We start from the raw sequence: 71,943 nt of genomic DNA on the forward strand, positions 1-71,943 counted from the left end.
AATGCAGTTGCTGTTAACAGCAGTAGCTGTTTCCTTCATTAATGCTGCTCTTAGCACACCCCCTGGCATTGTTCTGCAGGATCAGCATGAGCTGGCAGCAGGTTTGTCTCTGATGTGTACACATGCTGTAGCATTAACTAAGGAAGCTACAGAGAAGTATAAAAGACATGCAGGTCCCTTACTAACTGCTTCATGGATTTTGAGAAATTTCTCTGTACTTTCATAAAATAAACTTGGCAAAATGTAATTAACCCAGAAGAATGATTCTAAGAGTCATACCTGTTCTTCAGGATGTATTTTGTGCCATTTATTTTGTAACATGAGGAATAGAAGGGGAGTTAATAAATGAGATGCTGCTACACTCCTGAATATTATTTCCATTTCTTAATTTAGAAGGCTAGCTATCAAAAAAAGCAGGCCAAAAAGGGTTCAGAGAAGAGACTATAGCAAGGACGGTGTTTGTAGCAGATGCACTGATTGGCATCTGACAGCAGGGGATTTAATAGTAAGGTATTTCCAAGTTGCCCACTTAAAAGTCCAGGGTATTAACTATCTTGGTATTTTGCACCTTTACTACATTTTAACAAAGTGTATTACAGTTTTGCCTGGATTCAAATATATATATCCTTACAACTCACTTCTCTTTTTGTGTTTGTGTCCAGATGGAAATATTTAGAATGTGGTGTTCATATGGTAACAATAACTTATTACCAGAAAGATGTTAGGAGAGAGGAGGCAGTAGGTGTGGGGACAGACCATGTTCTTTGAAGGGAAGTGGGTAATTTGCATGCAGTGAGACCTGTTTCAAGACAGCTCAGTCCAGAGGAACTCCACTAGCAAGCAGTGATGGGGGACTGATGCAGTAAACTTTCCCGATTATTTCTAACAGTAGCTATTTCTTTTAAACATAGGTACTGCCCTTGCAATGGTGTGGATATCTACGCTTCATTCTCTTCCACCTTATCTTCCAATTTCAAGACGAGACTAACAAACCTTGTTCACTGTATCTAAAACTGTAGTTTTTACATTTCATCCTTCACACAACATGCACCTGCTCTCTCCTTAATATGTGAACAAAACCATTTGGGCAATCATGGAAACTAGATTAAAGAACAGGGTGTTGGATGAAAATAACCCAGTGGGGTAAAAAAAAAAAAAAGGTGTTTTTTTTTTTTTTCCTAAGATGTCCTGGGTTGAGTGAGTGGTGGGGTTTTTCTGGTGGCAGGGGAGGGGGCTATAGGGGTGGCCCCCTGTGAGAAGCTTCTCGAAGCTCCCCCAGCTCCAAGTCAGCTCCACCTCTGTTTGGGAAATTGAGCCAATCAGCTGCGCCTCTGCGATAACGTATTTAAGAAGGGACGTGGTGATGGACAGTCGGACTTGTGAGGAGAAGTTGCTGCAGCTGCGTGAACACCAAGGTCAGTGGAGGAACGGAGGAAGAAAGGAGGGGGGAGGTGTGCCGGAGCAGAGACCCCCCTGTATCCTGTGGGGAGATGGCAGGGCGGACCCCCCTGCCACCCATAAAGATCTACAGTGGAGCAGACATTGATTTATGGCCTGTGGCTTCTGCTTGGTATAATCAAGGTGCTGTGCCCGAAGAAGGCCTGGGTCTTGTGGGAAAAGGTAGCCCCGCTGCTGTAATTCAGCACTGGGAGGATTACAGCATGCGGGGGTGTCCCATGCTGGAGCAGCTCGGGAAGGGCTGCAGCCCGTGGGAGGGAATCCAGTTGGAAAAAGTTGGTGACCCACGATGGAGCAGTGTGGGGAATGCTGCGGCCCATGGGAGGAACTCACGTCGGAGAGAGTTTGTAGAAGACTGTCTCCTGTGAGAGGGGGACCATAGTGGAGCAGGGGGAACAAGTTCCAGAAGCTCCCCCCCCCCCAAGATGGAAGAAGCAGCAGCACTGACTGCACCCCCCCCCCCCCCCATTCCCTGCCCCTGCGCCACTGGGGGGAGGAGGTAGAGATATCGGGAGCAGAGCTGAGCCTGGGAAGAAGGGAGGGGTGGGGGAAGGTGTTCTCAAGATGTGGCAATGCTTCTCACTGTCCTACTCTGTTATGTGTTGTTAGTGTCTGTAATAAATGTATGTTCTTTTATTTTCTTCCCCTAACGAGTCTGCCTTTTGCTCGTGACCATAAAGAGTGATTTTTTTCCCCATCCCAGTCCTATCTCAAACCCCAAGCCTGACTCTCTGTCCCTTCTTATGGCCAGAAGAGAAGGGAGAGAGAGCCACTGCGTGATGGTTGGCTGCCGACGAGGCTCAAACCATGATGTAAGATTAAACACATCCTTGCTTCGACTCATCACTTGTGAGAAATATTTGTGCCACCACCTGGCAGAAGCTTGATGCCAAACCCAGGATGCTGTGCACATGCTGCATGAGCAACTGTTCCCTGTGCCTGTGCTCAGTTTGCCCCTGAAACACAGCCTCGATGGCAACATCTTTCTCGCCCAGGCTTACGTTTATCATCAATAGCTGCCCCCCCGGCCCCCCTCTGCCACTCAACAGCCTCTTCATCCCCTAAGCCGCAGGCTGGGTGCTAAAGGGACCCGCTTCACGTAAAGGCCCCAACAGCAGCGAGTCCTGGCGCAGTCCCGAGGCCTCCCAGGACTGCGAGGCGTCAGCGGCCCAAGCGGCGGCCGCAGGACCCCGAGGCGGAGCCGAGCACCGCAGCCCCGGCTTACTTCGATACAGTTTTTACCACTTTACAGGCAGCCCCACGCCCACGCCCCCACCGCCCACTCGCGGCGACCGGCCCCCCACGACGGGGGTGGGGTGGGGGGGCGGCTCCCCGCCCCCATGGCCCCTCTCGCGCATGCGCAAAACAGCACCCCCGCCCCTCAGCAAAGTGGCGGTCAGCGCTTGCGCAGAACACTCCTCGCTCCCTTCCCCTCCCCCCCACGCATGCGCACGTGCTCACTAGCTCATTTTCTGCCCGCCCCTCCCCCCCCCCCCCCCGCCCCTCGCCTCCGACGCAGGCGCGCGCCTTTTCGCCCGGAACCTTGACACGGAGCCCCTCGGGGCCGGCCGCCTCTGACGTCTCTGACGTCACTTCCGCGACCTCCCGCGGACGCGGCCAATGGGTGCTTCCGCGCGGGGCCCCGCCCCGCCCCCGCCCTCCCCCTTCCTCTGCCGCGGGGCCGCCGTCGCGTTCGGGGCCGCGGCGCTCAGAGGCCGTAGCGGAGGAGGAGGAGGAGAAGGAGGAGGAGGAGGAGGAGGAGGGAAATGGCGGCGGGGGCCTCGGCGGCAACGACGACAGCGACGCGGAGAGCGGGCGGGCGAGGCACCCGCAGGAGGGAGGAGCCGCCGCTGCAGCCGCCGCAGCTTCCTCGGGCCCGCTCGGAGCAGTGACGGGCCGCCTCCCCCGCCGTATCCCTCAGGCCGCGGCCGGCTTGGCTCTCGCCCCTCCCCGCACACGCCTCCTCCTCTTCCCCTCGGCGGCTGCGGCTTTGCCCGCCCCTACGCCCGCCCCAGAGCACCGGCGGCGGGGGGGGCTTCAGCGGCCCCCCTCCCGGGCGCGGGCAGTGGTGGTGAGCCGAGGGGCCCCGTCCCTTTGCGGGTGATTATGCGCGGTCGGCCCCGGGCCGGCGGTCAGAGTCTTTCGCGCGGAGGCCGTCGAGCGGGCAGCGAGCCCTCCTGCATCCCCCCCTCGGCTGATGTCCCCGCCGCCCCCCGCTTAGTCTAGAGGAAGCTGAGAGCCCGCTTCTCGGGAAGAGGGAAATCTGCAGCCATGTATTTTCTCAGCGGCTGGCCCAAGAGGCTGTTGTGTCCTCTCGAGTCCCTGGAGCAACCTCTTCACATCCAGACGGATCCCCAGAGAGCTTTCTTCGCAGTGTTGTCCCCGTCGCAGCTAAGCATCTGGTACTGCAGGGTGAGTGTCTGTCCTGTTAGCCCTCAGACCCTCCTCTTCCAGCTGAAAAACCCTCTCACCCGTAAAAGATTATATTGTTTTTTTGTTTTTGTTGGGGGGGGGCTTTCTTTTTTTGTTTGTTTGTTCCTGTTCTAGAAGGGGTTGTAAAATTTGGACTAAAGTTTACAGAATACCTTGTTATTTGTGAATTAGAGTGGTTAAGCCACGATATTTACCAATGGCAGTGCAGTGTTAAGAATAAACACCTGTTATTCCTGAAAATGAGACTTCTAACCGATTTTTTTTTTTTACCTTGACTTTAGCGCTTAAGCTTAATATAGAGCGTTTGTAGCAGTGCTTTTTTTCATATATGCTTTATGTCTTCTGCCTTCCTGTGTTCTGTGTTTTATGTAAAAGAACATATGGATGTAGGAGAGATGAAATACATTTTTTTATAAAACACAGAACAGGCTATAACATTCTCTGTAATGATGTAACACAGAAGTTCATAAGGTTTTATTTTTATGAAAAGTTTAAAACTTGTGGCCCTAAACAGAAGAATTGTCATGCCTTTTGCATGGAAATTGTAGCTCTAGCAACATCCAGTTTGAGACTACACGAATAATTGACATTAAATACCTTGCTTTTAATTCCCTTTGAATTAGTGTGGTAACAAAAATGCTGTTTGTCAGTTTGATTTGATGCAGTCAATGAAACATCTGTGATACTGGCTTTAAATTTTGATGCTGTATTCTTTTTAAATAGTGCCCAGATTAGACCCTAAATCTGTCTATAAATATCTCAAATTCCTGATAATTTATAGAGTTCATCTCAAATTACAGGAGAAGACTAACAATCCAATTTTAGAAAGCTGCTAGTGAATGGTATCAAATGACAGTCATAGCCCTAAAATCTTGTTTTGAGTTATACTGAGATTTCATCACCTCATGTTCTCTTGCACTCTGCATGGCTATTCATTCGTTGCTGGGCGGGGTGCTGATCCTGTTTTTTTTAACCTATACGAGTATCCAACTAGGACGTATCAGCCCAATAACTGTGAGGTGTGAACATCAACATGTGGCCTCTGTTTTCTTAGGACTGGGGCAAATAGTGTAGATAAAGTACATGCTCTACCAGCATAGCACAACTGCTTTTTTTCCAGGAAAATACATACAAAAAAGAACAGGCTTGAATGCCTCTGAGGATGTGTCCTGGTGTTTAGAATGTAGTTTATGGTCTGTTTGTGAGGATGATGTTCATTAACTTACATGCTTGGACTTGTTTTGAAATGCTAAATGTTGTATAACTAGCTACAGACAGAGCACTGAAAGAATTCACTTGATGCAGAAAACTTGAGCAAACTTACAGGTCATTAAAATTTTTTAAGTACATCTTAATTCAGCATGTAATACATGCTTTTGAGGAAGGTGCTGACTTTGCCAGACTTGATCACTGACTGATCGTAGATGAAAAAGCGTGTTACAATCTCACCACCTCTGTGGACGTCCTGCCATTAGCAAACTCCTGTAAGACAAAGGTTTCTATTAAGGACATTTTTAAAGAAATCTCTTGCATAATTTTTATGTATATAGCTCTGGTTTTGGGGGTGTTGTTCTTGGTTGGTTGATTGGTTTTGAAGGATTTTGAAGTCATATGTTGGACTTGTACAAAAGAAATTATTACATTCTAGAAAATGTTTTCATTTGTCAGAATTGTTGCCTTTGGAAAAAGGCTAAGTTCTGGTCAGGTTGAACTAATTCAATTTCTTGAAGTAGAAGAGCCTTCAGGCTAATGTTCTTGTTAAAACTTATTACTATCTCAACTATATATGAAAGGTTTAATGTAAGAGTGAGGTGATGAGGCTGGTGAAGTTCTGTTTAGAATTTTTCAAGAACAGGGGGCTTTTTGAAATACTTCTAGGCATGTGAATTTACATTCAATATGTATATTTTTCAAGTGAGGTGGTACTGTTTAAAGCTCCTTTTCACCTACTGTGTACTATGAACTAATGGAACTAAGAAAAGTTTATCTCTAAGTGTGGATTGTTTTCCAGTTTGGAAACAATATAGGTATTAAGAATAGAAGCAGATAAGTGGTGTAGGTAAAACCAGATGGAATTCTGTTAGTATTTTTGAGCCCAAAAGTTCTCTACTATTTTACATGTTATTTTGTAGGGAGAGATCAGATTGTGGCTGGAAAAGACCACTGATCAGCAGTGAATGTTTTTGATCATGCACCAGTGTTGGTGAAAGATTTTTGAGCATGCACCCCCAATATGTGTGCATTTATTTATTAATCATATGCATGTTATACTGTACGAGTATGCACATGATCAAGCATAAATATATAGAAATTTAAAACCAGAGTGGAATAGAACAGACTGTTTCAGTCAGAGCGGACCCACAACGATCATCTAGTCCCAACTGCCTGACCAGTTCAGGTCTGACCAAAAGTTCGTTGTTAAGAGCATTGTCCAAAAATCTTTTAAGGACTGACAGGCTTGGGTCATCAATCACCTCTCTAGGCCTCTTCCAGTGTTTGAAAAGAAAAAAAGGAGAATGAGGTAAAACTGAAATAAACACATTTTTAAATGTTTATTTATTAATAGTACAAAAAAATATTTTCTACTTGCACCTCAATGGATTGTATTAAATGCCACAGTTTCAGTTATTTTTCTTAAATCAGAAGAAATTTTTGGCCTAGGTACCTCAGAAGAGCTCTTGACACTGAAAGCCAATGAAACTGTTTTAATTGACAGCATTGGAAAGCTTGTCAGTATTTTCATTTTGGTAATGTTAAGTACTTGGATGCTTGAAATGAGAAACTTCAACTCATGAAAGAAATGCTAAAATTGAGGTATTGAAGTTCAGCAGGTTGACTTGGGAACCAAAGGTGAGGTTCCAGGAGGCAGCTGTGCAGTCCTAAGTGTTGTGATCTTTCCTGCCTGCACCTGTATTTTAGTGGCTTTTACGGTGGACTAGTGATGGCTTTTACATTGTTGTTCAGTTTACTGAACAAATAGAATCCTCTTTTTTTTTTTTTTTCATCTTATGAAAGGATCAAAGGAGCATTGTAGTTGTCTAGTTGAAAGTGTTACTCCTTTAACGGTAGTGGCTTTTAGTTCTAAATTGGTTTGGTTATCTCATGCAATAAGAGCTTGAGGCAGTATGGGAAATTCTAAATATTCACCCACAAGCCTCTAGATATTAAGGGAAGATGTAAGGATGTATGGTAGATGAGTGGAGTTCCCCACGTAAGTGTTGAAGAGTGAATTGTGTGCAACAGGAATAGCCTGATGATGTAGTTGTATGTATAAATATAGTTCAGCATTTCCTTTCTTTAATCTTAACAAACTTGTGGCAATGACAGGAATAAGTACTGGCCTTGAATATCTAATAGAAGCTCTTTGAGGTTGTTGGATCATCTGCTATGACTCTGCCAGTCAAAACCAGTTTTGTAAGTTCTTTGAAGCCAAGAGTAACTTGCCCCAGCTACTCATTTTGAGGAGCATTTCTTGATTACCTGGGTGCTTATCAGCTTATGATTTACATCTACCCTTGTTTTTAAACTTAACTGTTTTTTTTTTGTGATGATCTGATGTTCAATCAAATCACCCGTATGAACTACAAGTTTATGGGAAAGCGTGCATGTCATAATCCTAGATTGCCAGATAATCTGTATTCATTCTGAATGCTGAATAAGCCTATATAAAGACAGCTCTTGTAACGCCACCATTATGTGCTTTTCAGTCTCTAGCTGTTGCAGTATTAGAATTGAACTTTATATGCGCTTTAAATCTAAGCGTACATGTTACTTAAACAAATAGGACAAAGCAGGTGACTGTGCTTGTGTTAGAGAAGTTACCTCTGTAACCTGGAATTTTGGTGTGCTATAAGAAGAGTTACTTGTGACACCGGTGCTTATAGGTCATTCAATATAGGAATAAATATATTTTAAGAATATGCAGTTGTTTTGTAATCTTTTAATAAAAAGTGTCCATTAAAAGAAGAAAAAAAATATGTTTTTACCATGCTTTCAGGATTATGTTTTCATCTCGGCACTGTAAGAAGAATAATTTACTGAATTATTGTATGTGGCCTTTCCCTAGGTAGGATTAGATACAATTTCTGTGGCATTTTTAGCTGGAATTTGATTGCAAAATGGACAACAGATGTCTTGACAATGATGTAAGTGGTTGTGTATTGTGAACAATATGACACAGATAGTATCAGTGCAAACTAAGATGTCTTGTCTCTTCTGCTGTGTTATTTTCCTCAGTAATTTAACCCCTGAGATGCTAACCTCTTACTGATACCCATCAGACATTTGTCAGAGAAAGCCATTTCTTTTTATACGTCAATAACAGTAACAGTTGTGCTTCTATTATAAAGATGTATTTGTGGTTACATAATTAAAGAAATGAGAAATACCTGTTAGACTTATGGTATATCATGTGAAATGTAAAATTGTTGTGAATATTCAGTATACCTTAGCAGATTTTCAGTGTCTCCCGTATTAATATAAAATACATGACTCCTGAAAGATATCTCAGAATTACTTGCATGAAGAGAAAAGCATTCTCATTTATGAGTGTTGACTGTCCAATCGGTTGCATATAACAGAGTCATTTGCCAGTATGAGATCAGAGATGAGGTTAGAGAGTCTATTCTCCGTCACGTGCAATTCCATTTAATCTAAATTTAAGCACTTGAAAATTTACGGAGCTGAAGAGCAGCAAAGAGCTCTAGAATATGGCCTTTCTTGTTGGCAACCTTTATGAACAGTAGGTTAACTGAAAACTTTCACTTGGGAGAGATAATGATTGACAGTTTTGATGCACTTTAGTTTTTTGAATTCTTTCACAGTAGCTTTATGTGAAGCACAGTATTGGGAGTCTGTTCTGTTTGTTGGATGAATACTCTGCTAATTCTGAGCTTTCCAGCTACTTTTAAAACTGAATTAAAGGACTTGTGTTTTTGTTATTAATCCTGCTTTTAGAAATTCCTTTATCACTACCTTACATCTCTGTTACTGACAGAATGACTTTTTGTGGTCTGTTTTTTTCTTCTCGTCTTTACTAATGAATTTTCCTCTTCCTTGTTCAAGCATGCATGTTTTTCTTTTATCCATCTAACCTTTCTAGTTTATTAGTTTATAAACCTACAAAGCTTCAGCCTTTAAAGTGAAGCACAGACCATCTAATGACAAAATAAAGTACACAGTGTCTCCCAGTCCAGCTTTGTCACTTAGATTGTAAGCTTATCAGAACAATGTGGTTTTGATTTTATTTTTGTGCCTACAGCCTTATGAAGCATTGAAGGATTTGTCTTAAAAAACTAAACAGATCATTTGTGGTTTTGAAAGAAATTGCCTCTTGATTCTAAATTAGATTAATCTTTGATGTCTAGAATACTAAATTGTTAGGGGGATGAGAATACTCATATTTTAACAACTATGTATGGCCATGCAGGTGCTTGTATTGGTGCTGTATTAAAAAAGCAAACCTGTATGTAACACTGTGTTGTCAGCTGCTAATACTGTTGCATCCTCCCAGCAAATACAAGAATCTTCTAGACTTAACAGTTGCGGAAGACTGCTAGTATCCAGATATTCAGTGTTTGAAAGCTATAATTAAATGTAAAAAATTATTTGGAAAGTAAATTAGTAATAGTGAATTGATAGAATTAAAGATGAGGAACCTTTAAAAGAGAGAAGGAAGTATTGAGGATTGTGAAATTTACTTCGGTTTAAAATTCAAGTTACTTTGAATTTCTAGTTATAATAAAAAGTAAAATAAAGAAATAGAGTTCAGAGCTGAACATGTTGGCTGTGGGTAGGCTAGGGAAAGCATTCAGAATTTATGCAGTTCTTGGGTATTATTTGGATTCAGTGCAACTTATCAGTATTTTAAAAAATTATCTTTTTGCAGTACGTAAGAATTTGAGTATGACTGTACCAGCTGTTTGATGCAACATTCTTAGGATTTAGGCAAGAATATGATTTTGCTATGCATATTTAATACAGATATAAAAACTACTTCTTCGTTTTGCATAAAAATCGTGGGAGTGCTGGTGTCCCACAGGAGCATACGCAGGCCTGAGGAAGAGTATTAATTCATATTTTGAGTAATTTTTGGGGTCACTATAAGCAGTTGTCTTCCTGTTGTGCTCGCTTTCCTTCTGGGTTCCTGTGAATTAATGGTAAGAGAGCAACTAAGAATACAGGAGCACTAAGAAGTTTCAATGTCTGAATGTATACATGCTGTTAGGTATTTGCTTCTCAGACTTAGTGTAGTAGTTTTCCATTGTATTTGCTGACCTACTTAAGTTGTTAGATCCATTGTATGCATAGTTTGTCATTAACCTGCAGCAGTCAAACCAGAGAATCCAAATTAAAGAAAACTATTTTTTTCATTATTTTATATTCTGTCAAACAAGCAGTACCACTTTCCAATCGATTAATGTACTACTTTCTTTGAAGCCCTTCAAACATCTCAGTTAGGACAGATGGCTATGATGGCTGCTGTTCAAGTCTGTACTACTTGTCATATTTAAAGACGGCCTGTTCAAAGCAACATTCATGTCTTAGTTTAGGGTTTAAATGTCTAGTTGATTTGCATTTACATCAAATGTGGTAGAATGTTTGTGTTTAGAGAAATGAAGCGGTAATATCGCATATCTAAGCTTGCTGAGAGAGTTTGCTGTGGAGTCTGTGTATCTTGATAGATTTCTTCATAAAAAGTAGTTTATGTGGTTTGGTGGTTGGAGGCTACTTATGCTTCTCGTAGTTACGGCTTAAAAAAGGGAAATGGGAAGGATGTTGTATTTCGTCAGGTAGAATTAAGTAAAATAGTAGCAATTTTAAGTTATTTTACCATGGGTTTGGTTTTGTGTGTTGTTTTGTGGTAGTTTTTCTTAATTGCTTGTTTAGGTATTTTGTCCTCATGTTGATCCAGAGCTCATCTTTCTTAGTGCAAAGTCCAAAAGTATCTTTAATGTACAACAACAACTGATAATGAAATGAAAGTGAGTTTTAAATTACTTTGTGTTAGGGAGTTTTGTATTTGCTCATGAAGCTAGCTTGCTACCCTTTACTTTTTTATAAATAGTGCGATTCCTCTGTTTCGGTATTGGTCATTTAAAACATGTTTGCTTTAAACTGTCTGTTGTGAGTGTTGCCATAATTTCACATCAGTAAAAAAAAGGCATGTTTTGTGCAAGAAAGGCATTGCTGAGAAGCATAAAGATTTTGGAGTAAGAGCTCTAGGGAAAGTGCTCTTGTGAAAAGGTAGCCAAGGTAGCTGAATGATATGTAAGAAGGGAAAGAGATAAAGTATATTAAACTGGGAATAGAAAGTTCTGCTGTTCTCTATTTGGTAGCATTAACTAGAGCACTGGAAAATTTGTTTACTCTTTGGTATTGATACTATTATATTATTTTTAAGGTTATCTTTCTTTTTTTTTTTTTTTTCTTTTTTCCTTTTTCACAATTTTTGTTATCCTGTGAGCATCCAGATATGAGCGACAGCTTCTGTTTTGCCTGACCTTGCATTCCTCCTAAGAGTCAAAATGTACTATATCAAAATGCTAGGTTTTCTCTGCAGCAGATTGTAAAATGCCAGATATGTTTATTATCTTTTTTGGGAAGCTTGTGCTAGTTTTAAGTTGCAATCTGAGTAGAGACTTGCTTACTCAGATCTTTCTTACACGATCTTCTGTTCTTCCTTAAGAACAGAAGGTGTTTACTTTTGTTCTGTAGACAATTTTTTTTTTTTTTTTAACAACTCTATTTGTTATGTCTCTTGCTATACTTCTGGTATCACCAGTTTCTCAAAAGCTGTGGCTCCACCATTAGTATTTCAGCAAGTGGATTTTAAGCATTATAAGGAAAGAGGATCAGTGTCTTGGCTCATCTGAGAAAGTGTACATGTTTCATTAGTTGTGCTTAACTAGATTTCTTTATAACTTTTATAGAAGCATGCAGAACTGTGAAGTGGAAAAAACCAAGGAATTTTCATGAAATTGACACGGAAAGTTGTTTTTTCCAATACAAACAAATATAAAGATTTAGAGAAAATTATGTGTAATAGAATCTAAACCCCTACTGTTTCTGTACAAGCTATGAGTTACATATCTAAAACTAACCAGGCAAAACCATTGTATTAATTTTTGTTAAAATGTGTGTTTAATGTCTTGCTCTGATTGGGGCAAGTAATTAAATTTAAGCTGATACACTTTTGTTTATAGAACATACTCCTGTGCCATTATATGTCTTTGGTCACTTCAGTTGTAAAATTACTATTTCTCTTGCATGAGCAGAGTAGGATATCAAGCTGCCCTTCTAGCTTTGTTAACCTTATAGCAGTTCACACTTCTGTGGGAAGCTTGTAAATGGGGAATAAAGTTGTATTCTAGAGTTTTCCTCACGTATGAAATAATGCTTTTAAGTTGTGGAGTATGTGCAAATAATCTGTGTCAGTGAAATATTTATGGTTTAACCATTAACTAGGTAGCCTTTGTGACCTGTTGAAATAGAAGTGGGTCTGCTTTCTAATAAGAAAAGAAGCTACTTAAACTGAAAAAAGATAAAAATGATTGCTTGCACTCTTAATGTTAACTCCTTTAGTCCTCATCTGTAAGGCACAAAGCATGATCAGTCTAGAAATCAATTTATGTAAATTTTATAGCTGATGTGTATGCAGAACATTCTTCCAGGTTCTAAGGTGTAAAAGCAGCTTTCTTGTGAATAAATGTCACGAGAACATTGCAGTATAAATACTGTCATTATATTCTGTAAAAGCAGCAATATAGAAGGAAAATCACTGGCTATTAATGAGCTTATATAGCATTTTTCTGCCTGCTGCTAAAATACTTGAAGCATAGAAGTGCTATAAGATCGGACTTCAAATCTATTCTAATGATGCACATTATCAAGACTGTACTGTCACAAAGCACTTTTCCTCTGTGTATCTAAGGCAGTTAAGGTGCATCTAAGCCAAATGGTGAAAGGCTATGTAGTTCACGAGAAAAATTAATAGGAATCAATAATTAGTTATCTATTTAAGGTTAAATAATTTTATTTGCAAATATCTGCAGAAGAGGCCACATGAACTGAAAAAGCTGGTATAAATAGTTCTTAGGGTAAAAATTACTTTGCTTCTTATACCTTACAGTATAAATATTTAACTTTATTTTTGATAATTCAGTTCTGTGTGGGTGTGAAATTTAAGTAATAGTGCTGTTTACAGGATGCAGAGTCCTACTATGAATTTACCAAGGCTAAGATTCTGTGACATTAATTCAGCTCTTTATTTCTATGTATGGTGAAAACATTTGATTACTTTTTTCATACTATTTTTCTATTTTAAATTAATTTGTTTGTAACTCTACTTTTTCTTAAGGGAATCTGAAGCAACTGATTCCAAATATGATGGTAGTTAATACCAAATTCTGGTGTAGCAGACACCCACGTGATTTCTGGGTAGAATTAATGCTTTTAGATTTGTTGTATCAGCTTCTGCTGTTTGAGCAAGTAAACAAAGAACAATAGTAAGTTACCATCTCTTGTGGTGCTAGTGGTAGATGGCAAGCTTTGCCAAGTGGTTTCATGATTACTTTCAGCAAAAAGAGTGATGGCTGTTTAGCCTTTTGGTTCCCTTCCAGGGACTGGAGATGTGTGCTTTTTTTGGTACAGAGTCTGCTGCTACAACTCTGAAGAAAAATTGACATTGATAAATTTAGGGAAAGCATCTGTTATGACAATGAGGGGAAACTTCTTTTACAAAAGAAAAGTGTGACTTGTTTAATTTAACCGAGGGCTGAGGAAGTACAGTTGTCATCTGACTAATATGTATGCGTCCCCACCTCCCAGTGATGAAGGGTAGCAGAGGGGGGAATACCTGTCTAAGCTGAAAGCTACTTCTGGTTCAAGAGCAAGAAAGTACAAACAGTTCTTAAATATACTTAAGGAGGAAGAATGTTCCTAAGTGCTGGAGCAAGGAAGGGTAATATTGCATTACGTTTTTATGTCACAGCTTGCAGCTGGTTTTGTGAAAGGGAATGAAGGCTTACTGCCTATGGTAGGTTTGTCTGGGTTTCAGGGCCCGAAAGTTTTTTTCCATTCCCAGAAGGAAAGGTGCTAATGGGTGCATCTCATCATATGCAAAAGCTTTTCAGCAAACTGTAGAGGTGGATTTTCTGCACAATTCCTGACAATCTGCTCTTAAAGAGATATAAAAGATTTCTTGATTATCATTCTCTTTAATACAACGGCCCATCCATTTAGTAGAAATTAAGCAAACAGATTGTACCAAATACGCTATAGAATATTTCCTCCTAGTTATTTGACAGTAATTTTCATTATAGAAGTCTGTTTGAGATGCTTTTGTTCATTTTAAGCATCAGTCGCCCTTTGTCTAACTCGAATTCTGTAATGACTCCTTTCTGGGCAAGTGAAGTATTTTATTTAAATGTCCTGGGTTTGAAAGAGTGAAATTAAGGATGACAGTGTGGCTGGAGTTGTGCATAAAATCCTTTTAAAAGCACCACTGTGTAATTCATTGTCAAATACGTGCTAATTTTTTAATCTCCCTCTTCAAGGAAAAAGTGTGGTTGGTGTTAGGGAAATATAGTTGTTTGCAGTTATATCACAATATAGCAAACATCCCATTCCTTGTAGATAGGAGATGCAGTGTGTAATTTTATTTTTTTTTATTTTTCTTCCAGCCCAGTGTATTAATTGTAAGCTACAAGGAACTGTCAAAAGCAGCTTCTCAGTTTGGACCTTATAAAGAAGCAGAATGGCGGCCTGACAGCACCATGATAGCTGTTTCAGTAAGTAGGATTTTTACTTCTTAGTGTGGTTAAACTATTGCAAAGAGTTTTGTATTACCATTTTCTGTGTTTATACAAACTTGCAAATTGTTTATACACTTAATTGGTGTGTATCTTGTTAAAATATATAATAGTACTGAAGTTCTTTTGGATGCTAGAAGCTTGCTTTAGTAGTCTTCATTCTTCAAGGAAAAAAATTAATGAACTGCAGTTCTTTGTATTAAAATAACGTTTACGTGTATTGATGGTGGGTGATCCAGCATCTCATTACTTTAGTAATCTGGTCACAAAGAAGAAGGGAATTTAAACATATGCGAATGGAAGAAATAGCTGAGGAGTTTGGTGGTGTAAGTATCTTTTGCTTGATAGATAGGATTTACATATGTTTCAAAAAGTTGGGTTTTAAGAGGGTGAAGCCATGACTTTATTAATGTGCAGTTTCTTTTGGTGATTAAAAAAAATTGCAAGGCACTGAGAATGCAGAAACAAGGGCAGTGACAGGTGATACATAGACTCTTCTGTTAAAAGTCTTAAAGGTACAGATGAGATCTTGCCTCACATGGAAATAAAATCTTGTTTTGTAGCTGGTGCTGTGCTCACAGCAGTAAAGTGGACTATTCAGCACCAGTATTTAAAAATTCAATGGGCAAGGTAGACATAACAAAAATCAGGTTAGAGTTTATGGGACTCAGAATATGGGATGATACTCTTGTTGCCATTTGGTCAGGCCTTAGATTAGAATGAGGTCTAAAATTGGGAAAGTTTCTTTTTCTAGCTTTTAAAATCAAGGCTATTCTATTTAAGATCTTATTGTGAGAATGTGCAGAGAAGAATAATTTAATCATTAAACTTCCCCATCAGGAGTTGATTTTGTGGAATTACAAAGTGGATAACAACTACTGTATTTATTGGTGCACTGACTTCATCTCCTAACATAAAACATCTTTTGTGCTTGAAATGATGCCTGTAATGCTTTGTAGTTTTTACACCAATTAGATATTGTTATCTTAGTGGAAAATACCAGATGGTTTATGGAATAGTTTGTGTCTCTACCAATATCATCATGACTCTAAATCAGCTAAACTTCCTGTGCTCTCCTTTTCTTGTGTGTAATGCAGTGGTAGACTTTTCTGAGTAGTTGGTTTAGAATATTTACATCACCTAAAACCTGTATTTAATTAGGTGTATTATGTTTTCTTCTTTGATGCTGGGATCCATTTGCTCAAGAGACCTTACGGTTCAGCTGACCGGCAGACTAGCTTTAATTTCAGCCAGTTCAGTTAATGTACTAGCAAGTTTCTCTGCAGCTAAATGTATAGTGTTCTTTTTGTCAGATAATGTCAGAGTCTAGATGCCCATAAAGTCTCAGTTTGTAAATTTCAGTTTTAAAAATTGAAATTCCTAACAGTGAAATGATTTACAGAATGAGTGTCATGAATTTTCTAGTATTATTCATGTTTCTTATGCTTATATTCCATCTCCTGGGTGTATTTATACACATAATATAGTCAAGCATGCTTGTTATGGTAGCTTTAACACCAGTTCTGTTTTGCAAGTTTCTTTAATGTGCTTTTGGAATATACATTAAGTTCAATTTGAAACATAATGGGTCCTACTGAAAGACTACATTTACAAATACTGGTATTTTTGTTGTAGAGAAACAGGGCAGAAAGGCAGTTTGGGGAGCTTAATAAATAAGGTATTCCTGCTAGTTTGTGATATTTTTATCCCCAGGTAAAACTGTGAACTTCTTTCCAAGAGAATAAACATTTTCTCCCTTCTTTGCGACTTTTTCTTAAGGAGAAAACTAATGAGTATGAATGAAGGAGCAATAGCAAGCAAGATATTAATTAAAAAAATAATAGTTTGTACTGCTAGTTTTGTTGAACTGAATTAACTTCAGTTAATTACTGAAGTCCCGTGCAACAGCTGAAAATACTAGTTTGAAAGCTGAGTTAGGTGATTTAGTTGCTCACCTGTTACTACCTGTGCTCTTGAGTTTCTTGTAGTAGTTTTATGTAATAATAAAATTGTGTTTTGCTTTGTTTTTAAGAAGGTAAACAAAACACTTAGTATGGACTTATCAGCCAAGTGCTACATTCAATTTTTATTTATTTATTTATTTAAATTATGTAATGATGGGGAGTGTAGTCGGGATTTATGTCCCCTAGAGCAGTGGTATACAGTGTTTTTTGTTTCTGGCTGCCGGAGTGTTCAGAGTATCTCTATGAAAATAAATCACTTTGCAGGATATGCTCTGAGGTAATTACTGTTTGTACTGAAGGCAAACTTTGGTCTAGTATATAGTATAAGGCTTTATAAAATACCTCAGGTAGCTTTAATGGTGTGAAGTTGGACAAACTTAAGCAGTTCTCACACTGTCATGATCCCCTAGCAATTCTAACTTCTTTTACTACTAGTATCTTCTATTACCAAACTGTTGGCACATTTTCTAAATTGATCTTTTTCCCTGATATTTTGTAGTTTCTTCTCTCATATTGCTGCATTTGTAATGTTTCCAGTGTTACTGGGAAATACTTTGTGTCTTGTCTACTCTAGTATACCCAGGGTGGCTAATTCTAGTAGTTAATCTTGTGAATTGGGTCAGGATGCTTCAATATAGAAAAATATGCAAGGCATTTTAGTTCTTCTCTTGCTACAGGCAGTCCTCTGATAGACTGCTCTTCAGTGTGCATTCCCATAGCTAAGGCAGAGCTTTATTAAACATTGTCGCATATGGGAAACCATATAGTGAAATCCCTTGCAAGGCTCTGTATGTTTATACTTTTGACTCTCAGACATGAATCTAATCAAGGAATGTATGACAGTGATGGTTATCTTAGTAAGTTTCATTACAACACTAACATTTCCAAAGCAATGTAGAAACTTAGGTGAACAAATACAATCAGTTTTCAGGAAGTGTATGGTTGAATGCTTCTGCATTTCATCTAGCTCATCATGGAATTTGAGGTTCTATTTAGAAATGAACCTGTAACAATAGCAACTTCGTGCTTTGAATGGTGTTCAGTAAGGCCCTTTGTACCTTAATATCAGTGTAAAGGTACTTCACAGTATTGTTTTACTTTTCCTTCCAGGATAAGATAACTTACAGGTTAAATATTTAATGATGTAATGGAAAGAACCTGTAAAGATGTTAGAAATGAGCACATTTCTTTACCATATAATACCTAAACATGATATTACTGCACATAGAAAAAATTCCATTTATTTTCAGCCTGTCTCAAGCTCACCATTAGGGACTGGATTTTATTCTTGCAGGAGAAAGATACTTGCTTTGAATGAGAATAATTGTGTTTCTTGGACTTTGAAGCCAAAACACAAATTTCTTTCATGATAAAGCAAAATGTTTGACAGAGGAAAAACATGGTGTGTCTGAACTGATAAACTAAGCTAAGAAGAGTGTTACTTTTCCCTTTATTCAAAGAAAAGGAAACCAACCTTACAAAGCAGCATAACCATGCATTTCAGTGCCTCTTGTCTCCAGTAATAGTACTTTGGGTACATGCCCAGCCCATATTGAAATAGTTAGATGGAAGCACTTTTTAACCAAAATTCATTTGGCGATAAATTTGTGCTTTAAACAAATCATACTTCTTTGAACAGCCAACCTTATTGGTCATCTGCTTCTCCTGTGCTTATACAAACACCTGATCAACATCTAGTCATGACTGGAACATCTGATAACTAAATGATTTATATTTGTTCTCTGAATAACATTAGTAGTTTGAAGTCAGTCTTTTAGAATGACAGAATATTACTTGAGATTGAATTATAGTAGAATTTTTTTCAGACACCAGAAGATCTTGAAACAGTGTTATGGCATCTAAAGATACTGCGTGACATGAGGATTTTTTGAAAACTACCTGGATAACCAACATTGAGAGGCAATGCTTAGCTTCTTTGTACTTTGTACAGTCCATAAGTGTTCAAACACCAGGAGATCTTGTTCTGAAGGCTTGCTACCTTCTACATGCTTTCTGCATTAATTCTCTCAGTTGGTGAGAATTAGGTGCCCAGCTTCTAAATACCTGATGTAGCTATCTGGTTTTATGTATTTATATGAACTGGAGGAAAATTTCTGCTAAAGGTATACATCAACAGTGGTGTTTTCCCTTTTTTCTACCTACTGAGTGATCTAATCAGAGGGGTTTAAGGGCTAGTGTGGATTTTACCTAGAACGAATTGCAATGCACAGTTTTTTAATATATCTGAAACTTAGTATGTGTATGCTTGTGTTCAATATGAGACATATATAGAAATCACAGAAGTCTGTGTAGATTTGACTCATGCAGATAGACTAGATACATATCTTACCAGTGTTTCTCTTTCAGACTGCAAATGGATACATCTTATTTTTTGAAATCCCATCATCAAGAGACAAATATCTTTATGAGCCAATGTATCCCAAGTAAGTATTTTAAACTTCCTTTGCATTCCCACAGCGTAAAAAAATATGACAAGTCCTAAACAGATTTTATGATAAAAAATATTTTCTTCCAAAGTATGTTTTAAAACCTGAAAAGTATATGAAGCATCATTCATATGAGTTAGAATCAGTTCAGAGGAGTTTTTCTGATTGATTTGCTGTGCCCTGGTAGGATTCCTTATGTCCATGTTATAAGCTCTCAGCATCCTAAATAGTGTGGTTAAAATTGTCTGATTTTATAAGTTGAGGTAGTCTGAATTCATGTACTGTAACAAGCTTTAATAATTCCTTTGAGTAACTCAGTTGAATAAGTCATGCTTCTTAGGAACTATTAATTTTTGAATAGATTCCTCTCTGCCCCCCAACTTTGTAGTAACTTAAAGATTTTTGAAACAAATAGGGAATAAATTCTAAATATTTTGGAAAGAATATGAATAATTTTTAGTAAGAATATACAAGTATTTTAGCTGCAGTGTGCTACCTTTTCATTATCATCTTATTTTCCTTACTTTGAATGACAGAATCTATTTTATGTGTTAAAATTTGACTGTGTGTTGGATGTCAACTTAATTTTAATTTATTTTAGCCTTCCAAGCTCTGGAATTAAGTGGAATTTACTGTTGCAACCAACTTGTCTATTCTCCAAAAACTCAAGACTCATATAGACAAGTTATGTTACTTTACTTGCCTTTTCTGAGACCTCAGTAAGATTTTTAAAACTGACTTTTCACATCTGACTTACTGTCATCAGGAAAAAAAAAAAAAGCAGACAACCTATTGCTGCAACCTGTTGAAATAAATAAAGGGATAGAATATCTTCCGCTGTATATAGTGCAAAAGACTAAACAATAGTTTATGGTATGTTCTTCTTGTTCTATTTGGAAAGTTGTTTTTTTTAAATTGGCAAAAACTGAAAATATATGGAAGTATGTATAAAATACGCAGTAAGAGTTGAAAAAGAAGCTTTGGAAAGTTTGTTTAGACGTGCCACATGTAGGAATGTTTGAAAATATCTATTAAGCAGTTAATGACTAACCAGTCTAACTTTGATGTAAAACATTGTTAATTGATTTGTGTTGTCAACCTAAAAGTGTGTATTCTATAGAAAAGTCTCTTAGCTCTGTGTTGAATGGTCAGGACTTTAAGATATATTTGTATAGCCCAAAAGGGTATAATGCTGATTCTGTGGATAAGACAAGGTGTTTGTCCTTAGAGTGCTTATGATAGGTTGCTCACAATCTCCTACGACTAAAGCCTGTGCTTAACTTCAAGATGATGAATGATCTCACTGAACTTACTGGGATTAGTCTGTCTATATTTAGCACTCAATTTTGAAAACCTACATAAAATTACTACTGTTCTGGTTATAGTCGATCAAAAAGAAGACACAAGCATTTATGTGTGAATTATGCCTGCTGTGATTAATGTCAAATTATTTTTATAAGCTATTGTAAAGGGATGAACTATTTTTTGGTGCAAGTATGGTGCACTTCCCTTAGGCAGTTTCACTCATTTGCTTTGTAGATAAAATACTTTAAAAAACAAACAAACAAAAAACCCCAACCCAAATTAAACAAACAGACCAACTAAACTGAAAGCTCAAAACTGAAACTTCTAACTTTCTCCTGGCATATGCTCATTTTTCAAAGACATTATTTCACTGTAATGCTTGGATTTCATCTCTGCTGGACAGAACAATACCAAATTAATTTTGTTAACTCTGAAGCCATTCAAAATCAGTGAAAGGCCTTGTATATGACTTGCCTTGTGCTGTAAAGGGGACATCTTACTGTTTTCTCCCACTGTAACAGTGTGTTCTTGGCTCCTTCCTCTATGTTGGCAGCAGCGATTATGCAGCTATGCCTTAAGTAAAGTCAGGTTGCTGACCCGATGGGGAAACTAAACCTGTCAATCTCCCTTCTTTACCTCTCTCCGTCCCCTCCCCCAGATTCCAGTAGCTTAGCTTGCAAGTTTGCATATAATAAAAGACTGGCATTCGAAAATGATAACCTTGAAGTAACAGCACGAGGAAGTTCAAAAACATGGGAGTGACTTGTCAGTGGTACTCATATGATAATTCTTGTATGATACTTCGTGATAAAGCAATTACTTGCATCATTTTAATTCTCATGCAGGTATTAATTATGACCTGTCCAGCTCTGTCGTATATGATTATTTACCTATATTAAGCAAATTAAGTGAGAGGATGGTGATTTTTTGCAGGGAGCACAAAAATTATAAGGCTGTCCTTGCATTAGTGGTATGATAGGATGGCTGCTGGAAATGAGTCAGTAGAAACAGTGAAATTGATGGACAGCAGGTTCAAATGTAGGTCTCCACACTTTGCATATTTGAGGTAAAGGTTCTACTATCTACCATTCTTCTCTTTGGACACCTCCACAGCATACCAGAAAGTTAAGAAATACTGTAGAATATCATCACTTGTGGGGTTCTTTTTGTTTGTTTGTTTGTATTTTTAGCACACTTTTGTCTTACTCTACTTTTTAAAATTATGAATAATTCTTAATGTTGATGAACTGTCCATATCTACTAACTTCTTGTAAGCAGAATGAAGCCTGTTCTCTAGTATCTTTTCTTTAAATAATAATGGCCGTTTTTGACATAAACATAAAATTTCTATGTAGTGACCCCAAAAATAAAGGAAAACTCTCTTAATACAACTTCAGGTTGAACAGAATTTTTAAGCAGTGCAGGTCAACTTAATGAGATGGTCGTGCACTGGGAGTACACACCAGTAATATCCTAGTTGCACCAAGAACCCTGGTGCAAGATTTTCTAGTTTAGTCAGTATCCTGAAGTTGAACTTGTGGCTAGGTTTGATCCCATACAGGTGGAGACATTGAGAAGGGTTGTGGTTAAATTCTGCTGTCAGCTAAGCCGTCATTTAAATTAAATGTGTATGTTTCATCATAAGTAAAAAAAAAAAAAAAGTCAGAAAAGCGACTGATAAGATGTATGATAGACAGCCACTTTCATGACTTCAGTTATTTTTTCAGTCTTCCAGACCAGGACACTGGTAGCTGCAGTAAAGGTATGGCTTTATGTGGTATTGGTATTTCTTAAATGATCGCTTTAAAATTTGCTTGATAATGGTTTATCCTTGATTTTAAGAAAAGGACCAAAAAAAGTTGCTGAAAATAAAAATCACTCCTTATTTGCCCATATGGGAGAGGGATGTTTATAGACAAAAAGTACAGTTCTCCCAATTTAGAGTTGTTATTACACAGAGTTGTTACTATATATGGCCATTGAGCAAGATGATCCAGAGCAGCTTGCCTGTATTCGATCTGTTACCAGAACTATTCTATCATACAGTTAGTGTGTAAACTGTAATTAACACTTGCAGAAGTTTTTTGGTGGTACAGCTTGAACAGAATATCTCAATGTAAAGAAAAAAGAACCCACAAAACTGTATGGGAAGTGACAGAAACGCTTTTGCTGTTTTATAACTCAATATGCATTGCAGTATATCAAATCAGAGTATGATTTTTTTTTTTTTTTTCAGGGCCAAGTGTCTCTCTTCTCTCCCAAACTAATCAACACATGTTTAGTAGAAAAGCTAAATCATGAGTTGAGGCTAAACTTTCATCATCTTTGAATGCAAGAGTCTCTGCATCCCGTTACCTTTTAGTAGTGTGAAATAGGTTCGGAAAGTAAGATTGAGTGAACTCTCCCTGCCCCTTGTTATTTTTTGTTTAAAACCAGACAGGATCAGAGTCTAGAAAAATTGATTTCCTCTTTAAAAATGCCCTCTTAGCACGACTTCCTTCTTTTCATATCAGTCTACTGTAATGGTCTTTATATTCTGGAATTCAGTGCTTTAATGGAAGTGCTGGAATTCAAGATCATCAGTATCTGAAACTGGAGCCCACAAAACCTTTTAAGTCTGTTGTATCGATAATTGAGGGCATAGCTGCTACAAAATCAAGAATATATTAAATACTTTAAGATGGTTGAATGAAAAATTATTTTTAAACGCTAGCTATTTTACACCCTTATTTTACACATAATCAGTTTAAAATTTACTTATGTAGATATGGTAAGGGTTAAGGAACTGACTTGTTGCACACTATGCACATTTGATGTAAAATCTGTTATTAGATTAATGTGATAAATGCTCATTTAATAAGTGCAGCATTCTGTCATGAATTCTGAATATTTATAAAAAAGGGAAGGTTTGAAAATTTTTGCTGAAGTCAGTTGATAGTTTTTGTGAAATTGTAATATTTTAGAAATGTTGTGGATTGCAGTTGTTCTATTGAAAGAAATATTTCTGTCTCCATTGATATTTGGCTAAGAATTGCTAGGCTGTTCTTGGAGCGAACAGACATTTGTACTCAATGAAAACATAAAGTATCCTGCTTAAAGTGTTAGACTAAACCCAGGAAAAAAAGCAGTAATTGTGTGTTTTTTTTATTTTTTAAACTGAGCCAGAATAGTCTGCAGCTTCATTCCAGCTCTTCGAGACTTTGCTCCAGCTCAAAGCAGGCTTGGAAGAGAATCAGTATTGGCCATTAGCCCTCGTTCTGGGATACTTTCCTGCAGTGAGCACAAGTACAAAGTCTTGCTTCAGTTAGTTCAGTCTAATTTTATCACCATATTACTAAAGTGATTACAAGATAGACCATGAAGAAAATGTATGTATGGTAAGATATTAGAGTGGTGAAATAAAATTAATCTCCACCTGTGATACACTTAAGAAAAGTGACAGTGCATACAAGAAAATTTGTAGCTTTGCAAGCTGTGGCAGGGTACGGTAATATTTTTTTGAGGAGTTTCCAAAGGATTTTTTTCCTTTGATTCACAGTGAAGAGATGTGTAACACCATCATAATAGAGGCTTCCCTGTACTGAACTGATAGTTATTTCTGTTTAGAGTTTTGGCAAGGAGAGTGACTTCAGATTTTTCACTTGGAGGCAACGTGCACTGACTTAATGCTGAGGATATTTTTGCCTTTAAAAAGCTGAAAACCTAAAGAGCTTACATGGCTAAGAAACTAAACATGGGAACTGCAGATTCTTTTGCCTGATTTCTTTAGATCTTCAAGTGGAGCCTGCATTTGGGGGGTGGGGGGAAGTGATATGAACATTGTGTAAATTTAGAGTGAGACCTTAATGCTGTAGATTCTTAAGTACCTGAAAATGCTTTAAAAAATTGAAGTTGTTTTCTAACCAGTGTGGATATGTGAACAAACTAGTGTTTATATTCTGGTTTACAATGCGGTATTGTTGCTTATATGTCTGGTTACTGTATTCATGTCCTACTCTTTCTGGCATTTTTCAAAGCTTTTTCCTTTTCTATAGCAAGATGGTTTATATGTACCATAAATTACCTCATCAGTGGGGATTTTTTTCCTGATTCAGCGAATTTAAGATTAATGTGTACAAAGGTTTTGACCTTTAAACTCTGCAGTGGTAACTGATGAGGTGTACAGTTAATTAACTTACTAAATAATTTTTGTTCAAAATTAAGCTTGCACTAAACTTTAACAGTGTGGTTTTCCCTGGAAGTTGTTTTTGGCAATATTTGGAAAATGTATTTTAAAAACTAGATTAGTTGTAGAATTCTTATTAACCATTATGGCGCTTGCTAGTTCTTGATGTGGTTCAGGAGGTTTAAAATGACGTCAAGAAATCTTTGCAACTGGAATAATAATTTGGTAAACCATTTAGCTTTTTTACAGTAATAGTTGATTAATATGCTAGCTAGCTGTTTCTCTTCTCAAACCACAGAAACCTATTATTACTCAGTTGGGTAGAAAAGGCTGTACCAAGAATTACTTTTCTAAACCCTTGTTCATTCTCTATAGTTGTTTCCATAAACTCTCTGTAAATTTTTGTTTGTCCAGCTCTTGCCAGTCTGTGTGCTTGTAGCTCTTGATCCAGCCAGACATATTTCATCTTTATCTGCAGTGTGTGGTGGTGTAGGTTTAGGTGTGAGAATGTAGGTTTAGGTGTGAGAATAACCTAGTAGTGTGGAAATCAGAGCTCACGGTGTAACTTGTTTTACTTGTTTAAGAACCATTCCTGAAAAGCATAGTGGGCAGTGAACTGTTGGTGAAGAATCACATGTTTAGAGGTGACGATGCAGGCTGTTTGAATTGGGAATAAAATAAAAAAAAAAAATTAAGCCCTCAGCCATACAAATGATTCACTAGCTGAAGTCTTCACATGAACCATTTAAAAATGGTTAGTAAATATTGTGTAATTGTGCTAATGCAACAATAACTGTTGTCAGTTTTTTACTTTTCTGCCTTCAAAGAAAGCAACCCTGAGTTCTTGGTGGTGTAAATTCGTTTAGAAACATGGTGTGCCCTGTTTTTCACACATGTATAATGCTCTTAATAGTTGAAACACCACGATGTTGGAATTTTTTTCTTTTTATTTTTTTCTTTTCTAAAAATAACTACTGATGAAACCATTTTAGCAGCAACAATTAAGAATATCATAGCCCCAAAGTAGCATAAAAATAATTACCTTGACTGTACTAAATATTTGTTCTAAAGATGTTTACTGATGAGCAAGTGTAGAGTCTTTCATTTTTTTTTTTCAATAAAAATGTCTTCATTACCTCCCAAGCAGTTGTGATGTGACCAGTGGGAGTGAAAGCTACTGACTTGTTTGTTTTTTTAATGAATGCAATATCTGCGATTAGCCACACTATTTTTTTCTTTTTTTTTTTTTGAAGCATAATATTATTTGACTGTGAGAGCATCTCTGAACTTCTCTAAACTATTATCCAGCCATAACAGCTATCTGTATTACTATAATTACCCCAGAAAGTAAGGTGGAAACTTAAATCCTAATCTAATGCTATTTGTAGAATTCTCCAGTAATAAGCAGAAAACAGTGAACATTATTTTGAAAAATTGAAAATTATTTTGAAATACTTAGACTAAAAAAGATGATGTGTTACATACCTTAATTGCAAATTATAAAGAAATTAAATACATCTTTTCAGATTCTGCTGTAATTCAAAATATTTATCAGTTGTTTCTGCTAGCAGTGACTAAGTCTGGTAATGATTTTTCTGAGTGAGTTTTGTCCATGGATCATGCTGTATCACTTAACTGCTGTGCATGTCGTGGTAGGATGTAAGCGCAGTACTGTGCTGCTAGAAGAATTTGCTGGCTGGTGTCCTGTTTCCTCCCTGAACCTCCCCCCACCCCGAAAAACAAGCTCCAAAAAAATTCTTCCAAGTCAGGGGAGCCTGGCCGACTGTGCTTTTGCATGGTGCTACCTCTTTCTTAAATTTAGGATGCTTAGGGTTTGTTGTTTTGTTTTGTTTTGTTTTGTTTTTTCAGGGGAAGAATGGGGGGATGGTGTTAAATACACTTCTCCATTTTCTCATTGTTGTGTCTTGCATCATAGTTTGAGCTTAGAGTTTGTTCTAACAGAATCAAGGTGCCAAAGTTCCAGAGCTAGTTCTTCCCCTCTGAGAAAATCAAATAAATACGAAAAATTATGACTTCATGCTGAGAATTGTAGCAATTCACTCATTCATAGGCTCCTCTTTCATTTTTTGGGAAGTCAGGTTAGAACTGAACAGCAAGAGAAGGTTAATGTGGGGAACATGAGAATTGGAGTTTGGAGAAAGAGGGCAAGCCCTTAAGGTAGACTTGTATTTGCCATTCCTCTTTACTGTTAATTATAAGGTGATTCATGACATACAGTTAGGTAGGTTTTCAACATTTGAAAGACATTTTGTTACTCTGTATAGTGCTGTTTTATGTGAATAAGGGCATCACTGATAGCATGCTAAATAGGGAATCTGGAGATTTAAAAAAATACACCTTGATCTTCAACATCTGAAACTTCCCCCATAAAGCTTGTATTCTACCTTTAAAAAAACAGCCTGGCATTCCTATTCTTCTCATGTTTGGGGGTTTCTTGGATTGCAGATATAGTGGGAGATTTTTCTCAATTCTGAGTGTTAAGAGATTTTATTTGCAAGTTTAGTTACACTAGCAGATCTGGTATGAATAGAAGTGAAGTAATTATATTGTTTTGACATGCAGCTTGTTGGTCACTGGAATGTGTCCATTTCTCTCAGTTCTGTGCAAAAGTGAGTGACTTAAAGTTTGGCCATAACGGTAGCAGATGCTGATGTTGCAACCTAGACCAAACATTTTTTCATGCTTCCTGTCAGCACTGCACATTCTTCGTTTAAAGGTCAAAGTAACTTAACTAGTAAGGCTGACTCATGCAGATGTGGACCATATGAATGCAGTGTACTTTTGACTGCACCCCCCTTTGCACCCATAGTAAGGATTTATTTTTTAATTGATGAATTCAACATAATCACAGGCAATTAATTAAAATACTGACATTTTGAAGTTTCAGTCATGGTGATAGTTCCTCAGTGGAAAATAATATACTCTGCAGATGGTAACAAATTTGCTGAAACTAGCTCATGAAACTGAAAATATTCAAATATATTTTTTTTCAAACTATTTTTATCAGAGGTGTTTGAAGAAAAATAAGCCTGCCCACATGGAGACTTAAAATTTCTCTTCCAACAAAAGATGTCTTTTAAATAATTTTGTTTCCATTCTGGCTTTATGATTTGTGCTGTGCAGAAAAAACTGTGTTTCTACTTGGTTATGTGCCTCAGTCAGTTAAAACAGACATGCTATATGGTGTGTTATACATACATAACAGTAACGTTTGTCCATTATGCAACTCTTTTCTCTCAATTTTAGCTGTTTGCTTACAAGATTCAGTTGTACCACTGATTCTTGATAACCCAAAGTAGTTTCATTTGGGAGTATACTATCTGGGCTTGTATGTCCACATGGGTTGAAAGGCATGTCTCTGAACACGTGAGGTTTTGTAAGTGTTTATTCAATGCAGATTGTTCACTTCAGATGGTAACATAGAGATCTGAAGGAATTAATCCTGTATGATACGTTTTTTAATCTGTGAAATCCCTGACTCTAAAGGATACCAGGCTAAGTCAGGTGGATTTGGTTTCATGAACTTCAAGGAATGCAGTCTCATTTACCATTTAAAAAACCTCACAACCACTCCACAATACTAGTATTAACTAGTCAACTTTTTTTTTTTTTTTAATTTTATTTTATTTCAAGCCTCCTGTCAGTCCATGATAGCTAGCTTACATGAAGGGTAAGCTTTCCCAAGACATCTGCATTTTGTAGTTAATTTTATTTTGAAAAGCAAAACAAGCATTTTGATAACTTAATGTTTATACAAGTTACTTTATGTGGGTGGTGGATTAACCTTACAGTATTTTTTCTCAATTTTTGCTATAATCCTTCGCAGTTCCTATGGTTTTGTTCTGGAAAAATGCTACTACTTCCGTCTGCTAATTCCAGAATGTCAAAGGTTGCCTTGGCCTTACCTTAGCTAGCATATATCTTTGTCCTTGCTGCATAAGAAAAGATGTAGTATCAATTAAAAAATAACAGATATTAATTTCATGGTTTGATATAAAATGGCAATGGAGTTAAGGCACTTGATATCAACTGAGATAACCAAGGCAGGAAAGAGATTGAGGTATTGTTGTGGTGTCAAATGTATGTAAAGCTTCAGCTGCTTTGGTCTCTGCCACATCTTAGGCAGTTGCATTGGCTACCCTGGTGTAAAATAAGTGTTTTTTTCAGTTAAAATCCAGGTAAAGATTACACAGATTTGTATACATATCTGTTGTTTCTGATTAATGATGTTATACTAAACTCTTCAGTTGCCTGCAATACCTGTTTCATGCATAGCTAGCTTTGTTCACTAGCATAATGCTTATGATATGGATGAGCTGGTTGACATGTGGCAGTGCTTGTGAATGTAGGTCAGTTCTCATTCAAAAAAAAAAAAGTTAATGAAACACATGGCACATCTGATCACCCAGACAAATAATGAATACTTTAATGATGCTGTATTGATTTTTAAAATAACTGCATTTCATTAGAAAATGAAATGTGGAATTCAAAATGTAGAAAATAAAAATTGGAATCTTTCTACATCTAGAAGTTAATGCTGTGTAATGGTCTGTTTAAAGGAAGAGAATCAGTGCTCAGTCATCTTTTCTTAGTAGGTCTTAGGTTTATTGTCAGTTTGCTATAGGGAGATATATTCTTATGAATTACTGTAATAAATGTTGACCTGTTGCGTTATGCATGCTGAATTAATAGTATAAACATTGATCTGGGAAAAGGATCTGAAAAAACATGAATATTTTACGGTCTGTGTCTGTAATGAATCTTGGCTAAGAATAAATTGGAGATACTTAAAAGTTAAACACATTTAATTAATGGAAACAGTTGAACACCATTTTATTGCATCAGAATTTGCATTAATATATCACTTATTTTAGAAATATTAAGACAGGCTACACAGCTATTGTAATGTTAATTTTTGGTTCATTGACTTATTTGGCTTACATACTCTTTATAGGGATATAGGATGATATGACAGACTAAATTTATTGCACTGTCAGTTATTACAATTACACAATTATGTCCTGGATATTAAGTGCTGTTTGTAGGAGGCTGCATGTGAGTGTCTGGTGTATATAAATTTATAAAGGGGGAAAAAAACCCAAGGGAATTTTAGTCACTAGCTCATATCTCTTTTGAGGGACATCTCGTTTCAATTGTAGTATTTCACTTTTATTTTAGAGGAAGCCCACATCTGAAGGGAACCCCACATTATAAGGAAGAACAGTGTGCTCCTTCATTAAGCCTAGAGATGAAGAAAGTGCTGGACTTGCAAGCCTCTGTAACAAGGTATGCTCACTAATCATGTCATAAGAATTTTTTCTCATATATCAGTTACTTGTTAAAAAGTGAGGGCAAACTAGATGGAAAAAAGAAGTAGTAAGTTTTTAGACTTACTGGTAGTAAGAACTAGTAGTTACTAATAGTAAGTCTAAGGAGGTGAAAAAGTAAATTGCTGTTTAAGAGCTCTTTCTGTGCTTGGCTATGCTGATATTTTTGGCATATAGGAGTATATAGCACATGTATTTTCAGTATTACATTATTTTACTATAAATGTGTTTGTCCTTGGGTTCAAAGTGTGGATTGTAGATTTCATGGAGACAGAAGTACGTAAGAGCAAAACTATATGTGGCATTTCATAATTTTTCCAGCTGCTGCAGAAGGTTCCCTATTTGTCCTGAAAAAACTTCTTGTTTACCTCTTTTTCTGTGGTGATTTCTTTCCCTGTAAATAAGCTTTGAACATGCTAAAGAAGTGTGTGTGAAAAGTTGGTGAAACTTTGGGAAGAGGCCACATAGGAGAAAATAGGTCTTAGGAGAAATGCAGTATATACTGGAAAAAGCTTTCCTGGAAAGCTGCAGGTTTTTACCTGCATGCAAATAGATTAATAATAGTTTTCAGAATTTTGGAGATATTTGGGGAAGGGTTTTGGAGAAATCTAATTTCTGCTTCATCAGTGAGCATAGACCATGGGTTAGAAAGTGTTGTGGGTTATTTACAGCCTAGGCAATATTGGTCATTTTCTGGCATAGATGGATAGTTGATTGTTGGCAGCAATGTCTTACGTTTAGTCAAAAGTATTAAAATTGTGTTCAGCAGTTCATATACCAGTTAAACAATTACTCTAACAATACAGACCTGTTCATGAAATCTGATTCTTGGAGAAAAATAGAGACATAAACCACATTTTGTCAGCTTGGTACCTTTACCATCTAGAGGACTTAGACATTTTGTAACTTACTTTATGTAACTTCTCAACATAGTTGCTGATACAAAAGGCAGTAGTATGGTGTCCCATTTACTGATTTTTCTGTGACATTGATTTGAGATGGAGTGTTTTAAAGAATGACAAATACATTTGTTAGTTTGCAGTCCATGTTAGAGGATCTACTTGTTGCTACTGCTGATGGATTTCTCCATCTCGTTCACTGGGATGGTATGACCAATGGGAGGAAGGCCATCAACCTATGCACAGTTCCATTTTCTGTGGACCTGCAGTCTTCTCGAGGTAGGTCTGGGGGGGTTTGTTACTGTTTATGGTAGTTAACTATTGGCGAAGTACCATCTGATATAAAATATTATCTCTGTTCTCAAGCAGAAATGAGAAAAATGTGCCTTCTGTAAATGTGAACAAGATAGCCTGTTTAAATTAGTTTTTTTTCTGTGAAGTAATAAGTAAACAACTGAAAAGTCTATTGCCTTGCAATGTCACTGTGTTCACATATTTTTAACTTACCGATATTTTCTCAGCAGGTTCATTTTTGGGCTTTGAAGATGTTTACATCAGAGATATGGAATACTGTGCCACGCTTGATGGTTTTGCTGTGGTTTTTAATGATGGCAGAGTTGGTTTCATTACACCAATGTCAAGTAGATTCACTGCTGAGGTATATTTCCTTTGGTATTTCTAGCATGCACTGTACAATAAATGTGTTTTCCTTGGTCTCTGCATTTCAGTTAGCTTTCAATTTCTGTTCAGCTGCAAAAAAATTTAGCAACTGCTTAAGAGATAACATAGCAACAACTATATTTCATACCATAATTTGAAGTAGATTGTTCTAGAGCTAGTACCTGTCTATGGGAGAGCATAATGGACAGTAGATTTAATTTTTGTTTACTGCTTCAAAATGTCATTATAGTCCTGAGGTGGTCTTAGTGTCTTTGTGACAGACTTACTATTGATAGTTATAAGTGGGGTGTTAAGAAGTGGTTTCTCCTATGGCAAAGTATTATAGGTGCTATTTCTGTCTTTTTGTTGTAGTCAAGTCTAATTCTTCTCTTAGTGAAAAACATACTTCAGAATTGGTTTTAAAGGAATCTTTTCCAAGTTAGGTATTTTCTTACCTGTAATTCAGCCTACAAACTGTACTACATTTTGTCATTAGATCTCTTTATTTTAGTTACAGAAAACCCAGAAGGATTTATGTAGTCTCTCCCCAGCTCCTTCACACACTTAAAATATCTGCTGTTACAGATGGGAATTTATTTTCCTGTTTTGTGTTTTGTCTTCATTCTTAGTACCATCTAATGTGTTGTGTTTTTTTTTTTTTTTTTATGCAGTATCAGGGATACTTCTGCCTTATAGGTATTGACTTGCTTTGGTTATTCAGAGCTCTGATAAACACTTTCTTTACATGCTGGCATCTTTCTGTAATTTTTATTAAGAGCAGTGAAACCAGTTTTACATATATTGGATTTTGTTTGTGAGCCATGCCAATTAATCTTGACATTTGCAGTAAAAATTTCCAGTGGGGATGAAGATGAACTGGCAGATCTGTAATATGGCATACATGGGTAGAAGCTGACTGTCATAAGTAAAAGCACTGTTTAACCAAAAATTGTGTGAATTCCTTTCTTTACAGCAGCTCCATGGTGTTTGGGCACAAGATGTGATTGATGGAACTTGTGTGGCAGTAAATAACAAATACAGGCTAATGGCATTTGGATGTGCCAAGTAAGTTTTGTAAGGGTGGTTGAATGTGGGGGGAAATGATTTAATTATAAAGCTTTAAGTACTAGTTTCTTCTTACCAAGTTGTGTTGCAAGAGCTCTAAAGATGAAAATGGTCAGTCTTCCTAGAGATTGTATAACCTGCTCTGTCAGGAAGGTAGGAGGGAAGAGGAAAGATATGATTGCCTGCTTGAACTGCAATTGAAATTGATGATTGCTGTTCAGGTCTGGAAAAAACCTAAAAAGGTAGCTGAACTAGTAGATTGGAAGGTGCTACTGTTCCCAGTAAATGTCAAAGCAGGATTATAAAGTCAGTTTTAAGGAGTTAATTGTAATAATATTGATCAAGAATCAGTACTTTTTCACCCAACTGAGAAAATGCTCTGTGAAGTTTTGATCAGGAAAACTGTTGCCTTTTTGAGTAACTGTGACTATTTATAAATTAAATGCTGCAAAAGTGCTTTTAGTTGTGTTTTACTTATTGCTCCTTCAAGACAGTTCCTCCTGTATAATACTGCTTTAACTGGTCTAGAGTTCAGATTTTATTTGTGTTTTTTTTTTTTTTTATAAATTGTATTTTATTTGTGTTTTCCAACATTTCAAAAGGTATGGGTAGTTTAGTCTTCAGCTGTCTTCTTAAGTAGTATTCTTAGTTGTAGTAACAATGCAGTGTATTGGTGTTTGCCTGTGGAACAGGAATAGTTACTGTAATTCATTGATTTTTGGTATGTGTTAGTACACTCCTGATTAAACTTTAGCATTGAGTGGATACTGACTTCCCTCATGAGTTGTCTTGCAGCTGGTAGCTATAAGTATATGCAGATTCTGTGTGCATGTGTATTTTCAGAGAATAAAGTGTAGTCTCAGTCCATTGGCAGGCTGGTTTTTGGGTCTTCTGCTGCCTTCTGGAAAGTATCTTATAAATTTGTTAAAGTTCTTTGGGCATTACTTGACACAATGTTTCAGTTCTAGAGAAGTTTGGTATTGGTGAGGAAGAAGCAGCTTTTCTTAACTTGTTGAAACTGATGAGAAATCCAAATGGTCTGTACTGTAAAGCATGTGTAATCTCTTGCAGCGGCTCTGTGCAGGTTTATACGATAGATACCACCACTGGCGCCATGCAGTTTTCTCATAAATTGGAACTGACACCAAAACAATATCCTGGTGAGCTACTTCTATTGCTAGAATTTTCCAGCTGTTTTTAGGGTATTAAAGAATATTTTTATCCTTGGCTAGTTAACAACTATTTGTTGTTTACATTCTTACTGATGGGATTAGTATTTACTCTTGCACATTGGTAGTAATTTACTCTTGCACATTTGTTCTTTCAGCTGCTTGCTTTTAACTCACTTCTGGATGTCTCTCATATGTGAGGGCCTAGGGTTGGTTGTTTTGGGGGGTTTTGTGTTTTGGAGTTTTTTTAACTGAATCTGAAAAATGTGACTCTGAGTTAGCAGTTTACAAACAGTGCTGCTTCTGGTTGTTCCCTTTTAAATGCTGCAGATCTTAGTTCCCACATGTAGTCTTGAGATTACTTTTCCATTACTCACCTGAGACAATGAGAGATTATTGTCAGAACTGATAATTAGTGTAATAGAGGTGTGAATTAACTTGAAACAACTGACATACAGCATACAGAAAAAAATTCAGTAATCCAGCATCCTGCTTGAACTCCGGTGAACCAAAAGCTCGGCGGAATTTTTCATGTAGCAGTGATGAGTATTGCAGGTTTGAGAGTGAGGAACAAATAACGTAGGTAAATTGTGTTCTCAACTGAAAATATGTGTACCTATTACATTTCAGCAAAAAAATTAAATCTGTAAATAACAAAGTTGTATAGTTCTGCTGAGTGCCAAAGGAAGAGGTTTCAAGGCTGAGTATAAAATCTTCTTTTGTCCTAAAAGTCATTTTACGAGAATTGCAGTTCTGTGGTTGTGTCATATCACAGTGTATTTTTGGACTGTTTTTATGTATTCTTACGTTTTCCATGAAACCAAACATGTATTGGAAAGAAAACATGAATTATTCATTTGATGCTTACCCGTTTTGAGATGGTCAGTTTGATGTATGCAGCAAAGAAGTTAACTGAAAAATCAAATACTTATTTCCATATATTTTTGTTTCTAACGCTGAAAGCAGTTGAAGGACATTTGATGTTTCTCACATGGTATTTTATTGTCTGTTTTTAAACAGATATTTGGAATAAAACAGGACCTGTTAAACTAATCAGATGGTCACCTGATAGCTGTGTTGTGATGGTGACCTGGGAATGTGGAGGCTTGTCCTTATGGAGTGTTTTTGGTGCTCAGCTTATCTGTACTTTAGGAGGTGATTTTGTGTGAGTATCTTTACTGAAAATTGTAGAATATTTTATTAGAAATCTTTATTTTTCTAATTAAAAGCATTTAATTAGAAACTAATTCAATGAAATAGCTTCTTAAAATCCTTTTCCATTATAGTTTCATAGATATTGGAATCATTGAATAATATTTAGGAGGGGATCTTTTGAATATAAATGAAAATGTATTGTTTTCTTTTTGTAGTCGTCTTTTTGGCCTAAAAGCAGATTACCCTAAAGGCAGGTTTTAGCAGGCAAGCATTAAAATTCCCTCAGTGCCAGTATAAATTTGCTGAAAATGTGCTAACATCCAGAAGTCACAATTCAAACAGTTTATGCTAGACATCTGACAACTGCATTGCCTTTTGTGCAGTGTCATGGATCAAACAGGCCTTATAGTTTGAGGTGAAGTTCAGTATATAACCATATGACAACACAAAGATAGGAAGATAATTTTATTTTGATGAAGTTATTTCCAAACTCAGACTTGTTCGGTTCTGTTTTTAAGGTATCAGTGTGATGGTGCCAAGAAGGATCCTCTAAAGGTCAGTTCTATGGTAAGTACGAATGTAAAAATACTGTGATAGCTGTTACTTTTTAAAATTATTCTTAGTGAAACAGATTTTCAGAAAATTGAACTGACTTTCTTTACTATAGTTTATAACATCAGTGTTGTATTGAAGGAAGAGGGAAAACAGTATAACTGATGATTTTTCTTTTTTTTCCCACATATATGCCTGGTCATGAAGTATGCATGACATGCCTTTTCTTGGCCTTGCTCTTAATATGAAAAATGAGCACTTGTTTTTCCTTAATATTTGTTGGGGTTTTTTTGTGTGGTTTTTTTTTTTGTTGGTTGGTTGTGTGTGTGTTTTTTTTTTTTTTTTAATTTGATGCTGTATTTCAGAGTACAATGAAAAATAGAACAACGCTAACTGTAAACTAACCTCCCTAGATTACCAGTTTACCTCTGTCTGTTGAAATATCTTCACTCAGAGTATGAGTTCAAGAGAAACTTAACTGCTGTTGTTGTAATACAAGCTAGTTAACATGAAATCCTGCTAGTCTCTGAAATCAGTAGATGATGATAAATATCAAATATGATCGTCAACCACTCTGTCACAAACGCTGATGAATTTTGTACAAAACTTCTAAAACATTTGATTTTATTTACATATAGCCTAGTTACTATGAAGATTGACAATTTTAGACATGCATCCCAAGAGGGTGTACATCTTTGCAATGACAGCACAATATACTTTTTATAAAACCACAAAGACTGAAATTCTGATACCACTAAATTAGTGTAATTTTGGGTATCAGGATTTTTTCATACCTGATCCTGTTTGTGGATTTTTTTATTAGTGGCTTTAGCCTTCAAACTAAAGAGTTTTCATCACTTATGTGGACGTCTTGTAGTTACTTTCCATTTAATCAACATTTTTTACATAAAAAAGAATTTAAGTTGGATTCTGACTGTTCCTTGTGGATTTTACTGCTATGGGTTACTTATGATGATACATTTTGGAACACCAAACTGTGTATTTTTTTACCAGGCTCGTGTCTATCATAAGATCATTTACAGTAAGTTTCTGTAATTCTCATTTCTGAGAATATATAGTGTTGGGTTTGGGTTTTTAGCCTTGTTATTCTTTTACATTCAGACCTGGGGATCAGAAGGGTATCATCTGTGGGTTATTGATGGGAATTCTTCATCAGACGTGAAGCCTGGAAGAGATGCAAGTAATGAAGCTTGCCAGTTTGGTATTCTGCAGTTTCATTTCATCAAGAGTGCACTCACTGTAAATCCTTGTATGGTAAGTTTTTTGTTCATAAATATATCCTTATTTCTGAGCATATTTCCTGTATTCAGGTGACCTCTGAGTTATTCTCTTAACCGATTTTAAGTCTGTTTTGCAGCCATTTGACTGGTCTTCCTTTTTTATCATAGAGCCTGTAAATTGTTATGTTGAAAGTACTGCCATGCAATAATGTAACATTAAACCTACCACTACATAGTGATAACAAAAATGTAGAACTTTCTTAACACTTATTTTTCATATTATTTACATAGAACCTGTTAATATATTGATCATGTGTTTTCCTTTGTTTTCTGTATATGGAGTAATGGTTGCTTTTGGTTTTTTGTTGTTTTTTTAATGTAGAGTAACCAGGAACAAGTCCTCCTTCAGGGAGAAGATCGATTGTATTTGAACTGTGGAGATGCAGCACAGGCTCAGAGTCCCAGAAATACTTCAGCACACTCTGAGCATAAGCCTACCAGGGAAAGAGGCCCATTTTCAGATGGCAGTTTAGATTCTCAGGGTTTAAGCACTTTACTAGGACACAGGCATTGGCACATTGTACAGGTAATTGTTGCTGGTTGCCCATATGTGCTCTATGCTTGTGAGAGTTCATAGGACTGGAATTTGCAGCTGATCTCATCCCTCTCTGCCATACCCTTTTCCTCTAGCATGAGATTGTTGCTTTCTTACTGCTTCTTGGGTTTCCCCCGGTACAGCTTTTTCATACAACTAAATGGTAAAGCAGTGTTGGCCATCTCAGCCTTGCGGCTATAAGGTTTGATCCGACCCAGTACAATAATCTGAATGTCTTTTTGACTTTGGGGAGGAATAGTTAAATTACTTTCCAATGCTTTGAAAAGGAAAATAAGTGCAACATGCAAGAAATCCTTCAGGGATTTGTTCTGTTATTTATGCAAATTGATTTAAGCATATTCAAATGATGAATACAGCCTTTGGACTTTGGCTGTATTTTCAAGCAGTCTTAGATGGCATCAATTTAAGCATGTAATTAAAACTTCATAATATCAAGCCTGGAAAGAAGAAATTATTTCCAGGGTTAGTAATGGGACAAATTCTATTTTCTCTGTAATATAGAGGAAAAATGAAATAACTTTTAATGTGTAATTCTAGTGTGTGTTCTTCCATGCTTGAATTGGTAGATATTTTTCTAAATAAAGGTTTTTAAAAGGTCCCCAAGATTTTGTTTTTCACATCATACATGAATTGGTATTATTAAACAGCATTTGACTCTAGTCATGTGTGTCAAGTTATAGATACGGTTGCATGTCCACTTGAGCTGTCCAGGTGGCCCTTCTGTCTTCTGAAACTGGTGTAGGAGGGGGAAGTCCTCATTCTGTGGAGAAGTAAAACTAACAGTTGAAATTACTGTGGGGAGCAACATACCCATGAGAACAGCTAGTGGCTGGGTAGTGAGAGCACCTACCTGCCTTGTGTCAGACCGAGGACTGGAGTTTGAACCTGGATTTGTATCTTCCCGTGGGACGTGAAGAATCCAGGATCACAATTTAATGTGACATATCCCAGCTCTTATAACAAGGCTTCTAAATGTGCTGGTGTGTATTTCTGATGGAAAGAGAAATTTCATCCCAGCGCTGAAAGTCCCTCCTGAATGCTGTGCTTATCAAAACTTGTATGTTCCTATGAAAGGTTCTGATGGAGGACAAGTACCTAGAAGGAGAGAAGAGCAAATTTTGACTACTGATTTGTAATATAGTATTAACTGTTGTATGTTGTTAATGCATTTCTGTATTTCTTGTATTAAAAACATGCTAACATTTAGGTTTCAATAACTTTCTTGGGGGGGAGAAAAAGGTAATTGTATTTAAAAAAGGAATCCCAACATTTAAAACCTTTAAGGCAGCGTTTTGGAAAACATGGACATTGTACAAATTCCTTTAGAACGTAATTGAACTTGGTGCTTGGTATAGTTATGTGGTTCTGGTTTTCTCTTTGTTTTTAGATTCATTTTAATAGTGCTTGGTATAGTTATGTGGTTTTGTTTTTCTCTTTTTTCTTTTTTTTTTTTCTTTTTTTTTTTTTTAGATTCATAGTACGTATCTAGAGAGCAACTGGCCTATAAGGGTGAGCTATTTTAAGAATATGTTCTTGCTTCTTTAAAAGTATTGGGTTTTTATAACTGTCCTTAGTGTTGGATGTGCTCTGGAACATGTAATTGTTAAAACCCATTGTTTTACATTACAGAAAAAAGAATGTGTTGGGCAGTAAAGTAAAAAACATCAAGATACTTTACAAGTTTTGACTCTGACATTATATGGACTTGTAGTGATTATACTTGGATGGGATATATTGTTTAAATAAGTTCCCTCCTGAGGTTCTGGGTTTTTTCTCTTTGAACAGTTTTCAGCTATTGACAAGCTTGGACAGAATGTAGCTGTTGTTGGCAAGTTTGGTTTTGCACATTATTCTTTACTCACCAAAAAATGGAAGCTGTTTGGAAACATTACCCAGGTAAGAGGTTATGGGACTTTATTCGCATATACTGGGGAAGTTGTCTTTGTTGGAATGTGATTCTTGGAGATTATTTAAAAATATTTCTTTCAAATAAACAACCTGTAGACACACTTGGGATCGCTGGTTTTGCATGTGTTTTGCATAAATGGCTGGAACTCTTATCTTGTGGCTTTGGGACAATAATTTATGTCTGATTATTAACAGGTTTCCAAATCTGAGTGCATATAGTCAGACACTTATTCCCCTATGTCTTACCTGAGAGTTTGTGAGACATGGCTTTGGATGCCAGGCTTGTAAATTCTGGCCAGAAACAGCTAATCTGAGAGAGTTCAGTAGCATAAGGAGTCATGGAGCTGTGTTTTGTAAGATGATGTTTATCCTTCACATATTATTCTTTAGTACTTTGTTTTTTCTAAAAAAAAAAAAAAACTTCATGCGCATAGATTGGCTTGCCACTACCAATAAAGCTGAGACACATCATGTATAGCTTTCAGAAACAGCAGAATTAGAATGTAGATGCGTGTATGTATATGTATATAAAAATATATACGTGTATGTAATTTGCTTTCTTTTTTCTTTTTAGGAGCAAAATATGATGGTAACGGGTGGCTTAGCTTGGTGGAATGACTTCATTGTTCTTGCATGTTATAATTTGAATGATCATCAGGAAGAGGTAAGGTATTTTTCTTCAAAGTAAAGAAATCGTGTTTACTTTGTTAACATCTCATCTGTTCTACAGAAGTATTATAAATACAAAAAGCTTGATACATAGGTGTCTTTTGGTCATATTCAGAAACTCTTTACTAATATGTAAGTAATCATTTGCAGAAATGTCTATTATTGCTATTAAAAACTATTTTCAGCTGACTACCATGGATCTACTCATAGTTCTGAAAACCTCTTGACTTTTTGCATGTTAACATGAAGCCTGTTTTGAAGTATCTAGTTACAATATTTTGAGGCACTTTTAAAAAATTTTAAATTAGAGGGGCAGAGGAGCTTTACTTACTCTTTGCTTTTTAAAATTAATGAATAAAATTCCCTCTTTTTGTTTGTTGTTCAGTACTTCAGATTTGGCTGTCCTGTTCTTTAACCACTTCAGATGCAATTATACAATGCAACGGATAAAACATATGATGAAACAAAATTCCAATAATGTGTCTTGCTAGAAATCCTTGACAGCCATTCCACAAAAAAGAAAACAATTGAACATGGAATTACTGTTAGTTTGTTGGTAAACAGAACCTGTATTCAAACTACTCCTTTTCCTTGTAGCTGAGAATCTACCTGCGAACGTCTAATCTTGACAATGCATTTGCACACATCACCAAAGTGCAAGCAGACACATTACTACTGAGTGTCTTCCGGGACATTGTAATATTGTTCAGAGCAGATTGTTCCATTTGCCTTTACAGTATTGAGAGAAGGCCTGAAGGGTAAGTATCAGTATGTAAATCTTTTGCAGTATTGTGCTTGTGAATCTGTTCTCAGTCTGATTAAATTCTTACGCAAGTTTGATAACTTGTGGAGTCAGATTTTTAAAATACGGAGGGGTAACGGTTACCTGTACGCACAAGTGATAGTTCATGAGTGTTGTCACTTGCATACATGCAGATACACACATTAGGTGTGGAGGTATTGACGGAGACATGCACGTTTCCAGATGTCTGTACGAACATTTTCTAGCTAATAGGAACTGGAAAACTGGATGTAAATAGAAGAAAAAGGTACTAAAATGCACCCGCATACTTGAATATTTTTAATAAAATATGTTTATAACATTGGAAGTAGGTATTGGTGAGGGTGGTAGTGGAATAACAAAGGTTATAAAAGAAAAAGTTCTGTCTGTGGCGGTGTTGTGCAGGGCTATTTTGGTGCAAAAGCAGTAGCAACATAAGAGCCAGATACTTTCAGTCAGTTAAGATTAGTGAACCTAATGAGAAGATAAAGATTACCAGGTAGTTTTTTTGAAGTGCCTAAGCAGGTGGATTTTCTTATGGTTACAACATCTTGGTTTCAGTAAGAAGGGACTGACTTATTTATTTATTTATTAGCAAAAAGCAAGCTGTTGATCTACTTTATAGGAAAATATTTTCAATGCTTTTCAAAAAAAACTCCCAACAAAATTCAAACCCTGAAATTGTCTTATTGAAGGGTGAATAGTCTTACTCTGAAGTATCTGATGTTGTCTTCTACCCAGTCATAGCTGTATTCCCCAAAACTATCAAGATAAAATAGCCCAGCTTAGGTTTATTTGGTAACTTTATGTAGAGTAGGTATGTAGGCCTGTGGGATTCATGGTTAAAGGAAAGTCATTTTGGTCTGTAGAGTAAACTGTTTGCTGAGGTTAAGCTGCTTATTTTCACTAGGTTTACTTCAAGATACTCATTTTATGTTAAATACTATTTTAAAATTGCTAAATGTGGTCGTCTTTCCTTTCAGTCTTAACCCTACTGCCAGTATCCAAATTCTTCAAGAAGTGTCCATGTCTCGGTACATTCCTCATCCTTTTCTTGTAGTGTCTGTTACATTGACATCAGTGAGGACAGAGACTGGCATCACCTTGAAGATGCCTCAGCAGGTAACAGGTCTACAGTGCTCAAGATTTAAAATAATTGGTGCCTGGATTTGTTACCTTAGTACTCAAAGGTTACCTTGCTGATAAAGGAATCATAAATCATTGGTTCCCCTATGTGGTAAAATGCAGAACATGTTTTTTCTATAGACGTTTTATTTGTGAATGGGGGGGTGGTGGAAATAAAATCCAAACTTTAATTTCTATTTCATATCTTCTTTTGTCATCTTGTAAAGTTTGGGGCAAAATCATGGAGGACAAACTAAACTTAACCATGACAAGGGTATGTTCCTCTGGTCTGTATTTAAAGTTGAATGGCATTTGGAAGTGCCTTTCTTGCAGAAACAGGTCCATTACTCAAAGGATAAATGGAAAAAAAGGGAGAGTTGGCATATGACCCCGTAAGGTTACTTCTAGTCAGTTTTCTACTACACTAAAAAAAAGTAAGATAATCTCTCCCACTAGTTATGTCAGGAGGAAGGCCAACAGCCAAACAATGACTAAGGTGTGAAAGAGAAGCCTTGTCTTAACTCCAGAAGATTATTCAGGCCACTGAAAGCGCAGTGCAAAACAACTTGGATTTTTGTTGTCTGTGGCATAAACAAATTATGCTCAACTATTTGAGTAGCTGCAGTATGAAGCATATTTTCCTATCTGAGCAGTTACCTTGAGATAGATAGGAAGTTGCACTGTCTGTGAGGAAGGCCCATAGGTATGTGACAGTGCGTATTTTTCTCCACATACCAGAGCCACTGGCAGATATGAAGGCAATGCCACAGGTGTAAAATCTGAAGGCTTGTGCTTGCCTCCTTCAGTTCATTCTAATTCAGTGTCCCACAATGGTGAACATGTGTCCTGAGACTTTGATACAATCATAGACAAGGGCATAAAAGGCGATGTGCTTGTGGTTTTCCAGTCCATCTTGCTGTGAGACAGTATCCTTATTCCTGAACTACCTGACCTATGTTGTTTTCTAATTTTGAGAAAAAGCTACTGAAACTTTTTAGAGCACTAGTAATACTTTAAACTTAGCTTTAGACTGAACAAATATTACCTCTTCTCTAAGAGCCCCTATCTTCAAGCTTCATCAAACCTCCTGATCAAAAGAAAAGTATTAATGTTAGTACTGAATATGACACTGCACTGTAGACAAAGCAATGTGTCTGACCTAGTGGAGTGTGTCAGTCTTTTCAGTGGTGTTACCTACTAGTGATCTTAACCCTTGATGCTGCAAATTTACCATGCAGGCCCTCTACCCATGTATTTTAAAACTAAACTTGATGCACAGCATGGTATTAGCTCCAGTGATTTGATATAAAACTAACATGAAGCAGATTAGAAATAAATCTTCAGAAAGAATTCTTTGCTTTCTTGATATATCTAACTAGAAATAATTTTCTCGAACTGCAGCTTCTAAAAGTTCAAGATGCTGTACAAGTGTGGCTAAACTCTTTTTGGCTCAACTTCTTTTAGCTTGTGTACCAGTGTTAGTCTTTGCAGTCAGATAATAGTAATCATTTAGTGGTGATACCGATAAGAATACAGACCTTTATTTTTCTTAAAATACTGGTGGTGTACCCATGCCAAGAGGCATAGCTGGAAAAAGCCCATATCAAATAAACATGTGGAACGAGTCTAGTGAACATGAAGCCTTCCAGTATTTACTCCTTTGCACAAGAGCTACATGCATGAGTCTATGTGTAGGTACATGGTTCTACTTGATTTTTCTGACTCCTGCACTGTATTTGGTTGTTAGTCATCTCTGTACAGCAGTGCAGTTAATTTACTCTTTTTATTCTGGGTTTGTATTGTGGTTATGGATAAAACGATGCATTCAGAAAGCTTAAATAATTTGCATAATGCTCTTTTATCCTTAGGCTTGTGAGGCTGAAAGTATTATGCTAAACTTAGCAGGACAGCTCATCATGTTGCAAAGAGATCGATCCGGACCCCAGATACGAGATAAGGATAATAATCCTAATCAAAGGAAGCATGTGAGTAAATATATGTGAAATATTGTACATGGCTTCAGAGATGTTGTCAGTGACTGAAGTTGTGGAAGGGAGTAGTCCAGGCATAAAGCAGTCTATAATGCAAGGCAGTGTTTACTCTGGCAGGCTGAATTGTTAGCTGGAAGTAAATCACTACTCCCGTGATTTTTCTATTTTTTTTTTCTTTAATAATCTGTGAAATGCTACTACTTAATCATGTGAATGTCTAACTAAAATATTTACTACTAAAATTTTTACTAAAATTTACTACTAAAATATTTACTACTTGTGTTTACTACTGGTATTGCAGTGAAAGATAGGACATGGAAGCATAAAGGTCTTGTGCAAAATTTAGAATGCACTAAAGAAGGAGATCTCCAGTCTATCTAAAACTGTTCTGTATGTTTATGGAGCTTTATCGTATTTTTCAGAGTACATTTACAAAGTTCCTAACAACAACAATAATAGAAATCAGTAACTGAACTTTTGAATTTTTCTGTGCTGATGAAAAACAATTCTACGTGAAACAAGCATTTTGGGAGAGTGAGATCTGGAAAGTTTAGATGAAGAGTTGTTTGCAGCTCAATTGAACACTAGCAAATTTAGTGTCTGCAGTAATTTTGTCAGTTCTAAGTTGGACTCTCGAGGTAACTGAAGAAGTAGAGATGAGGTTTTTATTTTTTCCCTTATTCTCACCCCTCTGACTTCCTGACTAAGTAAAAGGAGGTTAAAAAAAATAAATGTCTTTTGAGGTAATGTTATAAGTAGTAAGTGGTATTTTCCCAGATGCTAGGGTGCAGTTAATGGGTAAGAAGATTTGTTTTGTCCTTGTTAGAAGAATAACATGTTTGAAGAGCGTAGTTATTAGCTGAAAAAAGAGGCCTTGTGAAGGATGTAAAAAAAAAAAAAAAAAAAAAAAAAATCCTGATTTTTTTTTTTTTTTTTTCTTAAATAGCTGCCTTTTTGTGCTCCAGTTGTCCTAGCCCAGTCTGTTGAAAATGTATGGACTACTTGTAGGATCAACAAACAGAAACGCCACTTACTAGAGGCTCTGTGGCTCAGCTGTGGTGGGGCAGGTATGAAAGTCTGGCTTCCCCTGTTTCCCAGAGACCATCGAAAACCGCATTCCTTTCTGTCAAGAAGGATCATGCTGCCTTTCCACATCAACATATATCCATTGGCTGTTTTGTTTGAAGATGCCTTGGTTCTTGGTGCTGTTAATGACACTGTGCTCTATGACTGTTTATACACTCAAACCAGTGCTAGAGAACACTTAGAGGTTCTCTTTCCTTTCTCCATTGTTGAGAGAACCTCTCAGATCTACCTCCATCACATTTTACGCCAGCTCTTGGTTAGGAACCTCGGTGAACAAGCCTTGCTTTTGGCCCACTCCTGTGCCACATTACCATACTTTCCTCACGTACTAGAACTGATGCTTCATGAAGTGCTGGAAGAAGAAGCTACCTCGCGGGAACCCATTCCCGACCCTCTGCTTCCCACTGTGGCTAAGTTCATTACAGAGTTCCCCCTCTTCCTGCAGACAGTTGTTCATTGTGCTAGGAAGACAGAATATGCCCTGTGGAATTACCTTTTTGCTGCTGTTGGAAACCCGAAGGACTTATTTGAAGAGTGCTTAATGGCCCAGGACTTGGACACAGCTGCCTCTTATCTTATTATCCTACAGGTAATGCTACCTCATATATTGCAAGAGAGGTGATATTTACTAATGTTGCAGTACTGAAAAAAATACTGTCATACCAAAGTTATGGATGTTAAAAAAATTTTAATTGAACAGTTTTCTGTTGAGATTATGTCCAGTTATAAAGGGGGGGAATATCATGTAATGTAAGTAGTTTACTGTTGTAAAAAGGAAAATAATAGCATGAAATTTGCTTCTAATCTCTGGTATACTTGAACATGACATGATGTGGCTTGACTTAATAGTACTCTTGCTTGATGTTAAATGCAAATAACTAAATTATGCTTTGCTACTTGCAGAATATGGAAGTTCCAGCAGTTAGCAGACAACATGCTACTCTCCTATTTAATACTGCCTTGGAGCAGGGAAAGTGGGATCTTTGTCGTCACATGATCAGATTTCTTAAAGCCATTGGCTCTGGAGAAACAGAGACACCTCCAGCTACACCAACAACTCAGGTTTGTGATGAAAATAGTAAATACTGTGCATCAAACCTTGTAAGACTGATCTTGCTATTATATAGCATGTTTGCTCCTTTGACTGTATGTTTGGATTTTCTTGGTTTTAGGAACCTAGTTCAAGTAGTGGCTTTGAGTTCTTCAGACATCGCAGCATTAGTTTATCCCAGTCAGCAGAGAATCTCCATAGCAAATTTAACTTGACAAAAACACTGAGTATGCCCGCTGGCCCATCTGGAAAAAGGTAACTGGTCGTAATGTTCTCTCCTTCCCCATTTTGCTAGGTACTGTACTAACTCTCTTAACAATTTAAGTTATGGAAGTACATTATATGATAGAGTTAGATTTGGTACTCTGTGTATGTTCGTGTGCGTGCGTGTTTGTTATATGGATATTGCTGACCAAAAGCCTCTGAATCCACTGGACGCATATGTAGGAATTTAAATAGCTAGTGAGACTGCATGCCTTACCTTTGAAGGATCAGTTTTGCTGAAAGATGTCTTGAACAGCACACAGTACAGCATCTTGATCTAGCAGTGTGTTGCTAAGCCATAAATAGAGCCTTTTACACCTTGTTGTAAATCCCTCTTAAAACTGCTGTATGTAGAATTCATATTGATCAGTATTACTGTTCAGAAGCAGCACTGAGTTGGGATTCACTGTTATCTTGGGTTTGGCATTTTTCCCCATATAAGACCTTCAAAACAATCCTAGTACAAATTCAAATGCTTTCATTTAGCAGTTTTTCATAGAGTGTACTATTTTAAGATTTTTAATAAGAAGGTTCCTAGACTAATGCTTCTCTAAACTTGTTTCTCAGAAGTCACTTTGCAGTGGCATCTGCCTTTTATCGTGTCTTCTTTGCCTTTTTTTCTACATTGCTAATAGTTTAATACTCTGTGGACACTGCTGCTGTTGTAACTTCCTTCCCTTCTTTCACTTACCCGTTGAGGCAGTGGCATCTTTTGGAGAACATAATCAGCAAGGAATGATGGAAACTGCTTTTGTTGGTATATAGAAGGCTCCCATTACTACTCTGGACAGTTGATGTACTGTGGTTATGGCTCACAGACTTTACAACTCTGTTTCATCAGTCTTAATGTCACTGTTCTCTGGTCTGTCTGTAGGTGGAGTAAAGACAGCGACTGTGCAGAGAACATGTACATTGACATGATGCTCTGGCGGCATGCTCGGCGGCTGCTGGAAGAAATCAAGCTGAAAGACCTTGGCTGCTTTGCTGCGCAGTTAGGCTTTGAGCTGATCGGCTGGCTGTGCAAGGAGCGAGCAAGAGCTGCCCGCGTGGAGGATTTTGTGTTTGCTTTGAAAAAGCTGCACAAGGATTTCCTCTGGCCATTTCCTGTCATACCGGCTTCGTCCATTAATTCACCTTTCAAGAATGGAAAGTACAAGACAGGTGCTGTAACATCTGAATTGATTTCAACTAGGTTTCCCTTCTGCAGTCCTACATCCATCAGTCTGAATCTGCCCCTCCTCAGTTCATCGAAGCAGGGAACAGGCTGAGGCTGGCCACCTGCACAGCTTTCTCACACAGGGTGTTTTCTGAAAGGATTCCATTTAGCACAGACAACATCTCATGTGTAGTCTGATTTACACTACTGTTCTTGTGGAAGTTTCTTGCCTTCTCAGGTGCACTGAACTGGCTATCACTTGTGCAGATGTTGAGTTAAACATACATGTTGCTCTTTGATGTAAATTCTGCTACAGAAAATTACTAAAATCAACATTCTTATATAGGCTTTAGATGAGGTTTTAATTAACTTTCAGATTTTAAAAAGTAATGTTCCTAATGTTCGAAATTTTATGTAAAAGGGTAAGAATTTTGAGGACTTGCTGTAAACTTTCTTTGTATTATTAATCTCTCAGTTCACTAATTTATCTTCCTAGGGCAAAGTTGATACTAGCTGCTAAGTTATCTTCTTTTTGGTAGTAGCAGCAACATTATTTAGTTCTATCGATGCTATACTTTTACGCCAGTGCTGACATAAAAAGCTCATCAGAAATTCCTGAAATACCTAAATTTGCTGCATTCCCTTGCTTTTGGTGATCCTTCAGCAAACTAATTGAATAATCACTTACAGACAAGTCTTAGCTTCCTGAAATGCCTGGAGAGAACTTTCCAAATTTCTTTTTTGATGGTTACAAGACTTTTCTTTGGTGGGTTCTTGTTTTTAGCTGTGGGGGAGCAGCTGCTAAAATCTCAGTCTGCAGACACCTTTGTGAACGTGGACATAGACACAGGGGTTTCAAACACTCCTCGGAGTCGCAGCTGGCTTGGCACTATCAGCTCCTCTCAGAGAGAGATTGACACAGTTTCATCCCATGGACCACACATGCAAGATGCATTCCTTTCTCCTTTGCTAAATAAAGGTTAGTCACTCTTCGTTCTGTCTGCTCATTGGAAGAATGCACCCAGAAGTACGCACTTACATGTTTATATTTGTATGCCACTGCTGTATTGTTGCTGCATAACTGATAACCATAATTCAGGAAAAAAAAAAAAAAAAGACTTGTTGAAAAGTGAACTGAAATTTTTACAACAGAAGTATAATGCCCATGTTACACATCTTTAGAGTACCTGAAGTAGAATAAGAAATTGATATTTGCTGAAGTTCCTGTCTGCGACGGTAACTTTAATATTTTTACAGTCTGTCTGGGAAGTGTTCTGAGTTTTTATTGAGGAAGTTGATGAAATTACAGTCCCATGTAGTTTTCTTTTTTTCCTATGGCTTTGTTAAATCACTTTTCTAAAAGCTTAAATGTATGATCAGCTTATGAAAATACAAAGAAGAATTTTATTCTCTGTGCATCTTTTCTGACCACAGTGAGAGACAGGAAATATTTGTCTGACAATTCATTTCTTCTTTTACTCTTGTCCTCAAGCATAAAGCAACGTTTTCAACAGTGTCTACGTCATGTGGTTTCCACTTTATTAGGGGAAAGACCTAAATAGCTAAGTGTGAACTACTGTCTCCCCAAGAAGCTAGAGCCTCCTGTGAGAGTCAGAGCACCTGGAGCTGCTCTTTAACAAGTTGATAGGCTTTAAAAAATGAAGAGTGAGGTTCTCTCCCTCTACTAGGGCACTGCCTCATTCTATTTTCACTCTTATTTCTCTTGTTTATTACTTCTGGAGACTGCTAAAATGCATTACGATTAAGTAAGTTTGTTATAGAAGTCTCTGGAAAAGTATAGTTTAAATGGGGAAAATCTATTTCTCCTTTAATTGCGCTATCTTGTACTGCTGTCTGCCACTACTGCTGTTTCTATAAACAAATATCTAATTTTTTTCTGAGCTGGATGTAGACCTTTGAGTTCAATGGACTGGTATGCATTTCGAAGCAGTTTATTTCTAAAGTGAAACTAAATTAATAGCATTTAAAATGTTGTCAGCTGAATTCTAATAATAATTTAACAAATAACTGATCCAGCAGTGTTATTCATGGACGAGAAGCTAATGAAATAACTTTCTGATTTTCCAAACCTTTTCCACAGAAAAGATGCATCTACTTTAATATAGAAATTGTTCTGGAGGGTGGGTGCCTTTGTGACTCACCACTGTAATGGTTTTAGCTTTGCTGTTACTGTTCCTGTGGAAATTCTGTGGCTAGATCTGCTCTTCATGTTTTTATTAGAAACGCTGATTTCTTTTTGTAATTAGTGCAGATAAATATTTACATTACCAAGCATTCAAAATCTTCAGGGTTTTGTATGAAGAAAAGAACTTGCTACTGCATGTTCATTTTTAACAAAGGTTAAGAAAGCAGGATCTTTAGACAGGCTGAACCCTTCCTACAGACTTTATTCTAGGACTATAGTATGTAAGAGGCTGTCACTGCTCTTACAGTGATTGCCAACGTATCTTTAGGATCCCTTATTGATATTATTTTGTACAATTACTTTTTTTTTGATAGAAAAACTACCGCATTCCTGCAATAATAGTTCTACCATATAGTGTGACAAGAATGCTGAAGTGGGATGAACAGTATGCCTGAAGTAACTTCTTAGCACCTTGATACACAGCAAAGCATTACTGTGTAATTTGTCAATTTCTATAGGAAGTAGTTCAGAAATACTGAGTCTTACTAAAGTAAGTAGTTTCTTTTTCCCTTATGTTTCTGAGTGTTTTTGATAGGTGATGAATGCAGCATTGGTTCAGCAACAGACCTGACTGAAACAAGTTCTATGGTGGACGGTGACTGGACCATGGTGGATGAAAATTTCTCCAGCCTAAGTTTAACGCAGTCAGAGCTGGAACATCTCTCTCTAGAGCTGGCTAGTAAAGGGCCACACAAGTCACAGGTCCAGCTGCGGTAAGTAACGTGCTGTTTGCATCTGAAACATAAAATGACTAGTATGCAGCATTAGGAGAAAGAATACTGTCTACAGAATCACACTGGGATTTTGTCTTCAGAGTGGAAAAAGAAATAAATGGACTGTTTTTCCATACAGATACTTGCTACATATCTTCATGGAAGCAGGATGTCTGGATTGGTGTATTATCATAGGCCTTATCCTCAGAGAATCTTCAGTAATCAACCAGGTTTTTGGTATAATGCAGTCCTCTGATATTGATGGAGAAATCTGTCAGAATATCAAGACTGGCCTATATGCTGTTGACAAATGGGCTTCTACAGATTGGTAAGTGTTATTTTCCACCTTCCTTTTCATTCCAGTTGTAGATAACAAAGTTATTTTTTAGATAGCTATCTATCTCAGCCCTAGCTAAAACAGTTATTTAAAAGCACTTTTCGAGAAAATTTCAGGACAGTCACTTAATGCAGTTGTGATCAAACTGGGAAAAACCCCAGCAAACCAGCCCACTCCTCAGCTTTCATTGTTGGATTATGCTTGCCTTTCTATCTCTGTTTAAAAAACCCCAGAGTTTCTAGATGTGAAGGATTATAGAAGATACCCATTTATATTAAACATCTCCCAAGAAAAGCTGCTTATCAGGCATATGACAGAAGTACTATTTTTTAATTCACTCATGGTGTTCTGTATCTTTATTTTCCTAGCCCTGGGTACAAGCCATTTCTAAATATCATCAAACCACAGATCCAGAAACTAAGTGAAATAGCAGAAGAGCAAGTACAGCCTGAAGCTTTTCAGCCAGTGAATCCTTCTAAAGTTACTGAACAAGCAAACCCCAGAGCTGAGGAAAGCAGGACTTCATCTAGCCATGGCACTAACCCTCAGAGTGATGCTGGCAGCAGCAATGCAAGCAGGCATGAAGAGGACAAGTCTAAGACAGAGGATGAGGATTCATTCCAGGAAGGCAGTTTTGACTGTATCGTGTCTTAAATGGAAGATAAACAACTTCCCAAGCATCAGGTGTGAAAGGAAGCAAACCAGCTCTTAGACATGCTTCCATGTTTTGGATGTGAACTCTTTTTTTTTTTTTTTTTAATATATTTCAATCTTTGAAATATTTAGTGGGGATAACGAAGCAGCAGTTTCATCTAATAACTTCAAAACAAGGCAAGATTTTTTTTTTTTAATTCAATCTTCAGACTGCGGCTTTAGGTTTTGATACTTAATAGTGTTGAGAGACAGTGAATATAAATGGAGCCAGGTGTTCAGCTAATGTTCATCGGTATCTTTACATCACCGACACACGTTCTGAAGAAAGTATTTATCTCTTGCTTGAGTTTAAGAGGTGATGAGGGGATTAAATTTAAAAACTGTTATCCTTTGCAGATTGCCTGCCTAAGAAATGACTGGTCAATGCAGTTCGGATTGGTTTGATATCGATATTTTGTATTAAAGGACTGTAAAATATATTGTATGTTTTTGTGAATACTCTTGTATAAATACTCAAGGTTGTGCCTCATTTGAAGGTACCTATATGCATTGTGCATGTTTCTAGATGACTAGTAAAGTTAAAGCAGAGTTGCACTTCTTTCTGGATGAGGCATACTTTACTGACCTAACATTGACACAAGGTGGCTTACCTGTTTTTTTACTGCCACTTACAGATCTTGTAGTTGGGTTTAAGGGATTGCTGAAGGTTATTTATTTCATTGTAAATTCTTTTCTGAAAAACGGATTTTTAAAATGTAAATAATCATCCTATACTCTTGCTATGGAAGATTAGTTTAACAGCTCATACTTAAACATTTTTCAAACATTTTATAATATGCATACTTGTAACTAAGACATATTTAACTTTCATACAATGTTATGGAAAGCTGGCTGCAGAAGTCTGTTGCTTTGAGGTACTTACTTTTTCTAGCTGCTGTCCCTATGTAATAACTACCTGTAACAGTATTAATTTAGATATTAGCTTGTTTGTACTGTGCAATCTGAACAAAAATGCAACATTACTCATTTTATACAAAATAAACTAGTTTATTTTTTATAACATCACTTGATTACTGACATGGACCAAACTAGTTATCATAGGGTAGTTGCAGCATCTGTTGCTTTCGTAGTGTAGTTACTAAATGCACATCCATTTAAACGCTGAAATTAAGAATATTCACAATTAAGTTGAAATAAATTGTGGTTTTATCATCTTTATTTCTTTTGTAGCTAAGATCAAGTGCTTTAAAATGTACAAATATTAAACTGTTGCTTTAGAATGGCTTTACTAAGCCAATACAACCAGTACAAGTGCAATAATTGTGAGTATTACTTGGAAAGCTGGAGATTTTAGTGAATGCAGCTTAAATTTCCATTTAAGAGTTGAAACTAATATTGAAGATAAAGGAAGGAAATCCGATTCAAGAGTCCAGCATTAAGCTTAGTCTGTATTGTAGCTACTGGTTACAGATAATGTTTATCATACCTACAAGCCTGTTGTGATCTGATGTCAAAATCCATTATTGTTATAAGGGGATACTTAAAGCTTTTTTATGATAAAAACCTGCTTAATCTGTTAAAAGAAATAAAAACTGTGCTTCAAGTTAATATTTTTCTGTGGTTCTGTGGTAATGATGTAAGCCAAGCCCATCCTGATCAGCTTTCTGCTGTTCAGGTTTTGGATCTGTACAAGTGAAAACACACATTAGCTGATATACTAACATTCTTAATCATTCTTAATATTAGTATCCTACTACTGTGCTACTGTTGTTTAGCAGTTAAATCTTTTTAGTTGTGAAATTTTAGAAGTTTGTACTTCTTTAGTAGTAATTATCTCTATGCAAATCTTACGTGCTAATTTTGTATTTCAATTTCACTGCTGTTATACCTGTAATTAAAAGACAAATGTATTCAACTTTACTTGAAGTTACTCCTGTGGAAAATAACTATTTCTGAGTTCAAGCCACTGACTGACAGTAAATCAGCAGAGTTAGAGTTTGTCTCGGAGAAAGCTCTCACTGAAACTTCCTGAGGAAGTTTGCCACATCATTCCCTGATGGCCAGTTTTACAGGATTAAGGTATTGGGCTTCAAAGTTAAACATTACCTTATTAGTGCATCTTTGAAGTTACATCCACCTTTTGAGAAAAGGGGTATTTGGTTAGGGGGCAAGGGTGGGGTACCACGGGGGCAGCTACAGGAGTAGCCTCCGTAAGTGGAGCTCAGGAGCTGCCCCAGTGTCAGACACAGGCAGTCCCAGCAGAGCCACAGCTGAGCCCACTGGCTGAGCCGGTGCCTATGCAGGGTAAAAAAAGAGCAGAGCAGCAGCTGTGAGAGAGATGAGTGAGGGGGGAAAAAAGGGGAGGAACAGTCCTGCAGAGAGCCAGGCCCCTGGAGGAGGAGGAGGTGCTGCAGGCACTGGAGCAGAGGTCCCCTGCAGCCAATGGATCTGTACAAGTAAACGCCTATGTACTGGTTTAACCTCAGGCAGCAGTGCAGCTGCTCCCTCACTACTCTCTGCTCCCAGGGGGATGGGGAAGAGAGTTGGGTAAAAAGTAAAACTCATGGGTTGAGATAAGGACAATTTAATAACTAAAACGGAACCCCCCAAAAAAAAAAAAAAGTAATGAAAAAGTACATAACAAAAAAGTGAGAGAAATCGATCCCAAGACAAGTGATGCACTGGGCAACTGCCCACCACCTGCTGACCGACGCCCCAGCAGCAATTCCCCCCCCAGCCCATGTGCTGAGCCTGACACTCCATGGTATGGAATAGCCCGTGGGCTAGTTCAGGTCACCTGTCCTGGCCACGCTCCCTCCCAGCTTCTTGTGCACCCCCTCGCTGGGGGAGCAGGGGAAACTGAAACGTCCTCAGCTCAGAGTAAGTGCTACATAGCAACAGCTCAAGCATCAGTGTGTTACCAACATTATTCTCCCACTGAATCCACAACACAGCACGGCACCAGCTACTAGGAAGAAAATTAACTCTATCCCAGCCAGAACCAGGACAACATGCATTAACTGATAACACTAACATTCTTAATATTAGTCTCCTACTACTGTGCTACTGTTGTTCAGCAGTTAAAACTTCAGACCATGATGAAGCAGGCCCCCCCCTGAAACTGACTGTGGAGCATGTCAGAGCAGATATCCACGCTGCAGCCTGTGGACAGCCCCACGTCTGCAGGTGGACAAGCCCTGAGGAAAGCTGCAGCCCGTGGAGAACCCATGCCAGAGCAGGTTTTCTAGCAGAAACTGCGGCGGGGGGGGGGGGGGGGGGGGGCACCCGTGCTAGGACAGTCTGTTCCTGAAGGACCACACCCTCGAAAGGAGGATCCACACTGGCGTGGTTCATGGAAGACTGATTCCCATGGGAGGAACCCCAAGCTGAAGCAGGGGAACAGTGTGAGGAAGGAGGAGCAGCTGAAAGGTTAGAGACTGACCACGGCCCAACCGCCCACTAACCATCCCCAACCCCTCTGCACCACTGTGGAAGAGGAGGTAGAAGAGTGAAGCTGATTCGAGTAAAAAAGGGGAGGTTGGAGGAAGGCGTTTTAATTTTTCTCTTTGTTGCTATCCTACTTTAAATTAATTTATTGCCCATTAATTTTCCCCAAGACCAGTTTGTTTTGCCTATTATGGTAACCAGTGAGCAGTCTTCCTGTTTCAACTCTTGAGTTTTTTCACATTTTGTCCTCCTGGCCTGCTGAGAGGGCATGAGAATGGTTTGGTGGGTGGCTGACAGCCAGACAAGGTTAACCCACCACAAAAGGTTTATTCATCTACAACTATGCAGTAATACCTCATCCTAAACACTAGAAAAATGGGCCATTTAACCAATTGGAGGTCAACATTTTCTGTGTAATTCCAACTCCCTGTCTCTCCTCTCACTTTGCCCATCCAGCTCACGTAACACTGGCTGCCCTGGTTCTTGCCAGCCTGGCCTATTTCAGTGTTTAACATTTAATGGCATAGAAAGATGTCAGAATTCCCCCTACACCAGCATTTGCATATCCTGAAGTTTCCTTGATCTGGTTCTCATCCTATACAAAACTAATTGCCTCTGAAAAACAGCAACAAGGCTGGCTTCCTTGCTACTCATTTAAAAAGTCCTCTCACACAGGGTATAATTGCAAAACTGCTTGAGTCACATTTCTAAGGATAATTTTCACCATCACTTTTGTCAATCAAAGTAAGCTCATTTTTCACTAGTGTGTTTTAGTCCAAATAAACCAATTAAACCGTTTTAGAGCTGAAGTGTCTGTAAGCTACAGGTTGAGATTCACTGCTAAGTAAACAAATACATGAATGCATAAACTAGCCAGAGCCTGTACTGTCCTGGGTTGAGTGAGTGGTGGAGTTTTTTGGTGGCAGGGGAGGGGGCTATAGAGGCGGCCCCCTGTGAGAAGCTTCTTGAAGCTCCCCCAGCTCCAAGTCAGCTCCACTTCTGTTTGGGAAACTGAGCCAATCGGCTGCGCCTCTGCAATAACGTATTTAAGAAGGGACCTGGGAGGAGGAGTTGGACTTGTGAGGAGGAGTTGCTGCAGCTGCGTGAACACCAAGGTCAGTGGAGGAATGGAGGAAGAAAGGAGGGGGGAGGTGTGCTGGAGCAGAGACCCCCCTGTATCCTGTGGGGAGACAGCAGGGCGGCCCCCCCTGCCACCCATGAAGATCTACGGTGGAGCAGACATTGATTTATGGCCTGTGGCTTCTGCTTGCATGATCAAGGTTCTGTGACCAAAGAAGGCCGGGGTCTCATGAGAAAAGGTAGCTCTGCTGCTGTAATTCAGTGCTGGGAGGATTGCAGCATGCGGGGGTGTCCCACGCTGGAGCAGCTCGGGAAGGGCTGCAGCCGTGGGAGGGAATCCAGTTGGAAAAAGTTGGTGTCCCACAATGGAGCAGTGTGGGGAACGCTGCAGCCCATGGGAGGGACTCACATCAGAGAGAGTTTGTGGAGGGCTGTCTCCTGTGAGAGGGGGACCATGATGGAGCAGGGGGAACAAGTTCCAGAAGCTCCCCACCAAAGATGGAAGAAGCAGCAGCGCTGACTGCACCCCCCATTCCCTGCCCCTGCACCACTGAGGGGAGGAGGTAGAGATATCGGGAGCAGAGCTGAGCCTGGGAAGAAGGGAGGGGTGGGGGGAAGGTGTTCTCCAGATGTGGCAATGCTTCTCACTGTCCTACACCGGTATGTGTCATTAGTGTCTGTAATAAATGTCTGCTCTTTTTTTTCTTCCCCCAACGAGTTTGCCTTTTGCTCGTGATCATAAAGGGGGATTTTTCCCCATCCCAGTCCTATCTCGAACCCCAAGCCTGACTCTCTGTCCCTTCTTATGGCCAGAAGATAAGGGAGAGAGAGCCACTGCATGGTGGTTGGCTGCTGACCAGGCTCAAACCATGACATATACAAATGCAGTCCCTTCTCATTATAAGCTGAAGGGAAAAGTTGTCTACAGCTATAATGACATTATGAAAGATGTGTAACTTGTTCACCGTGGTAAGCTGGCTTCAGCTGAAGGAATGAGAGCCCCGATTTAATGTCTCGTCAGAGTTTTCTATCCTAGAGCTTAAGACTGTTGCTATTCTGGGGGGCAGTGAGATGAATGCCAGTTTCGACCGAGTGGCAAAAGTAGCCCATTAAAGGAAGGAGCTTTCTCATACCACTCCGAAAGATACAGCTGGCTCTTACTGAATTTTCTATGTATCATGTACCACCTGAAATAAGTAAACTCAAGAAGTTTCCTACCAGAGAGCACTGAGAAGAGACTTTACAAAAGCCCACAACTGGAGGATGAAGCTAGCTAAACAATTCAGACATAAGGCAACTAATCATTCTTTCATATCTTTTTTAATTTACTGCTTCCTATCAAAAAGAGAAACACCCTACCACCAGACACAGAAAAAGCAATGCCCCGGAATAAACTGTGCTTGGAGACCTTCGTAAGGCAGTTTCTTAAATTCACCTGTAACTACTGGCTTTGAAGCTTGTATTTGTTCCAAGAGTCTCAGACTAGACTGACAGAATTATTCCTTTCTAGATGAACTACTGCTAACTTTCAAGACTGATTCTGAGAAATTTCTGAAAAAAAATGTTTTGTCATTGGCCAGTGATGCTTGACATCCTACTTGAAATATAGGTAGCAGTGACTAGACCTCCCTAAATTGGCTTATACTGCCTGCTCAAGTCTCAGCTTTATCCTTGGCATGTTCTCCAGCTGCACCTGCAGCTCTGACAGAACCATTAGGTGTAGCCCAGTAGAACTTCTTCTGCAGTGAACAGGTAAGCCTGACTAATTTCTGGGACTAATTTATCCTCCAAAACTGGAAGAGATTTTCATGAAGACTGAGAATCCATGTTCTGTCTTCAAACAGAAGTCACATTCATGCAACTTCGCATTGTCTAACTGCAGTTTTGTGACAGCACTTGGTTACTGATTTTGCATGGCTTTTTAAGCATCCTTCACTAAGACCAGTCATCCCGCAGGATCCCTTCCATACTGTTATCAAGAACCAGATTAGGTTTAACCCTCAAGGAAGAAAGTACTGAACAGCTTTACCATGCAGGTGAATTCTTCAGCAGGTATGTCCCGTATGCTACAAAATTAGCCCTGTATAGACTTGTTAGATCTTGTCTATTTGATTAGTGTTTTTCCAACAGGCTTGCAACCCAACCTAAATTGAACAGACATTAAAGGCAGGTCTTGCTAACACAAAACAGCTCAGCTAAGCTCAGTAGTCTGTCACTTCGTGTATGATAGCTGAAAATCTCCTGTTCATTGCACCTATACCAACACTTTCTTTCTTCAAGTGCATGCTTCTACTTGACAGGCAATCTGAAGGTACAGAGATACATTAACGCTGCATTAGATTTTATAACCACAACATATACAGGCCTTCTTTGCAACCACATGCTTAAATTGATAAAATACGTATTTCTGAAGCTCTTTTACCTACAGATATGTAACAGAGAACTATGTATTTTTATAAAGAACATAACAGATTCTCAAAGTCATCAAAAGTGAGGGAAGAACTCTAGCATTAGGGAAGAGTAAAGCAATTTAGAAAAGGCTGTGCTTTTAAGTTGCTTCAGATGAACGTAGGGGAATTCCAGCCAACTAGCTGCTTACTGCCCTCAGTAAGAATAAAGACTTTTCTAGTCCCATGCCCTTCTATCCCTAAAATTTCCAGCTGCTTGCTTTTTGTATTTTTCACAGAATAAGACACATAATACTTTTAATGATAAATAATAAAACACAGTAGCAGAACACTAATATGCTTGTACTGAAAGGGGAAGCAGATGGATACTGAAAAAGCAAAATTTTCCATTGTTTTTCTACCTGTGATCAACTCAGTTGTGCAAAGAATACTTAGCTTTGCTACCAGTGACTCTTAGATACACCTTGTTTCAAGAACCACATTCTTCTCCAGGCAACAAGCCAGTGCCCTCATTTTAACATTTCTCAGATCAGATAATTTTTACATTTTTGAGGCATGCATATTTTCCACATAGCTCCAACTCTAGCTGTCTAAATGTGGAATCATTTAGCAGTACTTCTACTCCAAGCTTAAACAAAACATTAGTGCAATGAATAAAGACAACTCAAATATGCTTTTTATCATGTTGAAAATCAAGTTTCACTGATTAATTTTTATTTACAAAGACAGAAATTTACAACAAATTTTATATCCCTCATAATTAAATTATTTAACAAAGGCTAAACCCTGAGTTAGCAAAAGCTATTGCTTCACTGAAGTTTCAGAAATTGCCAACAAACATTTTTATATTTTTGGCTCCCAGTACGAATTCTTCACAGAGCATTTTCAAAGCTTTAAATCAGAGACAAAACATAAAAATCAAAACCGAGCAAGATGATAAGTATCAGTGCAGCTTTAGTTAACTAGCTGTGCATCAGCTAGAGTACAGTACTAAACATTTGTTGAGATTCAAGACACAGGAGTTATGAACTACAACTCCATTTTTCAAATCATTAATAGCACTTTAAAAAATAATACATGCATAATATAGGGATACTAGTTTCAAATCAGATACAATCAAGCGAGTGATGATTAATGCATATGTTAATGTAGAAAGACCTATTGGTTTTAAAATACTGTGGCCAGTTCATTATGATTACAGTAATCAAACTTCTTACTCTAGCCCATGAGTCAGTTGACAGTCTTCACAAATGTTCTTTGCAACAAATGAAACTGGTTCTTGCCACTATTGTAAACTACTACAGAATCATTTGAAGGAAAAATACCCAACTGGGGAGCTGCTGTCCATCACAGCTCACACTAATTAAAGTGTCACAAAATTTTCTTTCACATGCCCTGCAAACTTCCCAGTACTGGCATGTTTTTACTCAAAATGATGATGCATGCACAAAACCTGCTTGGCATGTGATTTGGCAATACTCATGTAATGAACAAAATCTGTACAACTTGTAGCATGGTATTCATATTACAGAATGTTTTACATATAGTGTGGAAAAAAGCATGACAAAGTCTTTTCAGGAACACAGTTCTTTGAATTGCAGAAACAAATATCAACTATTATACTGCACTGAAAAAAAAAACCTGGGAGTATGAGAAAACCCCAGAGAGGTCAGTGGCTTCTGAACTCAAAGCTTGTCAATAATAACTGGAAAATATTCTAAATCACACAGTCATTTATAAAACCCATCCTGTGGAAATAATACAAGAGCAATCCAGAGATATTAGACATCTTTTTAAAGATGACACTTCTTGGTGTTTTTCCTTATGGAAAGCAAACCGTATTTTAAGAAACGGTTAAATGTATTAGCAAAGTGCAATACTGTCATATTACCAAAAGTCTCTCCAGAGGAGATACTAAAAATTAGCCAATTCTAATAAATTAGAAGATAACTTGAAATTTAGAGTAGACTAATGATAAGACATCCACATAAAGGAGTGGGGACTTAGCACTGTTACATACAAGAAAGCAAGTCACATGCTTATATGCTGATACTGAAAGATCCCAGCTGGAACAAAACCACAAGATGATAGTCAGGTCAAACCAACCCACTCGAGTTGTAACAATGAAGAGAAGGGCAAAAGGGTAGGAACTAAGTTTTTAACAGAAACATTATTTGGAAAAGATAATCTACATAAATAATTACCACAGTCCATCATAATATAAATTTTTCTGCATTGTGCCTTTGCCAAGGAATGCAGCTCACACAAGCATCATAGCTTTCAGTGACTTTATCGAGTAACAAAATCAGTATTTAGGACTTTGCCACCTCTGTCCCCCCACCATGTGAACAGCATCTTTTAGTTGAAGGTCATACTTTAATAGGACGGGTAGGATCGGTAGGTGTTAGTCCCCACATATGTAGGAAGTATGGTTATATTTTATCAAAATAACTTCATGAGGCCCTTTCATTAAAATTGACATCACATTAACATTACCTTCTCAAATGCAGTTTTCATTTTAAGAAACCTGCTAGTCAAACTGCCATTTCAGTGGCAGAACCAAGGTGAACTGTATTCACATTAACACAAAGTTATCACTATATCCCCAAGAGAGCAGTAATCTTTAAATAGTCACACTGCCAACGAAACACCATTTGTGGCCAAAGTACTTTAAATTCTTGTGAAAGTCTCTGGCATCTTGTTAGAAAGTGTTTGCTACAACAGCATTCTGCATCAGAGATTACCCTATTAGTGCTGCATTACTGTCAACATTAAAAGACAAAAAGGTCGTAAGTGCAGGACCAACCAGAAGAAAACGTCCAGTTTGGAAACCTCTCCAGCAAGGCAAAGAGTTGCGGTGACTTTTGATCCTCCCCAAAAAAGTAATGTGCTGCTATGGCGAGGGAGACTATTCCATCAGAATGCTTTTCTGGGGTCTGAAAGTGAGAAAAGGGCAACAGAGTCTTTATGATTGTTTATGGCTTTTAAACGTAAGATCAATGCAGATGCAGTTTTCTACAATCTTAGTATCTATGCAACAAACTTCATCCTGCACCTGTTAAAACACTTCCTATCTTCAAAGGTATCAGTCTGACTACGTGATGAGTTCACTTGGAATTGAACATGCCTCTGACATGCTACACAGCTTGCATATGCTCGAACTTCAATGTTTGTATCTGTCAGTTTTGCTGATAAATTCAGACATGGACTCTGTCACAGTATTTATACTGGTCTTTCTATTGTGAATTCTTAGGATGGAAAGCCTTTTCTGCCTAGCTTCGCCACGATCAACCTCACAAAGCTTGTCACACTGCAGACTCCTGTCTGCCTTTATCAAGTACCCTCAGAGGATCATTTGGTTAAGTATTCAGACTGCCTGATCCAGGTGAGAACAAAGGACTTTCTGAACTTTCAAAGGTTCTAGTAATATTTACTCAAAGAATAAGATACTGTTAAACACGTAATAAAAACATACAGATCTGCAAAAAGTTTTTCACTGGCAAGTTAATAGAGGGGACCATAAATCCCATTGGAACAGCAATGCTGGAAGCCTTGCTTCCAACTGAAAATAATGTAAAAGAAAATACAGAAAACAAACAACTCTCTTCAGCTTTAAGACAGATAAAGTTTCCCACCAAGGACTCCATATAATTTCCCAAGACCAAGCAAAAATATATGAGAAGGAAACTACTCACAATAGGAAAGAGCTCTGAAATAACAGCAATAAAGATAAAATTTCAAGAACCATGAGGTTTAAATCAGAGAAATCCAAACTAAGACCAAGACAACGGAGACAAGGAAAATACTCTCCCTTTAGCTATCTGGAAAGTTAGTGGACTAAGCTTCAAAAATGTATGTGAGCTGATATATAAAGTTGAGGAACAAATTAAGAGAAGGAAGCTGGAATTAGTATCTATTAAATAAAACAAATCTTAAGAAAGTTATTATGATATTTTTCATATAAGAATGAAGAAATGGTGACAACAGGGCACACCAAGGGAATGCCAGGTTTCCAGCAGCAGCAGACTCACCGTAAGTTCTACCCAGAAGTGCCACGGTGTAGCCTGCAGTCCGTGGGAGTAAAACACAAAGTAGTCTCCTCCTAAGCTAGCAACTGGCGTACCATCCCCAAGAGACCACGTGGACAGAGCTGACCCTTCATGTGGCCGAACGTACAGAGACATGTGACTTGGACCTGCAGGGACAGGGATACTTACCCAGAGGTATCAACAGGTAGAGGTAAAACAACCTTTAATTTTCCTATATAGTAGAATTTTATCTGTGTATTACTATTCAGGTCTTCCAAACACCATACAACTGTCTTCTTTACAGAAGAAGCTTCAGTTATTTCCAAGCAGTGAGATAAATGAGATGATGATGTAAGGAGAGGGACAGAGTTATAAAACGGGCGTTAAGAAAGGACTTGCTATAAAAAGATCAAGGCTTACTCAAAATAAGCAAGGTTATCAGTTGTCCAGGTAATAACTGCAACACAACACCTACAACTTCTAGTGTGTTATGAAACTGAATTAGTTCACACTAATCTCACAAAGCTCACTATTTTGGGAATGGCACTAGAACCTGCAGTACTGGAGTCAAAACCTGATTTATTATGGGCATAAAAATAAACACAAATCACAAACCAGAAGCTTCAGTCACTCACCAGATACTTCAAAGCTTAACCTTACAGAATTCCAGGGCATCAGCTCCTTGGACAGAACTTTAAATTGAATGGGTCTTCTAGGAAAAATTTCTGTACCAGGAAGATACCAGTTTTTCCTGTTCAAAAAAAAAAGCTGGTGCTAAATATGAGAAGCCAAGAAGTAGTTTTCTATAGTATAGATGACTGCTGTTACTAAATGAAATATTCAAAAACTACCAATTCTAGCAGAAGGCAGGAAAGTTAGCAGCTTGTGGCCAAATAAATATTTAAAGGACATATTAATAGCAAAATAGTCACCAGTGTATTCATTCATTACCTTCATCAGCCTTAATTTACAAAACAATAAAATAAGTAAAAATATCTGCACCTTCAAACTGCTACACTTCTGCTCACAAGATTCTTGGGGTATGAGAAATAGTCACAGCAGCTAGTTTTCTTCTGTGGAGACCAGCTACTTTAGACTTCCTCTCATGTCAGCTGGGGTTAGCAGGGGAAGAAGGGAAGAGACACACATTTGCTTACTCTGAACTGCACTTTAGAAGGTCCCCCCTTCTCCTTTTTCGACACTGGTGCTGACATCCATTTTATACACATCAACTTCTACAGCTCCTGCAGCAGACCCAGCAATCTCCTGCAGAGATTCTGGCAGAAGACAGTGCACCTAGACAGAAGTTTAATTGTCTTCTGAAGTGGAAGGATAATTTACTTTTAGACCAAGATCAGCCTTACTTTTTCTCTCCTTGCATAAGTGAAATTGCATAAATGACTGATGTGCTTTGGCAGTAAGTGCTCAAGTAAAGCAGTGTTCTTGCCAACCTGAACATGAAATGCACTGGTAGAATCCAAGGAAGGCCACAGAAAGGAGCTTGCTCCTCGCATGGAGTTCTAATGGTGTCATTGATTTCAGGTACATGCGGAGTTATGTGAGATATTCCATTATAATCAAATCCATTAATCCATATACCAGAGTCACTTTTAACCACATTTCCATCTAGATCATGAAATCTTCTGCTCATGTGCTAGAAGAAAGATACACAAGAAGATGATGCAGCCTGTGCAGTTCGCAAGACTCAGAAGTGAGTCTGAAATTATCCTCCATATCAATCCCTAAGGTTTACTGCATTTTCAGTATGCACAAACACATACCTATTTATGAATATATAGAGAGAATTATTCAAATAAAAGAAACATACCATGAAAACATCTACATTCAGACGATGACTATGCCTGTAAGTAACTTCTCATCTCCTATCATGTTTAAGTTATCATTGCTTACTCAACTCTCCTACTTAAAATCCCCTAAAAAACCCCTGCTCTTCTGGCACAGATGACCTGAACACAGAGCCTGAACAAGAGAAACATTTGCAATTCTTTCAAATCTGGGAATAATTGTTACAGTTTTTATATCAAGCAAGAAAGAGAAAGTTACTCTTTAAGGGGAAGGGGGGTGGAGAGGGTTAAGCTTTGGAAAAAAAAAAAGCTCTTGGAACCAACAGAGGCAATATGATATGCAAGGCTTTTCTTACCTGGAGAAAGACTCGCTTAGGCTTTGGATTAGCTGCATCAGAACTGTAAGGAAAGAAGATTCCACTACAGACAAGAATCAGAGTGACTGCAAACACAGTAGTTAGAGCTATTAGCGTTGCTTTTGTACTTTTGATGAGGTAAATGAAGTTAATCTAGAGAATAAAAAGATGGCCCAGTTATAAAACTGCAAGACTTCAGAAATAAGATACCACTCATTTAGCTCTAAAATCCAATTATGGAACTGAAAGTACATTAAAAATGGTATCATTGCAAGTACTACCTGCCACAAGACACTTTTTTGTAATCTCAGTATTTAAAATGAAAAGGAATAAAGTGAGTCCTTCCTGGAATTTTAAAAAATTTCTTATTTTTTAAAGTATCTGTCAACAAAAACCTAGAACCTTTGTAGCAAAAAACCAAAACAAAACACTGAGATTTTTTTTTAAGTGTAGCACATGTATTGTTCAGTCACGTACTATACTTCATCTAAAATTAATGGCAAACTCCAGCACTGAATTGCATATTTTAAACCGAGCTTTAATACATCATCATAGAGCAAATATATTTTTGTAACCCATTCTCCAATGGCTTTTCTTTGACCAACACAAAACATGGAATCTTTGACATGGTTCATGGAGTTTCCTGTAGCATTTAAGATATTGTCAAATTATCATTACCTTCAAGTATTAATATAGAAAACATTGATTCTAAACTCCAGAGAAAGTTTAAGAAGTTTAAATAACATTCTACTTACGAAGTAGGATGACAGAATCATAGTGATGACCACAATAAATCCTGCCAACACCACATCTGGTAGAATTTCTGAACCACTTCGTCCCATGATAGGCGTAAACATTTCAAATACAGTCCAACTAAGATACATCATATACAGATAGGGAACAAACATTCCCAGCATGTACATCATGACAAATTTCATTGTGGCACCTACAGGGGATAGGAAAAAAAACAAACAAACAAACAAAAAAAAAAACAGTACCACCCATAAAAGCTTAAAAGGAAAACCACAGAGCTTTACTAATATATCCATATACTGCTGCAAGGCCCAATACACAATACTGGTCCTCATCCCTGATATGAATATGGAAAGGGGATGTCATTTTGCATAGCCAATGCCAATATAAGTCTTTCAAAAACACCACAAAACTATTCTTATATTACAAAAAAAGAACGTAAAGAGTTCTGTCCCAAATGCTGTTTAGATATTACAGTATTTTTTAAACAATCTTTACTGTCCATCAAAGTATCTGATCAGTTATTAATAACCCCATATAGCATTGTTCTTTTTAGCCTGAGACACAGGATATTATTCAGTGTATTGTTTTTTAAAGAGCTTCTCCATAGTTTCAAACTGTCTTTAGGTCAAGAACACTTTTTCTTGTTACAAAAATCTCACGTTTACTTTGACTATTCCAGTTGAAAGTTTGGGATTTCTTTTGCTTAAATAATAGTTTGGAGGAAAAAACTCAATAGCAGGGGCAAAGATTTCAAAATACAACCTCCCCCCTTCAAAACCCATACCTTTTTGGCTGAATTCTTTATGGATCATCATCTTAGTGAGTAAAGGAAATGCTACCCATAACATACAAATGAATGCTGAACAAAGGCCCATCTGAGTAATCATAGCCAATGCTATAGACCAAATCATCAATGAGGCATCAAAAAAAGTATCTCCCAGGTACAGTTCATTCACGTTCTGTAACAAAAAAAGCAGCTATACTCATTACTGAGCATATTCCATGTATCACGTCTCATGAAAACACACAGAAGAATCCTTAATTCTTGTATATAACTGTTTTCCTTGGACAAAAGAATTTTGACAAACATCATCTCACCATTCTCTTACCATCCATGGCAGTATATATTTTTTTAATTCTTTAAATCCGCTCTCACACAGCTTGGAAAAGATTACATGGGCTGGGGCGGAGGGGGTATGGAAATGTACAGGTGACAATACCAAGAAGATGGAAGGCTAATGACTCAGGTACAAAGGCAAGAAGGGCCTTTTTATAAAAAGCATTGGTATTCATGAAGCATATAAGAAAGTTATGTAGTACTTAGTGTGACAAAATTATCTGTATCTCCTGAGATTCAAAAACTGGTTTTGAACAGCAGATGTTAATGTACTTCTTATACAAGCACTGTTATTAGTGCACAAACATTATACACATATGTTGTGCCACAGCTGTCACTTCAGAAGTCTGCTTTTTTAAATGTATTATTTGTTTTGAAGAAAAGACATGCATGGGTCAGATAATACACAGTATGTTTTCAATAAAGAAGGAAGTTTAACCATCAAAAATGTGGTTTGTTTTTGTGGTTAAGTTACTTGAGCAATGCTGCAGTGTTTGTAGTGCAAGAGTCTTAACTGTGAATCCTGCTAGTAGCAAGGAGGGCTGCCTGCATGAACAATGGTGACTAGAAAGCACCTAGTTCAATTTTGGGCTGAGAATAAAAAAATACGAAAAGGAGGGGGGGGGGGAGAAAAACATATGAGTTGCCAAACCTATTTCAAAACTAAAAGCTTATTAATTCACAAGTTCTTGAGCCACTAACAGAAAACACCCAGGCATTGCCTGTGATAGCCAAGAGATTAGCTTCCAAAATTTTTATGCAACTCTATGTACAATGTAAATTACAGAGGCAGCATAAACTGTATGGTGTACTGCAAGCTACATCATGCAAGAAAATGAAGAGACTCATGGTATCAAGTTGGTTGATCTGCTGATCAGACAATTAGCAAGCAAGAAGAAGATCCAGGGCCTGGAACAGCTGAATATGTAATGAAAGTATGCTCTTCCTCAGCTCTTGTGAAAGACTAGAAAATGGTAGCATCACATCTATTTTATAAATGGCTCACCTTTTCCACAAAAGGACTCCATCACATACATATATTTGTTAACATACACATATCTGTTAAACCTGACCCCAAAAATTTAAAAACCCACTTCCAGATAAAGACATGATGGATCCACCCAGAACTTTCCATACAATCAAATTTCACTAAGTTCTTAAAACTTCTTCAAATACTTGGATGAAGCTGTCTTTGTCTGACAGCTTAGGCTTCTTGAATTCCCTTCTCTAAACTTGTACAAATGGCCAAGAAGACAAGTAACAGCAAGCTGAATGACTAAATATTACTGGACCTAAAACCAAAATCTAACAGGCTCTGGTAGTTGTCTTCTGCCTTGGAAGAGTATCATCTGGGCACCACCTCAAGGCCCTGTTTGTTTTTAATACAAAACCATTAAACTATCATCTAAACATATGGGATTGTGATGACCTATAATTAGGAAGTTAAGTCGTGTTTGTTAGTCCATGAAAGAGAATTCTAAGCAAAAAATGTAGATGGGACAGTAATCATGACAAATGACAGCAATGGAGAGGTAACACACTAAATCCTCACCAAGCATTGCAGGGGCCTAGATGACCTTTACCTATTGCAGAAAGGAACATGGCCTATCAAGAGCTCTGTTCCATCATCCAATGATTAGAGGATCACATGCACCCTGATGAAGTTTGCTGATGATACCAAACTGAGTGGGGAAGCAGACACTTTGGAAGGGAGAGCCACCCTGCAGGAACACCTGGATAGGCTGCCTAAGTGGGCTAAGAAGATCCCTATGAAGTTCAGCAAAGACAAGTGTAAGGTCTTACACCTGGAAAAACATAATCCAGGAGTGCAGCACAGGCTGAGATCTACCTGGCTGGGGAGTAGCTCTGTGGAAAAGGACCTGGGGGTCCTGGGGGACAACAACCTCAATATGAGTGAACAGTGTGCTGCTGTGGCAAAACAAGCCAACAGGATGCTGGGTTGCATCGACAAGGGCATCACCAGCAGAGATGAAGAAGTCATTCTCCCATGCTACTCAGTGCTTGTCAGGACAGACCTGGAATGCTGTGTTCAGTTTCGGTCCCCACAATACAAAAAAGATACAGGCAGGCTGAAGAGGGTGCAGAGGAAGGCCACAAAGGTGATTAAGGGACTGCGAAGGCTGAGAGAATTGAGTTTACTCTTCCTTGAGAAAAGAAGGCTTAGGGGAGACCTTATCACCATGCTCCAGTACTCAGAGGATGGCTACAAAGATGGAGACTGCCTTTTTAGGAGTCACATGGAAAGGTTGAGGGGTGATGGGTAAACCTTACTCCTGGGGACATTCCAGTTGCACACAAGAGGAAAATTTTTCACAATGAGACCAATCAGCCATTGGAAAAATCTCCCCAGGGAAGTGGTGGATTCCCCAACATCAGACACTTCCAAGATACAGCTGGACGGGGTGCTGGGCCACCTTGCCATGTCCATGCTTCTGCCAAGAAAGGTTGGACCAAATGATCCTTGAGGTCTTTTCCAACCTGGTATTCTATGAGTCTATGATCTCCGGCTCTGGTCAAAACAACTAACAATCAGAATAATCATAGAGGGAAGGGCGACTACTCAAATTTTTACCACAGCTTCATTTAGAAAGTTCTGTACAGCACAAATTACTGTATTAGAAGAGAGCATAACAGAACTAGAAATTCTGATAGATATAAGAAAAAAGCTCTTATATGAACCATATAAAAAAACCCATGTTATTTGCTTAGAAGGTTATGAATACAAATGACATCAGCAAAACAACCTGCTTAATAAAACAACAGAATAAAACAGAGAACTGAAATTTCAAGTTTCACAACAAAACGTAAATGATAAATTAGATTAAAAAAAGAACAAAAAGATTAAAAGATACATAAGGAGGTACCATACCAAAGTAAATTATTAAGTTTAGGGAACCTGTCATACAAGCACATTCAAAGGCAAGAATCTGGTAAAATTCAAAGAACATTCAAGTATATATATAAGATTCCATAATTATCAAGAATATGGAAAGGTATAAATAAAAAAAAAAAATTCTCCAGCTGTTGCTCTGCTCTCTTATCACTAAAGTGATGGCAGGAAGGGAAGGTGCAAATAGGCAAAGAAACAGTACCTTATATTGTATTATACCAGGCTTTTGCCTTTTTTTCCGAGGCAGCTCTTGAAGGTCATTAGCAAGGAAAAAGCCTTAAATGACAAAGCTCTTAACTCTTAGTAGAACAATTCCTATGCTTAGATGAGGCAATTTTTACATCAACATTTTAAATACTTCTGCCCAATACAGAAAACTTTTTGCATCTTTTAATCAACATAAAAATTAAGTCTTTCACAGATTAGACACTACATTACCCTTCAGCATCAGCAACAAGGTCAGGCTTACCTTGTAGAAGAACTTCTTGGCTAGTGTATGCACAAGAATGAGCTTAGCTGCAGCTGCAGTGCCATACAGAAACACAGAAACATAGAAATGGGTGTACCAAGACAGAGACCGTCCAATGACAGAGACAAACACCGCCACTATAAGGACTGTCACCAGTGTGCAGACCCAACTTAACAGTGTTAAGCCAAATGCAATGAAGAAATTCTTCAGGTTATGAATAGCTGTGAAGAAGAAAAAAGAAGTTTCATTCAGTCATGCATTCTACTGCACACTGTCATCAATTGCAATCAAGGTTGCAATTATCCCACAGTATAATTGCTTTAATGACCAAAATAAAACTGCTTGAGGAGTCCATTCTGAAGTTTTCTTAACAGCATGGTCTTAGCTTGCTTCTTTTCAAGTCTTTTTGCAGTCTTCCCTACTGGAAGATTTATTCCCAGAGTACCAGTATATTTTGCAGATTACCATGTTCCCAGTAGTAAAAATTTCTCTAGGGAACCAGTGAAGCCACTCTACTATCTAACCATCTTATCTGATGGTGAAGAAACATCATTCTGAAGCCCTACATCTGAGAACAAAGAGTTTATATAGATAGAAAGCAAATCTTTTTTTTTTTTTTTTCCATTTTCAGATCTTTAGAAGATTTAATTTTAATCTTCAAGAAAGGAGAAGAGATATAATCATGATTCATAAATGACAGACAACTAGGCCTATCATACTGTTTCTTCATCGCAATTACTCATAGTTGAGAGATATAAACACAAAGCAACTTCTGTGGCATGCTGCACACCTGAAATTTACTTCCGAAGTTTATCTAAAAGGATGTCATGATGACCTGACCACTTCATCTACTAATTGCTATTCGCTAAAAAGTAATGTGATTGATTTTTTTTTTTTTTTTTTTTTTTAAGAACTAGACTTACCTCTAGTTTTGGGCTGTATTATTTTCTTGCTTAAATAAAGAAAAGCAATTGCTGCTGTAATATGATTCATGATGGTGCCAACACGAGCAGGATAAGCCACAACAAATAAACCAAGTACATCAAAGAACACAACATTTCCATGTCGGTACTCAAAAGATTTAGCCAGCATATCTGATGTTGCCAGGTATTTTAGGACAGCTAAAATATTGTCACCTATTAAAAAAGCAGATACACAACATAACTACATCAGCGTTGATGAATCAGTACACAGCATTCTTAAAAATAAAACTGTACTGTTTATACAGTACTTATTTATATATTTTACTATTTGTAAAAATAAAACTATCCTCAAAGATATGATATACAAATGATTATTCTGAAACGGGTATTCGATGGTACACACAGCATAGTATTTTCATGAGTTAATCTATCCCTAAATGAGTGATACTAAAATAAATATACTTGTCACTAAAATAAGTATACTTGGGAAGCTTCATGTATTTAAACACTGTTGCAACGAAGGGAGTAATCAAGTTTTCGGTCCATAAGCCCTTCTTCAGTTGATATCAAAGCACTGGACTTCAAGTCTAACCCATAGAAGAGTTTGTAAATTCTTAATCTTCCTCCTCTTCTCCTTGCCTCTAGTAACCCCTTTGTTTTCAGTGACTATGAATTACATGTCCTTCTTTCCCTAGATGACTGTAAGGTAGCAGACAAGGAAGCTATATTCTATTGTAGCCTGCAGGTACTAACCACCTTTTCCTTTCCCACAGTACAGCCAAATCATGTGTAATCAAATGAGAACAACTGTTGCCAACCTTTGTTTTGCTTTTACTTGACCTGTAAAAGTGCTTACTGGCTAAAAAGGTTGTGTGTCTTGTCCGTCCCCACCCCCCACCCCCTTTTTATTTTTTTTTAGCTATGATACGTTTAGCAGGAGATGTTCTATGTAACAACCATGACCAGTAAAATCATATTTCTAAAAGGAATTTAGAAGTGTTACTTTCTCTCTTGAAACTTCATTGGTGCAAGAAAATGTTTAAAACTCTTATTCATGCTGGTCATCTACGTCGGCTTCTGTATAAGCTTAAAGAGGGAAATGGTCAAAATTCAGTAGACATTTAGGATTATGTTAGTTTTCCCCTGGGAAATTTACTGTCATTTTCTTTACTGCAGTCTGTCAAATAGCCTGCTATAAGCAAAACCTATTAGTATAAAATAAATCCTGTTTATCTACAATCTGTGTGCTACCATGTAAGTTTGAGAACCATTCTAAAACAAAAACCTCTCTTGGGAGATCAGTCTCTGTGCCATCAACTTAACCATAAGCTTCTCATGATGAACATCATTAAGGGACTTACTGAGAGAAAAGGACTGCAGAACACAGAACAATCAGGTATCAATGGCTAAATTA

The 71,943-nt window shown here is 37.7% G+C and overlaps 2 protein-coding genes across 7 annotated transcripts in view; one reads left to right on the forward strand and one right to left on the reverse strand.

Annotated features, from left to right (window-relative positions):
- The first annotated feature begins 3,123 nt into the window (after window positions 1-3,123).
- On the forward strand, window positions 3,124-53,149 carry RIC1 (RIC1 homolog, RAB6A GEF complex partner 1). Of its 6 annotated transcripts, none has more exons than XM_033003730.2 (26): window positions 3,125-3,870; window positions 14,574-14,681; window positions 19,034-19,110; window positions 29,783-29,890; window positions 30,967-31,109; window positions 31,352-31,488; window positions 32,464-32,555; window positions 33,627-33,715; window positions 34,745-34,889; window positions 35,398-35,446; window positions 36,554-36,706; window positions 37,055-37,258; window positions 38,759-38,797; window positions 39,074-39,184; window positions 39,771-39,860; window positions 40,463-40,623; window positions 41,630-41,768; window positions 43,640-43,756; window positions 44,709-45,437; window positions 45,752-45,910; window positions 46,021-46,154; window positions 47,038-47,324; window positions 48,104-48,298; window positions 50,049-50,238; window positions 50,378-50,566; window positions 50,944-53,149. In XM_033003730.2, exons 1-26 carry the CDS (start codon window positions 3,730-3,732, stop codon window positions 51,227-51,229), a joined length of 4,272 nt encoding a protein of 1,423 aa, XP_032859621.1. In that variant the 5' UTR covers window positions 3,125-3,729; the 3' UTR covers window positions 51,230-53,149. The 6 variants fall into 6 exon arrangements, with proteins under 6 accessions (XP_032859627.1, XP_032859621.1, XP_032859624.1 ...); XM_033003733.2 differs by having other exon boundaries at window positions 50,061-50,238; XM_033003734.2 differs by having other exon boundaries at window positions 35,398-35,434.
- A 5,695-nt stretch (window positions 53,150-58,844) lies between these two features.
- ERMP1 (endoplasmic reticulum metallopeptidase 1) overlaps window positions 58,845-71,943 on the reverse strand; it is a 22,060-nt gene continuing 8,961 nt past the window's right edge. The window contains exons 7-15 of the mRNA XM_042804755.1: window positions 70,530-70,742; window positions 69,607-69,827; window positions 65,894-66,068; window positions 65,109-65,299; window positions 64,354-64,506; window positions 63,644-63,846; window positions 62,828-62,943; window positions 62,196-62,359; window positions 58,845-61,100 (exon numbers count right to left, since the gene is read on the reverse strand). Of these exons, the coding sequence (XP_042660689.1) occupies window positions 60,936-61,100; window positions 62,196-62,359; window positions 62,828-62,943; window positions 63,644-63,846; window positions 64,354-64,506; window positions 65,109-65,299; window positions 65,894-66,068; window positions 69,607-69,827; window positions 70,530-70,742 (1,601 nt within the window). The 3' untranslated portion in view covers window positions 58,845-60,935. The remainder of the gene's footprint in view (window positions 61,101-62,195; window positions 62,360-62,827; window positions 62,944-63,643; window positions 63,847-64,353; window positions 64,507-65,108; window positions 65,300-65,893; window positions 66,069-69,606; window positions 69,828-70,529; window positions 70,743-71,943) is intronic.

The sequence above is a fragment of the Tyto alba genome, unplaced genomic scaffold, assembly GCF_018691265.1.
Source record: "Tyto alba isolate M040663 unplaced genomic scaffold, T.alba_DEE_v4.0 Super-Scaffold_42, whole genome shotgun sequence".
NCBI lineage: Eukaryota > Metazoa > Chordata > Aves > Strigiformes > Tytonidae > Tyto > Tyto alba.

Excerpts from the sequence above, each read along its gene's own strand:
- RIC1 (XM_033003730.2), top strand. The coding sequence starts at position 3,730 with ATGTATTTTCTCAGCGGCTGGCCCAAGAGGCTGTTGTGTCCTCTCGAG. Across the intron at positions 14,682-19,033 it reads GCACCATGATAGCTGTTTCA|ACTGCAAATGGATACATCTT; the intron begins GTAAGTAGGATT and ends TTTCTCTTTCAG. Across the intron at positions 47,325-48,103 it reads GAATGGAAAGTACAAGACAG|CTGTGGGGGAGCAGCTGCTA; the intron begins GTGCTGTAACAT and ends TCTTGTTTTTAG.